This window comes from Astatotilapia calliptera, chromosome 10 (genome assembly GCF_900246225.1).
Source record: "Astatotilapia calliptera chromosome 10, fAstCal1.2, whole genome shotgun sequence".
NCBI classification, from domain to species: Eukaryota; Metazoa; Chordata; class Actinopteri; order Cichliformes; family Cichlidae; genus Astatotilapia; species Astatotilapia calliptera.
Window position 1 is genome coordinate 32,714,402 of NC_039311.1, and position 69,951 is coordinate 32,784,352.

Genomic DNA, 69,951 nt, shown 5'->3' on the forward strand with positions numbered 1-69,951 from the left:
GTTGAATTGAACCAAATCCTCACATGTGTAAACTGTAATCACTCTGCTTTAGCTCTGCTTACTTATGTGTGTTACTTTAACAGAAGACAGGAAGTGTGTGAACCCCACACCTGCAGGAATAAAGGTGTTCAAGGTGTGGGGCGGGGGTCATTTCAGGGTCAGAGTTCTTTGGAGGATTTAAAATGATCAGTTTTCTTTGTAGCAGCGCCCGGGGGTCCAATTGCCTCTCACTCATCTACGCAAACTTGTTGCCGTTTTGTGTTTTTGTGATGTTTAGACGCTGACAGACTGTTTGATCTTTGTAAACAAACTCAGTTTATATTATGAGGGAGATTTTTATAGAAACCTGATTTAATTTGTTTGATGACAGCGACATGTTCCACGATCACGCGGCGATGAAGGTTTCCACGGACGTCTCGTCTCCTCGCCTCGTCCTGCCGGCCGCTCAGGGCCGACCCTCTGGTATGAAACGCTCGCTCCCTCACACGATGTTTCTCATCAGTCTGTTAACAGGCTTCAGTAAAAATGGCGGCGACGTGATCAAACTTCTGTCTCTCTGCAGTCGGCGGTCTCCTTCAGGCTCGATTCACCTCGGGCCTCTCTCAGCTGTCAGACTCTCCCCGCCCTCTCCTTCCTCCATCACGGCCGTCTCCAGCCAGCGTTGAAGCCCCCCGCTCTCTGCAGTGGGCGGGGCCTGGCCCGTCCCCCTTCACGCTGCCCTCCCGGACTCCGGAGCCTTCATTTAGGACGGTTGGCGTTCGGCGGCCCCGTCCCCCTCAAAGAGTCGATCACTCACGGGAAGGTTGGTGCTCAGGAGGTCGGCGTTTCCTCTGAAAACACCTCGAGTGCTCAAAGTGACGGTCACGTGTCACTGAGTCCTGTTAACGCTTAGAAATCCAGTTTAGAGGTCAGAGGTCAGAGTCTGTAAAGCATCATCTTCATGTGAACGGCAGGTTCTCCGAGAGGAGACAAGTTCTCCCCCTAAGCTCAAAGTCGGGCCGCTGTTTTTCAGGGAGGTTTACTCATGGACACCGGGCTGTTCGCCGTGCGCTCCTTCCGGGTCGGGTGGGGTCCCGGCTGGACGCTCGCACACTGCGGCAGCCGGCTGAGCTCGCCAACGTCCAAGCAGTTCGAGCACCAAGAAGTGACCGCAAAGACAGACTTCAGCTTCCTGCCGAAACCTGCCAGGAGCAAACCGTAAGAGCCACGAACACGCCGCACGCCAACACATCAGCCAGGCTGCGTCTATAGTTACCATGACAACATGGCTCCATCATGTGAGGTGAACCGTACAGGCACATTTTCATCTGCCTGTACGGTTCACCTTGATGTAATGTGCCGTCGATCTTAAATGGTTTTACTTCCACGGCGCGCCCCTCCTCCTCGCCGGCGAGGAGGAGGGGCGCGCCCTCCACAGATCAGCTCCATTAAACTGCTTGATTTGGTTCTGCAGACTCACAGAAAGCCCCTACAAGGTAGTGGTGGAGCAGGTGGTGGGTCTGGAGCCTCCCAGAGGGAAAACCATTGAAGAAGAGGAAGATGAAGAGAGCCAGGCGGTGCTGCAGCGCCCCCTGGAGATCTGCCTGAAGCACAGCATCGTGGAGGTCCCCGACAGCTCCGCTTGCCCTGCGGTGCGACCACAGCCCGGCGTGGTGGCGCTGCACGAGTATGCCGAGTGGATCGCCGAGCTGAAAGACAGACGAGGCGACACTGAGCGTAAGTGATGACATCACAGCCGAAAGATGACGCGTTGGTGTTGGCGCCGGTTTAAACGCTCTCTCTGCTGCAGCGCTGCTGGGGTACTGGGCCGAGGTCTGGACTCTGTGTGCGGCGCTGTGGGGCCGGCTGGGCCCCTCGGATCAGGAGGCCGAGGTGCTCAGCGAGTACGAGCAGCAGCTGGAGAGGAGGCGGAGCTTCTCGGCCTGGCTGTCCCGCGGTGCCTCCCACAGGGTGGAGGAGGAGGTGGCTTTGGCCGGGAAAGGTCACCATGTCGACGCGGTTTTCAGCTACCTGACGGGAAACCGCATCAGCGAGGCGTGCCGACTCGCCCAGAAGGAAGGTGAGGTTCACTCGCTCAAACAGGAAGTAGCAGCGATAAGTGTTGAATGTGGCGCTCAGTAGACACGGCGACACGTTTTCCAGTCTGTAATGAAACCTCAGACTGAACTGTTTGTCCGTCCAGGAGACCACCGTCTGTCCCTGCTGCTGTCTCAGGCCGTGGGCTCGCAGTACTGCAGGGACCTTCTCGCCCTTCAGCTCGCCGACTGGCACCGCATGCAGACCGACTGCTACCTGCCCGAGGAGCGACTCCGCATCTTCGCTCTGCTCGCCGGGAAACCGGTATGACGCCATGACCAGAGTCTATAAAGCTAATGTCACACATGCAGTATCTTCTTCTGTGGTGTTAGAGGTCGTCAGCTAACGACCCGAATTAGTGCCACCTTCTGCTGGTTTTGGCGCATCACGTCCTACCAGGAAAGAATCAACAGCGTGTAAAACAAGAAATATTTTCACGAGCTTCTCTCGTGGTTATTGTTCAGTGACTTCAGTCGTTGCATCCATGTTAATAATGCTTGTAAATCATAAAGCTGACGTCAGGGTGAAATCAGGGCCTGCAGAGATCTGCACAACCTCCACTCAGTCTTCAGCTGTGGTTGGATGCTGACGGTGTTCTCTGCAGGTGTGGCAGTCCACCGACTCTTTGGTGAACGTGTGCGGCGAGCTGGACTGGAAGCGCTGCGTGGCCGTCCACCTCTGGTTCATGCTGCCCCCGACTGCCTCTGTGGCCGACGCCCTCGCCAGATACGAAGCCGCCTTTCAGGTGAGCCGCCGCTGATTTTCTTTGACTTCATTTCTGACCGTCGAGCGTTCAGGTTACATTTACACTCGTAAAGCTTCGTTTCACTGTGTTCAGCAGAGGGCGGCGTGTGCGGCGTGACGGGTGTAGCTAGTGACCTGCTTGTGTTCGTGCTTATCGGTGATCGTTGTTTCTGTCCTGCAGGGCTTGTGTGAGGTGGGGAAGTACGCCTGTGCACCCCTGCCTCCATACCTGGAGGCGGAGCAGCCAGATCTGGAGGAGGCGTCCAAACGGCCTCTGTACGACCTCTGCTTCCACCTGCTCAAACTCTACAGCGACAGGTAACCAGGCTTCAGCCGCTGGTTGGGTAAAACGTGCAGAGCGCTACTTTAACGCTTCTCCTGTCGCCCTGCAGACACTACGGCCTGCAGCAGCTGCTGGAGCCTCTCGCCGTCACCTGGGAGCGCCTGGACTACCGCCTGAGCTGGCACCTGTGGGGCGTCCTGCAGGCGCTGCACTACACCCACCTGAGCGCCCCACGGCAGGGCCTCCTCCACGCCAGCTACGCCGCGCAGCTGGAGAGCGCCGGCCTGTGGCACATGGCCGTCTTCATCCTGCTGCACATCCCCGAGCACGCGTACGTTCACCGCGCCGCCAGCAGCTTGGCTCTGAGCCAAACAGGGCTCAGGTTGTTTTACGACTCGGAGCTTTGAATCCTCGAGTCTCATGGAAACAGCTGACGGCTCTCAGCTGTAGGCGTGTTGGCTCGGTGATCTTCAGTAACAGTCGAGTTGAACGTGGTCGTTGCGCTCCGGCCCGCTTTGTTCTAAAGACCGTCCTCACTTTAGATCTCAGCTCGTTGTTTCCTGTCTGATCTTCTTCTCTGCGTCTTCAGTCAGAGGGAGCGAGCTGTGAGGGAGATGCTGGCGCTGCACTGCCCCCTGCAGGAGACGGAGGACTCAGTCCGCAGGGAGCGCTTCCTGACCGAGCAGCTGCTGATCCCGGAGCAGTGGATCCACGAGGCCAAGGCCACCCGAGCCCACCGCGACGGCGACAGACACCAGCAGGCCCTGCACCTGTACCGAGCCCGATACTGGAACCAGTGCCACCGCCTGCTGATCCAGCACCTGGCCTCAGGTAGACCCGCCTGTTTGCACACGCGGTCTGAACCACGTCCTGCAGAAGAGTCAAAAACTGCAGGCTCCTCTGATCTGAATAATTAGCATCATTACATGGTTACATTAGAGAGAATTAATGTTCCTGTTGGTTCAAAAACACGATGAGCCAACAAGTGCTGCATTTTTTTTTTCATTCATCAAAGTCTAAAAAGCTGAGGCGCTCGAGTCCACACATCACGCTATGTTTCATGTGTGAGATCAGTTTGCTGAATCTCGCTCTCTCTCCCCCTCTCAGACTGCATCATCAACGATAACCACGACTACCTCCTGGAGTTCCTGGAGGGTCTGGCGCTCCCCGAGCACTGCGCCACCATCCAGGACTGGGACACAGCAGGGGGCGTTTACCTCGACTACATCAGAGTCATAAAGACTCTGCAGCACATCCAGCAGGTACCAAACACCTCTGAGTGTTTCTGATGCTCAGCTCGATGAGGGCGACTGTTCTTTCAAAGTAAAAGTACTTCATTATGATGCTTATTGAAGTAGAAGCACAAACTTACTGTAAGTGTAAAAGTAGTGATGCAGTAGTTATAGAAACACGTTTTCAGCTCAGGTTTTTCTTTTCCTCACATCTCTGGCGTCTGCGGCGTTCACACGAGGCGATGTGATCGCAGCTCGAGCTCATTTCTGGTCGTCTGCATTAGAGCGATGAACACGAGCAGCATCGAGTCTCTGCTTCACGCAGCACGCCGTGGTTTCATCCAACAGTGTTTGGAGAATAAATCTGAAAGCAGGGCTGTAAAATGCTGTGAAATGTTGTAAAGTGCTGTAAAGTCTTCACGTGTTTTTGTAACTGTTTCGTCCTCACGCCGAGTTTGATCTCGTGTTTCCGTCCTCGCTGTCAGATGGAAAACGCCGGCTACGAGCTGGAGCGTCTCTACACCGATGTGACGTCTCTCTGCAGCAGGATCGAGCTCCTGCCCTGCCGCACCGCTAAAGACCGCCTCGCCCAATCAGGTAAGAGAACAACTGCATCTTTGTCCTGATTGGCTGATGTCAGACGGAGGGGAGGAGTGTGTGACTGAAACTGTCCAGGCGCGCAGTAGCTGACACACGCACACCTCTCTAACAGAAACGAGCAGTTTAAAGTCTGAACAGCTTCTGCAGCTACATCAGGTGATCTAACAAAGCCCCGCCCCCTGGTCCCCTCCCTTTCTGCAGAAATGGCGAAGCGCGTGGCGAACATCCTGCGTGCGGTGCTGAGCCTGCAGCAGGGCGATACGGCCGACTCCCTCAGCATCCCGCTCGCCCAGCTGGCGCCGCACATCAGCCGCCTGCCGATGCCCGAGGACTACACGCTGGAGGAGCTGCGAGGCCTCACGCAGTCGTACCTGCGACAGCTCATCGTCAGCCAATGAGAGCGCAGAGTGGGACGAGAAGCTTCGGCTGCTCAAACGCCTCGAAACTGACACCATAAAAGATGAGGCGAGCAGTGTGTGACCTTTAACCTCACGTCTGTCAGTCTTTTAGCTTGTGATCAGATTTAAAATCAAACAGGAAGTGACACGAGATTTGCAGCGACAGCAGGGAAGCAATCAGAGAAAAAAGGTTCAAATACTTCCTGAGTGATCATCAGAATTTATTCTTCCTCACTTTATCTTCAATGAAATAAAACGACCTCGAGCTCAGACGTGATGAAGGGCTGCTGCAGGTTTGACCCGCCCACCAGAGGCCGCTCCACCGCTGACGTTCCTCTGCAGGAGCCTCAGGCTGAGGCTGGAGATGATTTTTCCCATCAAACACCTTCAGTTTAATCGTTCAGGGTATTTGTTCTTTTGCATTCTTTCATTAGCTTCTCCTGAAACATCAGGATCATTTGATCCGACTCAAACCTGCTGACTTAAAGCAGACGAGTAAATATTAATAAACAGGAAACTGGGGGAAGAAACGGGACACGAGCAGTTCGGAGTAAACAAAGCTCAATGTTTAACTTCCAGAAACAGCAGTCTCCTCCTCTTTGTGTTGGACTCGACTCGTTTGACCTCTGACCTTCAGAGAGCGGGTCGACGTGGTGTTTCCCCCTCGGTGGGTTTACAAGCGGCTGTCTGTGTGTGATCACAGAGCAGGCGGCGGTGGATGTGTAAAATGTTGACGCTCTATTTTTGTAGGTGTGTTCCTGTGTGGATGTAACTCAGATCGTTAGTGTCGCAGCTTTAAAGTCAAGAGTTTCCTCCCAAAGCGAGCCGCCGGCCCGAGGTTTCACTGTAATTATATAAATATTGTATATTTTTGGAAATCAAACGGGAACATCAGGTCGTTTTTATCCTCGATTATTATCAGATCGGATGCAAAGTCTTTGGAAGTGAAACTCTGCTTACTCATTTATTTTTCTGTTGTAGATGAACGCCAACGATGTTTTGGGGTTTTTGTTTTTCAAAGTGAAATCGGTTGGACTGTTTGAAACTGTCGTTCACTCAGCGATGCTGCAGTGTGTGTGTCTGCTTGTTTTCCTCATGTTTGATATTTTTAATAAGTCAAGTAGAATAAACAGGTTGTTTCACATTATTGTTTTTTGAGCTCGGGATCAACTAAAGCTAGCTGGGAATAAACGTGCTAACAAAGCTAGCTTAAAAAAACAAACCAGCAGACACACGGGGTGAAGCTGCTTCACCTGCACAGGTCAGAAACAGACGTTAAAGCCACAGCAGAACCAGAGCTGTGGGTTTAATGCCCGTCACGAGCGTCCATAGCCGGACTGGCCAGCGGCCCCGATTTTTTGTTTTTATGGGCCAATGGATTTTAGGAAGGGTATATATAATGAAAGGTGTTGGATTGGCCAATTGGTCATGATCGACTCTGGGCTGGACCAATTACAGCCGAGGAGGCCGGATGCACCCTCCCCCTTGTTTAGCAATCACGTGATTTTCGCGCATTGCATGCCGGGAACTCGTGGCAAAACAATCCAAGCACCGCAGCAAATGCAAGCATTTTCAGCACCGCAAAACGTTCATTCTCCGGTTCCAATACCTTCTTGCTTTTTCTTTGCCGCACAAAAAAGGAATGTACAAAACGAAGGAGAACAATGCCGGTCCGTACAAAGACAGACTCGACGAAAAGACAAAGAAAAGATACGAGGAAAAAATCAAAGGAGTGAAAGGGTCAGACCCTTACGAGCACACAGAGGGACAAAAGACGTCAGCGTGCTGCCCAACTTTCACCACGCTCATATTTATAATTATACGGTTCTTGGAGTGAGTGCATACACTCATGAAGTTTAGTAACTTCAGGTCACTGCAACAAGCCCAGGTACAGTTTACCGACGGATGGGTGCAGGACCTTGAAATGCACCGTGTAGAACGAAAGACCATCGTACGAACAAAGGTAAGTTTACCAGTCTCACAAATCGTCGTCATAAATACACATTCGTTAACCGTTTATTAATAGGACCTTTGAGCTCAACGGTAATTAATTAGTAGTGGAAATAATTTCTGGTTCATTACAGAAATGTAGCAGTGACAATAATACTGTATGTTGTAATCGTACTGGACAACTGGTGATACAAAACAACTGTTTTATCCTGTGAATAAAAGTATATGTTTTTGTCAATGTACCATAATAACAGAAGCGAAACGCAATATTGTGTCAGGACAATTCACTATTTATGCACAATAAACAAAGGAGCATAGCGCGACAATTTCTGTTCAGCGCCAGACTTGCTTGTAACCTATAACCTATAAGAAAAATGACGTATTAACTACTACAAAACTCTGACCTTTGTGGGAATGCCTGGAGCAGACTAACCTGTGAGCTGGAGTGTTCTGGGACGTTATATTTGGTATATCCAGGCCATCCGTCGGCTCTTACTTCGGAAACATGGCTTAAAAAATTTCTCTTCAACGACGTAATCCGATTAAAAAAACGATCTCTTTACCCGTCGGCTTCTTGTGGCTGTCATGCGACCGGCTATTGCAGTTAATAATACAACAGCTTCTTGCCATTTTTTGTGTTTCTTTTTATCGCTGTGTAACTGAGTTCAATTGAACGCCTGCGTGCGTTAGTACCTCTTGCCACAAGTTCCCAGAATCCTTTGCGGTTTTACCCCTGAATGACGTCACATTTTCAATCTTTATCCTGGTGGGCCGGTCTCTAGTCAAAATGCCTGGGCCGATTTTTTTTGTCCCAGTCCAGCCTTGCGAGCGTCCCCGTCAGACTGACGTTCTCCGTGGAACCTGAACTCACCACAGAGCTCGTTCTTTATTGGTCCCTGTGAGGAGCACGGTTTGTCCTGAGCTTGCGTGTGGTTGGTCAGGTGATGGCGCCTCTGAAGAATGACCCACATGGTTTAATTTGAACCAACCTTCAAATTAAACCATGACCAGAAAAACTGAGCTTTATTGTTTCAGACAGGAAAAATGTACAAACGAGTTGACGTGGCTTTGAGGCTGGAAGCAGCTGGAGCTGGATCGCTTATTCTTTTTGGGCTTTGATGGTCCACCAAGTGCAGCCTGAACAAACCACCATCACAAAGTTAAAAGATGAGCTGGCAGATCAGATATTTCAGTTGTCAGATATTTCAACCAGAACAGTTTGAGGGGAAAGCCAAGCGGGCACTCTGGTTTATCTTCTGAGACAGTTGTTGCCTTTTATTGGATCTGATGGCAGAGAGCCGACGGCAAAGGGCCGCAGGTTTGAATCCAACCCGGACAGCTGCATTCACTTTCTGTGGTAAACGGTGATCTGCTCACACCATGAGCTAACCTGGCACTCAGACCAGTTTGTTTTTAATATTAAGGCATAAACTTATTCCTGCAGCCCCGCCAAAATAAAACCATGATCCTGTAATGAGCCAGAATTTTAAAAAAGGCCCTCACAGGATATAAGATTGGAAATATTTTGGTTGATGGGGAGGGCTCTAAAACGGACCTCTAAGGTTTAGATATGAGAGCAGGAACAGTCTGAGAACACCAGCACAAACACTAAAACACCAGATCATGTGCAGGGATGGTAAACGGGCAGTAAAAAGAAAAATGATAAATGGTTGCCATGGCGTCACCCTGCCAGTGCTGGATATACAGTCTGGTCCAAAAATATTTAACTTTTTTTCTCATTTTGGTTCTGTACATCGCCGCAGTGACGTTTAAATGAAACGACTCCAATGCCGTTGAAGTGCAGACTTTCAGCTTTGATTTTTCTTTTTTTTTAAACACAATGCCTTAATTTCAGGGGCGCAAAAGTCATCGACAAATAAGTAAAAGTAAAATGTTCATTTCTAATACTTGGTGGAAAACCCTTTGTTGGTGATGACAGCCTGAAGTCTTGAACTCTTCTGCGTATGCTGGGTTTCCTCCTTTCGCTCTGCCAGGGCGTTTCTGCAGCAGCTCTCAGCTGCTGTTTGTTTGGTGGCCTTTCTTCAACAAGTGAAGACTAAACTCGGGTTAAGATCAGTGAGTGACTGGGCCATGGAGGATATTCCACTTCTTTGCTCTAACAGATGTGTCTGTCTGGATGAATGTGATTTCACTCTTACCTTGTCAGGCTGGAAGCTTTTCCACCGTCCTTTAAAAGAAGAAACTGTTACTTTTGTTTTGAGGTAAACTTTCAAAGGTCAAATGAGTTTCTGCTGTTTAAATGTAATTTACTCCCCAAGAGGCGAGCCTGGGGAGGAGTTCACTGGCCACGGCCCAGAGCTCATGACGGGAGGTAATGGTAGACTTCTTATCTCACAAAAGCTCCAACGCACACTGAAAGTGTCTAAAACCACAGCGGACCCACTGTGACCCCTTTAGGTGTTTTTACGTACCGACTTCAGGCTCCGTCGGCTGATTTTGAATCACCTTCACCACGTTTCCTCTTCTTCCCTGAAAATTACATTTTAAAAAGTTGAACAGAGATTTTAAAGGTTGAATATGTCAATAGATGGTTTTCAATGAATAATAATTCGACACTTAGGCTACGTTCACTCTGCAGGTCTTGATGCTCAATTCCGATTTTTTGATCAAATCCGATTTTTTTGTCTGCTCGTTCACACTACAAATAAAATGCGACAGCAAACGCGCTCTAGTGTGAACGCTCAAAGCGGCCGCATGCGCAAAAGAAGACGTCACACACAACGCGCTCTGTTTAGACCCAGAGCAACAGCATTGTTTGACTGATGGCCTTAATATAAAGACTTCGGACTTCACGTTTCACGATTTTTGCTTTAAGTTATTTTGTTATTTGCATAATAATGTAAATAACCTAATAATGATCCTTGTTGCTGTTTTAGAGGAGCGCTGCTTCAAAGGATAGCTGCAGATTATACAGAACAAATAAAATGTTCACGTTTCTCCAACGTTGTCTTCCCAACAGTTTCACCGGATGGTCAGGAAGCGTTCGCGATGTCTTCTCCGGCGCTGATAATCGGCGTCTGTCTTGTGTCAGTGACGTAAAAGACGAATTTAATGCGACTTGACCGTCAAACAGCAGTCGCTTTCTGAAACATCAGATATGTATCGGATTCAGGACCACATACAAAAGTGACCCAGATCGGATTTGAAAATATCGGATTTGTGCCGTTCACACTGTCAGACCATGATGGGATAGATGGTCGCAGAGGGTCAAAAAAAATCTGATTTGATGCGCTTTCGCCTGCAGTGTGAACGCAGCCTAAGTATTACTGTAATTAGTGGAACATGCGGCTAAACATGTCACCCCTGGTCTGATTGGGGAGGGGACCAGAGAAAACTACAAATTTGCACACCAATTCAATATTGATTTTAGTGACCTCCGATTGGCGTAACCGGATGTCATTACTGCCGACGTGAATTATGATTTTACTGAAAACTGTCTGGTAACTTCCTGGTTGAGTAGAAGTTTGTGTTTTATTGGATGAAACTTGTTTTCTGTGACCAAAGAAAGGTAAGCGCTGACATGCTGGTGTGTGATTTACCACACAAATTTTAATTTATTGAAGCCCAACATAAGGTGCCACAGATGTACAATAGATGCACAAATATAAAATGTTAAAAACACAAAGTTCTTTCAGCTGAGGTCCTCAATGAGCATTGGCTCATGTTTCTTGAGGCTTTGGTAGAAGGCTTCTTTGGCGGCATCGCCAGCTTTCAGAGGGCCGTTGTAGAGCGCCCTCATCTTCTCCTGAGGGGTCTGCTGAGCTCTGATTTTATCATAAGCCTCTTGTTGGATGATTTTTCCTTTTAGCTCATCCAGAATCGGTTCGATGTTGCTCACTCTCTGGATCAGCTCGGCTTCATGTGCATCCACAAAGTGTTTTTGTCCTGAGGGGAAAATGACAGCGACTGATTGGAGTCTTGCTTCATTGCTTTTATATCAAAATGCAAGAATACATTTTTATTTAAAAACATAAATCACTGAAGTTTGTTAAAGAAAGATCCAGAAATATTGATGTCATTGTTTGGGTTCTCTGGTAATGAGACCAGAGGATTATTATACGAGTGGCCTGCCTGTGTTTTACTGATTTTATCCTTTGTTCCTTTTTCCATCGTCATTACTGTCAGTGATTCATTTGTGCTGTATTATTCGCCTCCCAGGAGTTTTGATTAAAGTTCTTTATTTTTCACCTGATCACCGTCTCATTGGTGTCTGCAGTTTGAACTTCATGAACGTGACAAACGCTGTGACACATTTCTGTTTCTAATCAAACACATTTACTGAGGACAGCTGTGTGCCTACCATCAGCCAGAGCTCTGACACCAGTTGCTCCTGTTGATGGTCCTGCATCTGAAAAAAAAAAATTGGGTTGTTAAACAAATCAACTGCTCTCATCCGCTGTAACTATAGCAACAACAAAAACCCACACAGGTAAACAGACTCAAGTTTGTTTGTTCTGCCCACTCCTGCTCTACCTGAAGGAACTCCAGCAAATGTGAGGTTTTACATCCTGGTCTTACGTGCTGCCTGCAGAATCTAATTTAATGGTTTGTCAGCTGAGTAAATGTTGTACCAGTCATTTCTTAGCATATCTGATTTCAGAGCATGTCGAAGTATATTTAGTGTCACTTTCATTATAATCAAAGTTCAATATTTTTGAAAGGAAAACCTTTCCCTACATTTGCTGTTCTTTATGACTGAGTTCACCAGTGCTTTATTATCCCTCTTACAGGTGTGTGTAGTCTGCATGTGCTCAGCTTCATCTTCCTTAAATTCTAAAATCTGCTCCTGGTTTGTGGAATTCTACTTTCTTGTTGCTTCCTCAGATTGGAACTGATGACTCTATATCTGTAACCTGCCTGCCAGTCTCACTGTTATCTGCATCTTCAGCAACATGAGAGCTGTGAATCTGGAGACACTTTAAGACACAGTACCAGTTTTCTCCACAAAGTAAGCATGAAACCCTCCCAGTGGTCCCTGGTTTAATCTGGGAACATGTGATGTGTATCTGGCACTTTCATAAAACATTTTTTGACCTTTCAAGAAATGTGGAATTACAATAAAATGAATAAACATGAATAATTAAATCTTAGATTCTCATTTTAACACGAAGAAAGAAAAAAAGACCTAAACATCAAACATCTGTAAAAACCTCTTTATTATCACTTACACTGACCTTTAAAGCTTCTGCTGTTGCTCACAGACCATCTGTAGAAACTTCACATAAACATCAGGTCACAGGATGAACTCACCTCTTCTTTCACTCTCCTGTTTCTTCTTCAGTCTTTCCACAAAGGGGCGCAGTTGGTCCTGAACTGTTGGGTCCCTCCGAGGTATCCGATCCATTATTTTATTGATTTCAAGGACAGATGTTTCCACTCCGTAGTGCTCGATGATTACTTGGGGCATCTCTTCTCTGGGCTTGTCCGTCCTTACATGTTTGGGGATACCCGACAGAAAAAGCATCATCTTCTTGTACTGTGACCCATCGAGCTCTTCGAGGATCTCGGTCAGAGCTATTTTCCACTCTTCCTCTGAAATCGTTGACATCTGACACACGGACAGAAACGCTCTGTTACACCAGCTCCATGAAGCCAACACACTGAGAGGTGAAAGCACACTGTGCAGTTTTCACTGCACCTCACATTCATCTGAGAAGTTTCATTTCTACTTTCAGCCTTGTTTTAACACTTATTGAAACGCAGTTTGAAGGCCCCGCCCTCTGAGAGCTGTCATGTAAACACAGAGTGATCTGTGTGTTCTGCTTCCAGCTGTGGGAAATCGACTCGGCAGCAGATCAGAATCACAAACAACAACATTTACACAGAGGCTCTATAGTCAGAGTTTCCTTTGCACTGAGCCTTTCTATTCTCCATGAGGGCAGGTGTTGTTCACCAGGAGGACCCGAGGACCCCGTCTGTCACAGCACTGACCTGCTGCAGGTCATTTTGTAGCTCCGGCACTGCTCATCCTGTTCCTCCTTGCACTAAGGAGCAGGTACATACGACACACACTGTATACAGGCTTTTGCAGAGGTGCTTTATTCATCGTCTGCAGAAAAAAAAGCTTCCCTGAAACAAACTTCCTGATGGGAGGAGATGCTGCCCGAGGACAGAGCTGCTGTGCCAATGACACGCACTACCAGGAAACAGAACCCGTAACAGGCGATAATCTGCTCTCACATTTCTTTGTTCAAACCACAAGATCAACAATAGTTTATAAATGTAAAATTCTTAACTATAAAACATTTCTTTTGTAACAGCTTTCAGGGAAAAGCATTTAAATAATACTCACTCCTGCTGGTTTTCAGCCGCAGCTTAGTTTACGAGTTTCAGAGCAGCAAACTGTTTGAGGAAGGCGGGAAAGCTGCTCAGTGTCATATTTCACTACGCAGCGTCTGTGTGATGTCAGCGCGCAGGTCGAACATACCAACTTAGCTTTTATATCGTTTGCTTGTCAAATACACACTGATCATAACAGATACACACACACAGATTATAGCATCCCTGTTTGTTCAGAAATACATTTTAATCCTCTTAACAGGCAGTTTCAGAGTCACAGTCCCCATCCTCATACAGAATGGTTTGGCCCACAACGGCTGTACAGCACACTTCCTGTCTCTTCTTAAAGTAACACAAATATGTAAGCAGAGATGAAGCAGAGTTATAAGATAAGATAAGATAGAACTTTATTAATCCCTCGGGTGGGTTCCTCTGGGAAATTCGGTTTCCAAAAGCACAGCACCGACAGAAGTTACAGTTACAGAATGTTATATATATATATATATACACACACACACACACACACACACACACACACACACATATATAAATACAGAGACAAATATAAATAAAAATAAAATATACGAAGGGGATAAATAGAATAAATAGAAATAAAAAATAAAAAATATTCATAAATAAGAGAGAACTCTTTATTGTCATTTTACAGTCGTACCCAGTACAATGAAATTAGAAACTGCACAATGTGGGACACCCCCAAAACCACAGAGGTGTTTGAGCTCTGTTGGAGGTCTGTGTCTACCCAGGGACATGGAACTGGACACCCTTTCCACACACTCTGGGCTGCAGCTCAGACTTCCTCCTTCTGAAGTTCTTTTGTCTTGGTGGTATTGAAGTCCAGGTTGTTGTTGCACACAAATCTGGCAGCCTCTGAACCTCGGCTCTGTACGCCGTCTCATCTCCCCCAGAGATGAGCCCCACCGCAGTGGTATCATCTGCAAAATTGTACATGTGTGTACAGTGTACAGTCGGGGACTCAGTACACAGTCTTGTGGAGAGCCGATGTTAAAGCCTGAGGGCTGAGGAAAGATGAGGCCCCACTTTAACTCTCTGTACACGGTCTGACAGTCTGTTGTCATGGCTGTTACCATAACAACAGTAAACTCACGGGGTATGTAGACAGGTCTGCACTTTACAGTCAAATATTCCAAATCCGGAGCTTTCTACAGTCTTTGTGTTTTTGCACCAGCTGTCACTGATGTGCAGGGTGGGCCATTTATATGGATACAGCGTAATAACATGGGAATGGTTGGTGATATTAAAGTCCTGTTTGTGGCACATTAGTATATATGAGGGGCAAACGCCTCAAGATGGGCGGTGACCATGGTGGCCATTTAGAAGTCGGCCATCTTGGATACAACTTTTGTTTTTTTCAATAGGAAGAGGGCCATGTGACACATCAAACTTATTGGTAATGTCACAAGAACAACAATGGTGTGCTTGGTTTCAACGTAACTTTATTCTTTCATGAGTTATTTACAAGTTTCTCTTTGTTCACAGCCATTGACATGTCGAAGAGGTTAACATGTGAGGAGCAGATCGAAATCGTGTTGATATCTGGTGAACGCAGTAACCGGGTCATTGCAGCAGATTTCAATGCAAGACACCCTACGTCCCATGCTACAGTTAGCAAACTGCTTGCTAAGTTTGGTGAAACTGGTTCAGTGTTGGATTTGCCAAAATGTGGACGCAAGAAAATGTCTGTGAAGGTTCTCAGTCATCCAGGTCATCGTAGTCTAAGGAGCTTGCAAAGAAAAGCGTCTGGACTTCTTTTAGTTGCTTGAAGACGTTTCACCTCTCATCCGAGAAGCTTCTTCAGTTCTAAGGTCAAATGGTGGAGAGTCCCAGATTTAAACCCAGAAGGAGTTTCCCCCCACAGAGGGACAAAGGACCCCTGATGATCCTCTACCTAATCACATGAGCCAAGGTGTGAAAAAACCCGAAACCCTGGCTGATTGAAAGAACTCTGTGAAAACAGGTGTGGGTCACAAACTCTGTGATCAAGGCATTCCTTTGTCCCCCTCCCCAGCCTCTCGAGGTTCTGGGGGGAGGCTGTAGTATTTTATCACAGGCACATCCCTTGTGAAGGTTTGTTTGATATTTGGTAAGCTTCCTGCCCTTTTTATGGTTTCACTGTGTTGTGTATGGTGAACCAATACAGGAATTGAAGCATATATTGGGTGTGGGGGAGATTACCCCCTTTATGACCAAGGATGTTGTTAGAAACAGTTGTGATCAGGAGGTCACACAAACGCACCCCCATGAAACACACATTCTCACATACACACACATACAAGTTCTTGCACATGCTTTTACACACACACACACACACACACACACACACAGTACCTTGTCTTTGTAACCAAGGGGGGTTTTACGAGGGGAGGTGCTTGTGCAAACTTGTGTAACTGTTTTTTCCAATAAAAGGCAGCAAGCAGAGCCCACAGCGTAGCACTCGCCGCACGTCACTGGAGAGCGGCATTAGTCGGCGGATATTAGCTACTCACAAATGGCACCCTTACAAACTCCAGCTACTGCAGCATCTCAGCGAGGATGACCCAGATCGGCCACAGAATTTGCAGAATGGGCAAAACAAAAATTGGAACAGGACCCTCAGTTCAGGCAGAAGATTTTGTTCAGTGATGAGGCAAACTTTTATGTGAATGGTGACGTTAACAAACAAAAGCACCGCTATTGGTCTGACACTAACCCACACTGGATGGATCCCTCCAAGACTGTTGGAACAACAAAAGTGATGGTTTGGTGTGGTATATGGGGCACAACGATAGTGGGTCCATTCTACATCAATGGAAACCTCGAGGCCACTGGATATTTGAAATTGCTACATGATGATGTGTTTCCCTCTTTATGCACTGAAGCTGGCATGTTCCCTGAGTTTTTCCAGCTGGATGGTGCACCACCACATTATGGGTGCAGGTACGAGCATTCCTAGATGAACAGTTTCCTGGAAAGTGGATTGGTCGTCGTGGGTCAGTTGAATGGCCCCCAAGGTCTCCCGATCGGACCCCCTTAGACTTTTATCTTTGGGGTCATCTGAAGGCAATTGTCTATGGTGTGAAGATACGAGATGTGCAGCACCTGAAACTACGGATACTGGATGCCTGTGCTGGCATTTCTCCTGCGGTGTTGCTATCAGTGTGTGAAGAGTGGGAGAAGAGGGTTGCATTGACAATCCAACACAATGGGCAGCACATTGAACACATTTTATAAGTGGTCAGAAACTTGTAAATAACTCATGAAAGAATAAAGTTACGTTGAAACCAAGCACACCATTGTTTTTCTTGTGACATTACCAATAAGTTTGATGTGTCACATGGCCCTCTTCCTATTGAAAAAACAAAAGTTGTATCCAAGATGGCCGACTTCTAAATGGCCACCATGGTCACCACCCATCTTGAGGAGTTTGCCCCTCACATATACTAATGTGCCACAAACAGGACTTTAACATCACCAACCATTCCCATGTTATTACAGTGTATCCATATAAGTGGCCCACCCTGTAGGTTGAATATTTCTTTGACGGCTTCACTCTCCTCTAGTTTTGCTCCTTTACTGTTTGTCCCAGTTTACGTTATAACTGCATGTTTGTATTTTGAATATTGTCTTTTTTAGTGTTTACTTCCTGACTAATCTCAAAACAACTAAAGGAGGAAGCTTAACAGACAGCGAGACTGAGATAAAGGATGGTAATGATATTTCATGGTGGAAAAGCCACGGTGGGCCGGCCCCATGAGGAGACTCCATGGAAGCAGAGAGCTGGGAAAGAGTCACACAACAGAGCTGAGCTCACTGCCTCTGAGCCCCACGAGTGCTCGCCCTGCTTTCTGTCTGCACGAGGATCTGTGTCACTTTACTGCTGACTGTTGCTTTTCCTGTGACAGGAAATCAGACACAGGAGGATTTTGTAAACAGATTTACAGAACAAACAGTTAAATCAGAGCCTTTTTTATTCCAACATAAACATTCCATCATCCTCAACATCAGAGCCATTAGTTATGATTATGAGAATCTACTGCATTACAGCACTGACAACATGAATATAAACGTACAGTTCTTACACACAGGAAAAAAGATGACAAGAAAAATCAGAATAACCAGTTAGGAAAGAAGAAAGAAACAGCACACATTTCATGATTTGGAATATAAAACTGATTCAAGAGAGATTTACATTTTTTATTGAAACTCAAAATCTGCAGCCTGAACACTGGAACTCATCTTTACTTCTCCTTCGCTTTAATCTTCATGATCTTGTTTCCCTTTATTTCTACATCTGCTGAGAACGGCATTTTCTCCAGCAGTCTGTCCTCAAAGTCGCCCTCCAGTCTGACACCAAACGCTTTTGCCAGCAGGGATGAAGTCGCCACAAAGGACTGCACCTCTCCGCTGCCGATCTGTGCATCCACCTCTGTTTCAGTCTTCTTGGTGTCTTTGATCCCAATGATCTCGATTGTGACGTTCTCGACTGTGGCACTTTGAACCTGCAAAACACCAGATTGACCGTAGAGATCAGGACATGTTGAACCAATAAAACTGAAGAACTGTTTATTTAAAAAAGTGAGCAATGATGATTTCATAGTGAGTCTCATCCTGCAGAAGAACTCCAAATCCACCATCTTGTCCTGCAGCAGACAGTCCTGGTTCTGCTCAGGTAACAGCACATGAACATGTTCTGGAGTCACCCTCCAGCTCACAGAGCAGAGCAAAGACTGATGTCACCAGCTGGAGTCCAAGATGGTGGAGATGAGTCTGTCGGACCACAGGGAGACCCTCACAGTGAACCACCTGGTGGGGGCACTTAGAACAGGTACGGCTGGATTAACTAGAGAGCAGAGACTCAACAACAGTGAGGAAATGTTCCAGTAGGAGGTCAAAGCTGACAGTCTCTGCTTTGAATCAATACCAAATATAAAACACATTTCAAACTGAAGCCAGAATCAGAAATTACCTTAAAAATTCTGGTGAAATCTGTTGAGTTCAGCGATACTGAATCATAGTAGCGACTCGTCTTTACATTGACCACCCTGACAGAGTCTCCACATGATCTCCAAAAGTTGATTCTGTTCATCTGGACGTAGCGTTTTGTGGGAGAAACGTTTCGTCATCATCAGGTGACGTCTTCAGTCTCAGCTGACTGCAGGTTTCTTATAAACAGGACATTTGCATAATGACTGAAACCAGCCCACTGAAGGGACAATGGGCTGGGAGGTCAGTTCCTTAATCTTAATTATGCAAATTCTCATGACCATTGATCAACAACCACTGACCAAAACCTACTGATCAAAGACCACAGATCAATAACCATGAGTCCCATTCACAGAGAGCTGGGGAATGGCTGCAATCACAGCATTGTAAGATGGTGACAGATGTACCCTTAGGCCCCTCCTCGATCCAGAGATGGTCTTTGGATTTTGTTGAAAAGGTGAGAGATGTCATTATGGAGGGAGATGAAACCATGGTCTCGTACAACGTTACATCTCTCTTCACCTGCATCCCAGTCACGGAAGCGTTGGAGGTAGTCCGTAAGAGATTACAGGATGACCCCAAGCTCAGCAACAGGACCGCTCTCAGCATCAACTAGGTGTGTTTGCTTTTGGAGCTGTGTCTTCATTCCACCTACTTCACATACAAGGGTCAGTACTACAGGCAGAAACATGGGTGTGCCGTGGGCTCCCCAGTTTCAACCATCGTGGCCAAATTTGTACATGGAAGAAGTGGAAAAGAAGGCTTTGCTATCCTACCCTGGAACACCACCAAGCCATTGGTTCAGATATGTGGATGACACCTGGATGAAAATCAAATCTCAGGACGTGCCACAATTCACAAATCACATTAACTCGGTGGACCGACACATCAAATTCACCAGGGAGGATATGAAAAGTGGCAGGTTAGCCTTCTTAGACTGTGAGATTTCCATCAGTAATGGGGGACATCTAAAAGCTGACGTGTACCTTAAACCTACACAAACAGATCAGTATCTAAGGTTTGACTCTCATCATCCACAAACTGGGCGTCATCAGGACGCTACAACACAGAGCGATCACCTTCCCCACAGACACAGCAGCCAGGGAGGCAGAAGAACATCAAGAAGGCCCTGAGTAAATGTGGTTATCCCAGCTGGACTTTTGTCAAAGGCGGGAAGGCGCCAAAAGAAAGCTCCAGCTGATCCAGGAGAGAAGGACAACCGCTGCCTAAGAGAAAACCTGTAGTGAACCCGTACGTGTCAGGAGTATCGGAGCAGCTGAGACGCATTTTCTCTAAACACCAGGTCTCTGTGGCTTTTAAACCCCAAAACAGGCTGCGCCAAAAACTGGTCCACCCCAAGGATCGGGTCCCCGACACAAACAGAGTAACATAGTGTACGCTGTTAAGTGCAGGAGGATTGGCAGGATTTATACATCGGGGAAACCAAACAACCTCTGGCTAAGAGGACGGCACAACACAGAAGAGCCTCCTCGTCAGGCCAGGACTCTGCGGTCTATTTACACCTACAGGCCAGTGGACACTCTTTCAATGATGAGGATGTAACATCCTGGACAGGGAGGAACGCTGGTTTGAGGGCGGAGTCAAGGAGGCCGTTTACGTGAAAAGGGAAAGACCATCTCTGAATGGAGGAGGGGCCTAAGGGTACATCTGTCACCATCTTACAATGCTGTGATTGCAGCCATTCCCCAACTCTCTGTGAATGGGACTCATGGTTATTGATCTGTGGTTGTTGATCAATGGTCATGAGAATTTGCATAATTAAGATTAAGGAACTGACCTCCCAGCCCATTGTCCCTTCAGTGGGCTGGTTTCAGTCATTATGCAGATGTACTGTTTATAAGATTGAAACCTGCAGTCAGCTGAGACTGAAGACGTCACCTGATGATGACGAAACGTTTCTCCCACAAAACGCTACGTCCAGATGAACAGAATCAACTTTTGGAGATCATGTGGAGACATTGCCAGGGTGACCAAAGTAAAGACCAATCACTTCTGGGATTCAGTATCGCTGAACTCAACAGATTCTACCAAAATCCAAAAGGTAGCTGCTGATTTTAATCTGGGCAGCGTATGACACACAGACTGCAGTAACACAGGTATCTTTGATAACTCTCTCAGCTCTGTATAACACTGCTTAACCCCCCACGCTCTTATTCTGAAAGTTTATTTTCTCCTAACCAGCAGGTCATTAGAGACTTGCTGAAGGCAGCCAGTCATATTTCTCTGCCATTTACTTAAAAGCAGCACTCAGGAAGAATCTGGTCCTGGTCTTTATCACAGTTTGAGGTTTTTTTGAACCAGTCATGCCTCGTGAGCTCTCTGTGGTTCTAAATGTCGGGCTACCTGTCGACCTGTTTAGCTGTTTATGAGATTCTCAGCCTGTCCTGATATTTGTGTGCAGGTTCAGAGTGCTGCAGTCCAGAGCGTCACCATCGAGATTATCGGGATCATAAGAGCCAGCGCGACGCAGACTGAGCTGGAGGCGGAGCTCAGCCATACAAATAAGGTGCAGCAGTTTGAGGTGGCTTCGTCCCTGCTGGCAGGAGCGTTGGGTGTCAGCCTGGGGGAGGCTTTGAGGACAGGCTGCTAGATAAAATGTCCTTTCTCAGCAGATTTGGCAATCAAAGAAAACAAGATCATGAAAATGAAATCCATCAGATAGAAGCAAAGATGGCGTCCACTGTTCAGGCTGGGCTGCAGCCACATGATTCATCTATTTTTACAAAAGTTGTTTTTTAACTGAATATTTTTAATATCCATCCATCCATCTTCATCCGCTTTATCCGGGGCCGGGTCGCGGGGGCAGCAGCCTAAGCAAAGAGACCCAGACCTCCCTCTCCCCAGCCACCTCCCCCAGCTTGTCCGGGGGAACACCAAGGCGTTCCCAGGCCAGCCGAGAGATATAATCTCTCCAGCGTGTCCTGGGTCTGCCCCGGGGCCTCCTCCCGGTGGGACATGCCTGGAACACCTCACCCAGGAGGCGCCCAGGAGGCATCCTTGTCAGATGCCCGAACCACCTCAGCTGGCTCCTTTCTATGTGGAGCAGCAGCTGCTCTACTCTGAGCCCCTCCCGGATGGCCGAACTTCTCACCCTATCTCTAAGGGAGAGGCCAGCCACCCTTCGAAGGAAGATCATTTCTGCCGCTTGTATCCGCGATCTTGTTCTTTCGGTCACTACCCACAGCTCGTGGCCATTTGTGAGGGTAGGGACGTAGATCGACTGGTAAATTGAGAGTTTTTAATTGATTATTAAAAATCATATTAAAAATATTTAATATTTTTAATATGATTTTATTAAAAAATTAATAAAATCATAAATAAAATCACCCTGATTTACGAATAAATTCTTTACAAATCCTACCATGTGGATTCATGGATTTTTTTTCACATTCTGTCTCTCACAGTTGAAGTGTACCTCTGGTGCAAATTACTGACCTCTGTCATCATTTTAAGTGGGGGAACTTGCACAATCGGTGGCTGACTAAATACTTTTTTGCCCCACTGTAAATCATTAAAATCACATTTTTAATACAAATTCTTACACAGCTGTAATGCATCCATATGAAGGCATCTACTTCAGCCTGAAAATCAAAGCCAGTCTTTCTTTAATGCATTTTTTCTGATTAAATGTTCTGATTTTGTCTGATTGCAACTTGTTGTCAGATTTATTATCGTTGGAAAGTGTACACTTAACCTCCTAAGACCCGAACTCTTTCATGGCATGCACTTTTAATTTCTCTTTGCTTTTTGGATTGACTGGGACCTGATGAATGTAAAAACAAAGAACCAGATTACCAGATTTTCTTTACCTGATATTTGTTTCTGATAAAAACGAGGTCCACATATGAACCATTCATTTTAAATTTCGATAGAACAGTAGCTGTATAATGTCCTCGTAAGTGGATATCAGGCCCTTGTATAGGAAGATTTAGTATTTTGGTCTAGACAACCCAAAATGTGATGTCCACATATGTGGACGCCAGGTCCTAGGAGGTTAAAAGATCTGATGTGAAAAAAATCAGAAAAAAAATTCATATATGATATTGCTATATCACCTTTTGTCAGGGGACCCGTGTGGGTACGAAGGGGAGCTAATGGGTATAAATTTTGAGGGATGCTCAAGGGTTAAACAAGTTTTAAAGGTCTTCTTGTGCAGAAATAATAAGACGAAGCTCCAGCTGTTCACACTCTGCATGCAGTGTTAGAGCAGAACTCCTCAAACAACTTGTCCGGTTTTTCTCATTTTTGTTCCAGACAGTTTCTCACATCTAGCACATTCAATTTAATTGAAGTGTTTAACGTTTAGCATCTAACAGTATATTTATGATGTACTTGTGTCACACTAACATCACCTGCTGCTTTGCTTCGACCCTCCATTCCAGACTAACGTACGAGGGGTCATAGAGTAATCTCGTATCTGCCTTGTGCTGCTCGTCACTCGGGCAGTCTGGCGCATTGAAGGGTGCAGAACTTTACTTACGGTGGTACCTGCCAGCTGTAATGATCTAGGGAGCTTCTAGCAGAGATGTAGCTTGGTACCAGGAAACTGTTTGAGGCCCTCAGGCCAGTGGCAGTATGTTCCCGACTCCACCCTCTCCCTTTGTAAGTGGCATGTTTGACTTTGTTTAAACAAATCTAAACACGACAGCAGCTGAAGTGGATCTCTGTGAGTAACAAAGGAGGAAGAAAATATATAGAGAGGAGAAAAGCAGGGCAGAGGTGAGTGGAACAGATAAGGAGAAACATCTGAACATCTGAATAACTTCACATTATTCCTTTAACTTTAGTTTCGCAGGGCAGCCCAACTCAGGTCACTGTGACAGTGGGATTCTATGTCTTTTTTGTGGTGACCAGAGGTGGGAGGTAACTGTCTGTACTTGAGTATTTTACTTTTACTACATGTTTAAACAAATATATGTACTTTCTACTCCTCACATTTTAAAACAGGCTTGTTACTTTCGGTTCACCACATTTGAGGGGAGCTATTGTTTCACGTCCCTGCAAACCTTCAAACTGTGCGCCTAAACACAAACGCACGAGAGGCAGTGCTGCTGTTGTATTAATCACCAGGAGATGTGACATACAAAGAGATAAAAGAGGCAAAACTGTGCCACGGTCAGGACTAAAAGTGAGCCGGTGTTTTTATTAAGTGTGCCAATGTAACAGGACTTTTCATGCTTCTGATTTGCCCTCCTTACAACCTGATAGATCCTGTTCACAACTGACCTGGCAGTCATGTCGTCAGTATTTACTTCAGTCCAACTGAAAGCTGTTGGCAGTTATTTTCAGTTGGTGAATTTAAATGTATGGGAATTAGGGATGGGTTTCAATTCCTTGGAATTGTTTGCCATTTTTGCAAACGATTCCCTTATCGATTCCAGTCGCCCCGATTGACGTCACCACGTTGCGGAGAGTCATTTACCTGGCAGGAAACACGGCGCCTAAGCGGCTCAAATGCTCAAAAGTTTGGTTACACTTTACGAGAACGGATGACAACAGGGCAACTTGCAATACTTGCAAAGTACATATTTCATTTAAGGGAGGAAACACTATGAACATGCAAAAGCATTTGCTCACAAAACACGCGATGACCTTAAATGAATGTCGTGTTTTTAATTCCGCTCCGGACTCGTGAATCTCAGCCCAGCAGCAGCGGTAACGTTTGCACGTCCTCTCCCTTTAATGCGGCAGGTAAATAATCAACTAACAGTGCATATTATGTTAGCGCGATCTGCCTTATTACAAACCTGCCATTACTGTGCATTTAGGCGACCATGATGAGAGAGACAGACAGAGTCTGGCTCAGATGCTGGCAGTTCTCGCTGCAGTCTACCGGTAGCGTCTCCTTTCAGGCCAGGATAGACGAATGTCACCGAGCAGTGACTCAGTTTGTGGTCAAAGGCTTGCACCCATTTGCCACAGCAGATGATTTTCAGTAAGTGAATGTGTTTAATTGTAGGCAGGGACATTACTGGATATTCTTGTGTAATTGCTACAGAATAATATTTATTTTATTGTTTTACAGTTACAATTTTTTTCCCCTGGGGACCCTGTGACACCCCATTGAAGAGCCACAGGCTGTGGATCTCTTAAGATCTCACTGCTGGGGTAGTTTTCTCTTTCTCTTCAGGAAATAGGTTGTTCAAATCTGGGGAGTTAAAATCAGTTGATTTTAGAATGATCATTTCTGATTGGATGATTAGAACTGAAACCATTTGCCTGTTTGTTGTTGATTCTCCCACATTTCAATTCATCTAAGCCAATTTAATGTCTCTGTTTTCAGTCTGACAGACACACACACACACACACACGTACACACAGATCCATACAAACAACAAACTAAGGAAGTTTCCCCATTCATTTGAATTGCAAAACGTCTAAAAGAAGGCACAAACCCAGACCAGCTTGCAGCCCTACCACTCAGGCATACTTTATTGCAGAAACATCATTTAAACTTTATACAGGTCACAAGACTTCGGACTTTTATTGACTAAATCTGTGTTTTGATATCTTTTATGTTTCTTTTTCATAAGAGCAGTTTATGTTTTATGAAGAATTCGATTTTTCTGGGAATTTTCCCACCACTGAATGATCACATGACCTGCTGTAATACCTGAGGGTGGAGAATATTGATGATCTGATATTGTCGTGTTGGTGTTGTTCCTGGAACAACATAGTAAATGTTGTTCCAGGTTCAACATTGCAAGTGACCAATCACATTGTTGTGACTTTATTCTTTGGCGCACCAAGCCATTCGTGCATTTATAAAATTCTAATGTTGCAAGGACAATATCAGTTCTGCTTAGCGTTTATTAAAGGGTCAGGGTCCGTTGATCGGCGGACAGAGGCGGTTTCTCGCAGCTTAAGTACAGTTTTTTGTTTTATGGCGGGTTTTCCCGAAGTCGCAAAAGTATGACATCACAACATTCTGATTGGTCACTTGCAATGTTGATCCTGGAACAACATTTACTATGTTGACCTGGGAACAACACCAACACGACGATATCAGATCGTGTGAAGAATATAAAGAAAAATGTCTCCTGCTTTTTTTCCCGCCCAAACCTTTTGCCCTATATGTATAATATAGACATTAAAATGTAGCTATTGTTATCTTCTTTCATCCAGTGTTATTCTCTTTGAGATGTGTTTTAAGGTTTTCTCACAAATGCCATCAAAGCACAGCCTCCTTCATCCAAGTCTCTCATAGACAATAATGTTAACTCTAACTAATTTCGGCTGAAAATCAGAGGGGAAGGCTGCTTTATATGGTCAGCATGAACTCTACAAACATGAAAATTCAGTATTTGATACACTAGAGGTTCCTGCCGCTCAAGGTGAAAGAATTTTCTAGATACGATTGATAGTTTTCCCTTGGGAAGCATTTGTTTCAGAGGTTAAATCCTGTTTTCCACTCTTTGTATGGCCAGAACTTTGTGCCATCCGAAACTGAATTTGAATAAGTTAAATTTGAATTTGAATTGCTCAGATTGAATCTGAATTGTAACTTGAGTAAATGCTTTTTAACACTGAATTTGAATTAGCCTAATTTGAAATTCAATTTATTGGTTTAAAAATGATCATCACTAAATTGAAACTGAATTTTACATTATGAAAATGAATTAATTTGAAATTGTATTCCATCCTTCTTTAATTTTGGCACGACATTTAATTATGCTTTCAGTTTCACTTCTCACCATTCAATTTCAGTTCTTAAATTCAGTGTTTTGGGTCAAACATTCGGTAGTGATGGGATTTCCGGCTCTTTTTAGTGAGCCGGGCCGAAAGAGCCGGTTCTCTAAAAAGATGGAACTGGATGTGCCAGTTGTGTAACAAAAAGGGAAAGGAAAAGAAAAAAATACATTCAAGCATTTAAGCAATTATGTAATTTGTTCCATGATTCGAAAAGAGTGCAAATGCAAATTGAATACAGTGACTCACAGCCACGAAGCAGGTGCAGACGAGCAGAGGCAGGATTATCTGATTGAATCCAACCCAGAACTCAAAACTAATTAAAACATTCTCAGACACAAGAGCATTATCTCCTGGTCTTTATGATGAAGTTTGTTGTGTGTTTAGTGTCGATTTTTCGAGCAAAGGAAGAACTTTCAGGGATAAGAGTGAAAGTGTGGGATTATTCGGAGGAGAGAAAAGGTTGCTATGGCGTTCCTCAAGAGCTGTGCAGACAGTTTGCTTTATCCCTCTAGTTAACTGAGTAGGATGTCTGCCAAGCTCCCAAGGGATCTGTGTGTGTGAGAGAGAAAGAAAACAGAGCTAGAGGAAGGAGAGTAGTTCCAGTGGGTGGAACTGGATGGAACTGGTTTGGTCTGGCTCGGACTCGCCCGGTTAGGAGCCGGAATAGCACCTACTGTAAACCCGCCCAGTTTTTCCAACATTAACGTTTGTGTTTCGGATGTTTGTGACTAACCGGCGGATCAGCTCAGTTAGCCGCACGTGGAGGCGAATCGAGGTCGGCGAGAAATAACCGATAGCGCGATAATGTGCTCACAGAAGTCATTAAAACAAGGGTAAGGGTAAACGCGTGCAGTTTCCGTCAGCTGGGGTCATTTTGTACCCGTGAAGCATTTAAAGAATTCCACCTTAAATGCTTCCTGACTGTGGAGGTTTGACTCGTGGGTTCATGTGTCTGTTTCCATCCCTGACAAAGAGAATAAATGAAAAACATGATTTGAAACAAAACAACAAACCACAGCTGGAATCAACACCTGGCATATTTCGTGTGGAAGAGGTTCATGTCACAGATGAACCACAGTAAAAACAAGGTGCGAATATTGAATGAGTAAAGGTATAAAAGTCAGTGAATGTGTGATTTTCAGTGTCTCTGTAGGAGAAATGCTGTTGCATGTTCGAACATGTAGAAAGAGCTCAGAGTTAATTATCCAACACAAAGATTTGTTTTTCATCTAAAATGCATCAGAGCCGATGTGTCGTGTGTCAAATGTACTCGGAGGAGATCGAGAGCTCCAGAACACTTAACCTGCACAAAAGATGCTTTAGAACAGGAAGTGCAGTGATTTCTAATCAGGAGTGAGCGCAGTCGTTGTTCTCGAATATACACAAGAAGACTTCATCGTAACACTGTAGTCACAGGCCTAAATCACGGGATTGTGAGTACTGTTGTAATTAAATTTCTTCCCACAAACACTTGCTGAAGGACACTCCTGCACACAGAAGCAGCGTTTGCACTGATAAGATAAGATAAGATAAGATAAGATAAGATAAGATAAGATAAGATAAGATAAGATAAGATAAGATAACCTTTATTAGTCCCACACGTGGGAAATTTGTTTTGTCACAGCAGGAGTGGACAGTGCAAAAGTTATGAGGCAAAAAATTAGAATACAATAAGAATAAATACAGTACACAACTGTACAGAATAGAATAAAATACTATATACAGTAGAATAAAATAAAATAAATATACAATAAGATAAAAATAGAATACAAATACAAATACTATATACAACTGAGTAAAAATACAACGATGACAGAAAGGATTATTGCACTTAGTATTATTGCATATGTATGGATGTGTGTGCTTGATCAGTTAAAGTCTTTATTATGGAGTCTGACAGCAGTGGGGAGGAAAGACCTGCGAAATCTCTCCGTCCCACACCGTGGGTGCCGCAGTCTCCCACTGATGAGCAACAACAGGACAGAGCTGAACACCACCTGATGGTGTTCCTCCTTCCCTTATTGTAATGAGACGTAAAAGCTGTAGAGCTTTTGGTCCAAGCTTTGCAGCGGCTGAGTGTAAGTGTGTTCCTGTTGTAGAGAGTAACACTGCAAATGCTGCGTCGTGCTGTTCTTCTGCCTGTAACAGTTGCTGCCTGTGCAGTTTAACAGCTGGATGGAGCTTCTGGTCTGAACCAGTGAGAGTGTAGTGTCACGGTTGGACACGCTCCTCTGTCGTCACGTCTGGGTTAAAAACAGAGCTCGGCATTTCCTCTGGTTCCGGCTCCTCCCACCATCCAAAGACGTGACACTATGAGTCATGCTCATTGGCTCTTCTAAAGTCCTCTGTGGATGTGAGGCTGAAGCCAAAGTTGTGTTTGAAGCAGCTGCTCCGACTCTCCTTCTGTTCGGCCTGTAATGACGTGAACTCTCTCTTCAGGCTTCGGGACGAGCACCAGCAGCAGCGGCGGCCTCTTCGGCTCCACCAACACCACCTCCAACCCGTTCGGCGGGGCTACGTCCCTGTTTGGAGGTTCGGGGTTCTCCGCCACTCAGCAGCCGGGAACGACCGTGAAGTTCAACGTGAGTGACTATTCTTCCCCTTTAATCGTCTTTCTGCTCCTCAGACACTAAACGTCTCACTGTTTTTATGCTCTGTGTTAAATTTGTTTTCCCTTCTTCAGCCTCCGACAGGAAGTGACACAATGGTGAAGGCGGGCGTGACAACGAGCATCAATACGAAGCACCAGTGCATCACTGCCATGAAGGAGTACGAGAACAAGTCTCTGGAGGTCCGTTTTCACTCGGCGGCTCTTAAACGCAGCCACTAAAAACTCAGTTTTGTTGTTTGACGATGTTGTTTCTTCCTCTTCCTGCAGGAGTTGAGGCTGGAGGACTACCAGGCGGGCAGGAAAGGCCCAACCAACCCGATGGCCCCGGGAACCGGCAGTCTTTTCGGCCAGGCCACGGCCACGCCCAGCGCCACCACCGGCCTCTTCGGATCCTCGGCTCCCAACACCAGCTTCTCCTTCGGCCAGAACAAGAGCACCTTCGGAGGGCGTAAGTAGCTGTGACGTAGAGCCCACAAACAATAAGAAGTGTTGATGAGAGCAAGTGAAGTGACGTGCGTGTCTCTGTCTGTTCAGCAACTACCGGCAGTTTTGGCGCGACCACAGGCGGCCTGTTCAGTCAGCAGACCCAGCAGCAGGCCGGCAGCCTCTTCAAGCCCTTTGGTGCGACCACCACCGCCCAGAGCACCGGCTTCTCCTTTGGAAACACCAACACGATAGGACAGGCCAACACCAGCAGCATGGTGAGATTAGCTCTGCTTCACTGTTCCTGACACATCAGGTTGAGTTTGATTGCTGCTCATTTTCACACAATTTCACTCCTGCAGCCACAAAAAGTAAAGACTTGCAGGTGGAAACCAGCAGACTCGGCTTCACTTTGATTCAGTTTCGTTTAGCAGCCAAATCACACGCTGTCGTCCAGTGATGGGAATAATGGTGTTACAAGTAATGGTGTTACTTTTTTCAGTAACAAGTAATCTAACTACTTACTATTTCTATCGTTACAACGGCGTTACTGTTACTAACAAGAAAATGCAGCGCAGTCGCGTTACTGTTTTTCAAGAAACAGACGGTTGAAGCTGTGTTCAGCTGGTTCAGCATCTTATATCAGCTGCAGGGAAGTAGCTGTAAGTAATCTGGATGCTGCAGCTTTAAGCAGCTGCGCGCTCCTGCGATCACTTTCTGCCCGACAACCACTTTTTGGCACAATACCTGGAGCTCAGGGGGCAAAACAATCACATGCTGTTTGACTGAGGAAGAATAAGGTAGTCGTGGTAAGCCAATCACATGACCACTTTAAGATGACAAAGCAACACGGTGATATATACCACAGTCATGATAAACGTGTTTTTCCTCAATAGTTTCGTCACATTTCTCTAAGGACAGCGCAGCGAGCACGCTCCGCCTATGAGCAAAATAAACAAAACAAAAACAGCCCGTTGGTGGAAAATGCACCATGTCGACCAATCAGAACATGATATGGCAACATGACATTTTGTGTGGCATCTTGTTGAATGCAGAACAGCTGATTGTTCTGTAAATGGTTTGGAATGGTTAAAAAAAAAAAAAAAAGGTCAAAGGTAAATGGCTGCAAATAACTTTGTTTGCAAAATGTGTGGATATGATTTTAAAACTGATAATTTATATTTGCATTTTAAGTTATGAAATATGATCAATAAACATGTTTGTGGTTGTTACAGTAGAAAAATAACTTTTTCTACTTGGATTTTATGTTTGTCTGATTTTAGATCAATTGTGTGAGTACAGTCTGTCAAAATGAAAACATGACTGTAAATTCAGACACGTGAGGCTGTGCTGAAAAGGATGAGACCAAACAAAGTAAACAGTTTTTAAAGGTGAAATGTGGAGGAAACATCAAAACTAGTCAAAAATGGCCGATTACACCCAGGACCCCAGAGGGTAAAGCTTTTTTTTTTTTTTTTTTTAAAGTAACGCAATAGTTACTTTACAACTTATTAATTACTTTTAGAATCTTGTAACTCAGTTACTTTTTTGAAGAAGTAACTAGTAGCTATAATGAATTTTTCAAAGTAACTTGCCCAACACTGCTGTCGTCTCAGTTTGACTTTCAGCTGCCTCTGCGTTGGTGCGGTGCAGCATGTTTTCTCTTGACTCTGAAGCTGTTTGAAGTCACAGTGAGGTTGTTTGGATGTTTCTTCAGGGTTTGTTTGGGAACACGGCGGCGTCTCAGTCGGGCGGCTTGTTCGGCTCAGCTCAGACCAGCACCGCCACTGGTTTCGGGACAGCCACGGGCCTGTTCGGCCAAACCAACACTGGATTTGGGAATGTCGGCACTCAGGTTGGGATCAGAGCAGACCCATTATTGTCCAGTTGTGAATTATTTGTGTGTGTGTGTGTGTGTGTGTGTGCGCGTGTGTGTGTGTGTGTGTGTGCGCGTGTGTGTGTGTGTGTGTGTGCGCCCCCGGCGTGCAGCAGCTCCTCCCCTCATCAGATGTTTCCTCATCAAACTCTTGTTTGTGATGGCAAACAACTCTGTGTCCATACAGTTTGAAGTGAAGCACAGTCTGATTTCAGTCTGAAGGACACGGCGCTTCGTTCGTGTCCGGCCTGTGTGCGTTTTACGATTGTGTGCTCTGCTGTTTGTGAGGACAGTTTGAAATAAAGAAGCAACGACTTATTCTTTATTCTATAAAAGCAGGGAAAGAGATGGATGATCAAATGCAGCAGGACGTGTGCTGCAGAGTTTCAACCACATTTACAACTAAAGAGAAGCTCGATAACATAGATTTGAATGTCTTTACTGGCAGAAGTTATCAAGTCTTTTAAAAACCAACACGTTTAAGCATCATCCATGAGCAGAGCTGCTGTTACTGGTGTGGATTAACAATCTGTGAACTCTGACCTGTTAACGGTAAAATAAATCAGCGATTATGGTGTGTCATAGTGAAGTGACAGGAGGACAAAACTGTAAAAAAATAACTTATCATTTACGGATCTGTTTAAAGCTGGGTTGCAGCTCAGTGTGAGAGTCTTACCCTGCACCCTCGCTGTTAGCTTCCTCCACACTGTTAGCGCCAAACATCCCAAACCACGAGGTTAAAGCAGAGTTAACGGGTGCGCCTGTTTTCAGGAGGATGCCTTTAATGACTCGAGAACAAATATTCCAGAGCACGCGGGGAAGCGCGTGTATTTCCAGGCAGATGCTTCTTTGAGCACTCGGAGCTCTTTTGTAGTCTTGAGGTTGAGTTTCAGTTTGAGTGATAAGTTTTAGGTCCTTTACATATCCTGTGACTTTGGCTTCTGCAGCAGAGTTTATTCGGTAACAAGACAGCCGGGTTCGGCACCACCACCACCAGTGCCCCGTCCTTCGGCACCACCAACGGCCTTTTTGAGAACAAGCCCACCCTCACACTGGGAACCGGAACCAACACCTCCACCTTCGGTAAGTCAGCTGAAAATATGTGACGATGTCAAAGTTTCTGCGCCTCCGGCTCGTCCTGTTTGATTGTCTGGCTGCAGGTTTCGGTGCAAACTCTGCTGGAGGAGGACTGTTAGGGAACAAGTCCACCACTGGAGCGCTGGGGACCGGACTGGGAACCAGCTTCGGAACAGGTAACAGACCCAGCAACGGTACCCAGTAACTGCCTCGTTGCTTTAACTAGGACACTCACCTCTGCTCAGTCAGCCAGAAAAAACTAAACAGTCAGTTTGTCCACGTCTGTGTGTCCAGCAGTCGGCCCCGGGCAGACACTGTTTGGCAACACTCAGAACAAACTGGGCACCGCGCTGGGAACGATGGGAACGTTCGGAACAACTGGGTTCAACAGTGGAACGAGCACCCTGGGATTCGGAGCGACGCAGCCCGTCGGTGAGCGGCCACATGTTTTAGAGATGAGGACAGATTGATGCTGTTAAAACGTCATCATTTAGTTCTTTTATGCTGCTGGTAAAAATGTGACTCAAACTGCCCTCCGGCTGCTGTTTCACGTCCCCACGGGCACACGTGGAGCGTTAACATCTTCTCATTTCCAGCCCTCACAGATCCCAATGCAGCGGCTGCCCAGCAGGCCATGCTCCAGCAGCAGCTCAGCGTGCTGGCGTACTCACCATACGGAGACTCGCCGCTCTTCAGACCCTCAGACCCCAAGAAGAAGGAGGAGGCTTTCAGTTTTAACTTCACTGCAAAGAAGCCATCAAACTTGAGCTTCTGCCCCGCAGTAGGCTACGTCCACACTTACCCAGACAAATTTGAAAGCTGTGTTTTCATTTGAAAACGCTCCAAGTTCACACTTTTCAGTCGTTTTCACAGAGTTGTGCGTCCACATTGAAATGGCCAAAAACGCTGACGTTCCAGTGATACGTAAGAAGATTCGACCTGCCTCATTTCTGTCTGCCGCTTATTTACGTTCCGGCTCTTTGAAAGTTTTTAAATGGACTAAGAATGAGGTGGAGTTGTTGCTGCGAGTAACACAAAAGTGCAAAGTTGCAAAGTTAGTGAGAATTAAAGAATTTGAAGAAAAGCTCTCTGGAGCACGTACAGACTGATGTTGATCTTTAACAGGGCCGTCAAAACTGAGAGCAAACAAAACAACTGCTGTGTAATGCCCTCCGCTGTCTTAGTTTGTCACATGACTGCGTCATATGACTAAAATGTGTCATTATTTTCGAGAAGGCTCCGGGTTTGCTGTCCACACTGCAATGCAAACACAGCGTTTTCAAATGCATTCGCTTCGGAGAGCATCTTCAAAACGCCTCAGTGTGGACGGGAGGCAAAAAGATGTATCAAACAAAAACATTAGTGGGAGTAGGGCTGCCACCATTTGTCAACTATCAAAATCGTCGACCATTAATTTAATAGTCGACGCGTCGTTTGAAGCTTTGTAAGATCCCAAAAGACGCAGGAATAAGTAGCAGGATTTAAGAGTGTAATAACGGGCTGAAACAGAAGATGGCAGAACAGGCTTTTCCCCGCAGCACGCCGTGTAATAAATACTCACAAAGAAAACGACGGCCGTTACAACTTATGTCTAAAAATGTATCGTTTCATGCATCGTTAAAACACTCGACTCCAGCTACACGACGCCCAGCTGGAAACACTTCACGCAAGTCGAGCTGCCCGAGATTCACAGAATTTACAGAAAATGTTACATTTTTGTGAATTATATCGTTATCGGACGATAGATGTTTTATATCGGGATATGAGATTCTGGTCATATCGCACAGCCCTAGTTGATGCCTATTTTAATTAACTCTTCCTGTCTATTAGTGCCTCCCTTCTGTGCTAGTGCTAGTGTCCGATCTGTACTTAAAATGACTTGTGTTGTTTCTCTGTGTTACTGTGAAGCACTTTGGTGAGCCTTCAGGTTTTTGCATGTGCTATATAAATAAAACTGTATTGTATACCATATTTTTTGCACTATAAGGTAGGGCTGTGCTGTTCTAACGTTTGAGTCTAAGGTTTATTTTTTTAGCACCTGACGGCCCTTTTTTGCTTCTCCTCTGTAAACTCTCTGCATCCTCTTTCACGTGATTCAGTTTATTTTGAAAAGTCTCAACAGGATCTTGAGCTTTATTGTGAAAGGTTTATGTGGAACATAAACAAGCAGACATACGATGCTGTTACCGTTGTTGTTGCTAATGACAACGCATAAAAACAGGCGCTTGTCCGTCCGTAGTGTGGTGATATTAAATATAAGAGAAAGAGAGAACTTTAATAAATTAATATAGCCACTACAGTGACCATCAGAACCATGAAAAAATATTGCTGTAAACGGTTTATTTTGCTACACCACGAAACAAACGACAGCGTAAAATGAAACGATAGACGTTTTTATATAGTCATCCGATATATATCGTTATATCGAACAGCCCTACTATAAGGCGCACTTAAAATCCTTTAATTTTCTCAGAAGTCGACAGTGTGCCTTATGTATGAATTCTGGTTGTGCTTACTGACCTTGAACCAATTTTATGTGGTACATGGTGCACAGCAATCAGTCAAACTGTTTTAGTACAACTTTGCTAAGCTACGAAGCCGCACCACTTGATGGATTGTCGGAGCATTAGGGCTACCGTAGTCTGGAGCCTCGCTGAGTAATCTGGGTCCTAAACTCCGTCTCTTCTGGTCCCAAAGTCAAACGAACATTGTGGCATCACTAAGAGTTAAAAACTGTCTAAATTCTTTCATCTTTGACAAAATGATCAGCGTTCTGCTCTACCAGGTGTAACATCCAGGCATCCATGAAAACAGAATTTATTACATTTAACAGAGTTAGAAGTTAGCAGGAAGTTAGCTCGCTAGTTTCCACCTAAGCATGATATCGCATGTTCTGATTGAGAGATTGATGAAAAATTAAAACGTACAGCTCTGCTGTCACATCCAACATAAATGAAGACAGGAAAGTAAACAGCAGTGACGTTTGTAGGGTTACTGAAGTTGGGCTAGCTGGTATATAATGATGTGCTACGTGACCGCTAGCGACACAGCTATGTTAGCATAATATAAATACGCTAACTTTTTTCCACTGGATAAAAGTTAACGTGAGGGTTCCCGATGGTCAGGGACAAATACAGTCGCATGGCAGGATGCTGTAAAAGGACCAAACTTCAGTCAGGAGAACAACTGAGATAATCCATGATGACACCATCAACTTGTTATTGTGGTATAGTAAAAATCTCTGTTTAGTTTATACCGCCCACCCCTAGTTTCTTTTGCTGCCGTCACGGCGGTTTCACTTCCTCGCTGTCGGTACCTCGTCTAAACAAACCATTGGGAGGCTCCGCCCCTCACAGGTGACGGGAACGTAGAATTTATTACATAAAGTAATACAAAGCTGTGAGGTAAATTGTAATCTGCATCTCTTCTTTGTTCTGACAGTGTCTGAAACCGACCAATCCGACGGCTCAGAAGGCTCTGACCACGCCCACTCACTACAAGCTGACTCCGTGTCCTGCGACCAGGGTGCGGCCCAAAGCGCTGACGTCTTCCGGAGCCTCCAAGTCGCAGCTTTTTGACGGCCTGGATGACGACGAGCCGTCGCTCACCAACGAAGCCTTCGTGCTGCTGTACACCTCCGCTCGCCACGCAGCGGCAAAGTTAAATATGACCGTGCGCATGCCGGCAGGTGACGCTGTCCGTTTCCTCCACAGGAAGAGCATCAAGAAGCTCGTGCTGAAGAACCTGAACAACAGTCAGTACAGCAGTCCTCTGAACAAGGAGAGCGACGACCTTGCCTCGCCGTCAGAGTACCCACAGAACGGACACAGGTCTCACCACGTTCCTATTGGCTGTCACGTCTCTGAGAGTCAAAAGTGTAACATGACCGTAGAAACTGCAGCGCTGATTCAGGCGTGAGCCGCTTTGACTTTGTCACGGTCCTGGGTCTCCTGACCCAGCGTTTTTAGTTCTTTGTGATGTGTGTATTATTGTACTTGTGTGAGTTATTCTATGGTTTCTAATTTCGATCCCTTGCCCTTCATGTTTCTCTGTGTCCCCTCTGTTCTGTGTAAGTCTGTGTCTGCATGTTTGAGTTCCCCTCTGTGTCTCTCGGTTCTTAGAGTCCTCTGCCTTATGGTTTATGTCTCTGTGTTTCTTAGTTGCTGTCTCCACTGTCAAGTTCGCGTCTCTGTGTGATCCTTCCTGTTTTACTTTGAAGGTCCGTGTCTTATGTGAATGTGTCCTGCTTTGCTTGTCTCATCAGTCCTGATTTCTCCCAGCTGTGCCCTCCTTCTGTGTCTCATTCCCCTCGTTACTCCCCAGTGTATTTAAACCCTGTGTTTCTCTGAGTCAGTGTCGCGTCGTCCCTCATGCTGTGTGTGGATCTCCCTGTGTCTCTCTGTGAGTTCTTAGTTTGTGGTTTCCCAGTTTAGTTTAGTTTGTATGTTTGTTCTACCGGCGAATAAAGCTGTGTTTTGAGTTCATTCCCTCGAGTCTGTGAGTCCTGCATTTTGGGTCCAACTCCTGCCTGCCGCACAGCGATTCCTGACAGTACGACGCGACCAGACATGGACCCAGCAGCACTCAACCCATCAGAAGACCTGCGTCTTGACATAATCTACTCCGTGGAAAGACTCCTGCATCTGTGGCTCGAACATGAGGGGAAGGAATTTCGCCGTGCTGTGGAAACCAGACTACAGCGTTTAATCTCTGGTCTTCCTTGGCTACTCAGTGCGCTCCACCCACTCGAACAGGATTTAATCCAAAACGAGCTCCACCTTCATCCCCCAGCTGCTACTGCCCACCTGCCTGAAGGGCCGGATGTGGAGCTGCTCGGCCCGTCAGAGCCATCATCAAAAAGGAAACGGCGTTCCCGCCGCCAACACCCACCGCCACAGCCGGACCCCGAGACTTCTGAGTTGCCAGCTGTGGTGAGTGGAAGGGACAATCAGGAGTTTCTTGACTCTGGGACTGTTTATTCCGGGGCTGTGTTTTTTCACTTAGCTGCCCAGCCAGAAGTTCTCTTAGCTGCCCAGCCTCCTGAAGCCGTCTTAGCTGCCCAGCCTCCTGAAGCCCTCTTAGCTGCCCAGCCTCCTGAAGCCCTCTTAGCTGCCCAGCCTCCTGAAGCCCTCTTAGCTGCCCAGCCTCCTGAAGCCCTCTTAGCTCCGTCTCCTGTGTCCCCGCTAGCACAGCCATTAACTCCACCACACGCTCCATTTTCACCTCTACCATCGCTTCAGTCATCAGTTCGGTCTGCCACTCAGTCGCCCTTAGTTCCATTATCCACACTACCACCTGTTTCCCTTCCACCACCACCATCACTACACCCAGCCATGGGTCAGACATTCAACCCATAGCCCTGCCGTTAATACACTCTGTAGCTGAGCCACTAGCCGCCCGACCCGCAGCCACTTCAGCCACTCCTCCACCCGTTACACCTCCACTACAACCGTCACTGCAGTCTCTAGCGCAGTCCCCTGTAGCTCAGCCTTCCCCAGCGCAGTCTCCAGTGTCCCCAGCGCAGTCTCCCTTAGCACAGTCATCCACTCAATCACCAGCTCCACTTTCCCCCCCAACTATCACTACTACCTCTAGCTCAGTCTCCTGTGCACCCACCTCTAGCTCAGTCTCCTGTGCACCCACCTCTAGCTCAGTCTCCTGTGCACTCAACTCTGGTTCATTCTCCTGTGAAATCATCAACTCCACCGCCTACTCCACTCTCACCACCACCGTTACAACAGACATCAGTTCAGTCTCCCGTGCAGTCATCTACTTCACCACCATCAATAGCTCAGGTCCCCGTATCTCCAGTAGCTCAGCTCCCACTCTCACCCGTGTCTCCAGTAGCTCAGTTAGCTGCCCAGCAGCCACTCTCTGCTCCGTCTCCTGTGTCGCCAGTTTTGCTCATTCACTCCATGCAGAGAGGTAACTTGATTTCTACTCAGGGTACTTTTCATAGTTTAGCCGCCGTTGGCACAGTTTGCCACTCCAGGGCTTCCCCAGAGGCTAGGTCTCAGTCCCCAGCTGATTCTGGACCCCTGAAGTTCAAGCAGCCCCCTAAGAACTGCACCATGTTCGCATTGCCTGGGCAGAGTCAGTGCTCAGTGCAGCGCCAGTTGTCCTCATGTCAGCCAAAGGACTTCATGCCTGTTGGCTTTGTTTTGGCCTCCGCTGGAGGGTCCGAGGGGCCCGTTCAGCCTCCTGTCTCCGCTGGAGGGTCCGAGGGGCCCGTTCAGCCTCCTGTCTCCGCTGGAGGGTCCGAGGGGCCCGTTCAGCCTCCTGTCTCCGCTGGAGGGTCCGAGGGGCCCGTTCAGCCTTCTTTCTCCGCTGGAGGGCCCAAGGAGGCCGTCCAGCCGCCACCGGCGGCCCCTGCTTCTACTCCGCCTGGTCCAGCCTCAGCCTCTGCAGCTCCGCCTGGTCCAGCCTCAGCCTCTGCAGCCCCGCCTGGCCCAGCCTCGGAGTCTTCGTCCTCGTCTGGCCCAGCCTCGGAGTCTTCGCCCTCGTCTGGTCCAGCTTCGACTTTGGCTTCTGTTTCGCCAGCTGCAGCTCCAGCCTGTGCTTCGCCTGCTGCGGCCCCGTCATCGCCTGGTCCGGCTCCGTCATCGCCTGGTCCTGCCTCGACTGGTCCTGCCTCGACTGGTCCTGTGCCCACCGGGCCATGGCCAGCACGCCTAACACTGGAGAGCCGCCGCTGCCTTCCGCGCAGCCGGCCTCCTGAACTGCTCCGTCGTCTCCTTCGTCGCTGCCGCTGCCTTCCGCGCGGCCGACCTCCTGAACTGTTTCCACATCGTCGCCGTTGCCTTGCGCACGGCTGGCCTCCTGAACTGTTTCCACGTCGCCGCCGATGCCTTCCGCGCAGTCGGCCCCCTGGACTGGTTCCACGTCTCCGCCGTTGCCTTCCGCATGGCCGACCCCCTGAACTGCTCTGTGTTTGGGTTGTTTTCTTGGGCTCCGGTGTTTGCTGTACTCTTCTTTTGTTTTCTGTTCCGAGCCCTCCGTCCTGGAACCCCGCCGCCCGCCCTGGGTTGTTTTCTGTTTGGTTTTGTTTTTCTGTGTTTGGGCTGTCTGGAGCCAGCCCTTAAGGGGGGGGTACTGTCACGGTCTTGGGTCTCCTGACCCAGCGTTTTTAGTTCTTTGTGATGTGTGTATTATTGTACTTGTGTGAGTTATTCTATGGTTTCTAATTTCGATCCCTTGCCCTTCATGTTGCTCTGTGTCCCCTCTGTTCTGTGTAAGTCTGTGTCTGCATGTTTGAGTTCCCCTCTGTGTCTCTCGGTTCTTAGAGTCCTCTGCCTTATGGTTTATGTCTCTGTGTTTCTTAGTTGCTGTCTCCACTGTCAAGTTCGCGTCTCTGTGTGATCCTTCCTGTTTTACTTTGAAGGTCCGTGTCTTATGTGAATGTGTCCTGCTTTGCTTGTCTCGTCAGTCCTGATTTCTCCCAGCTGTGCCCTCCTTCTGTGTCTCATTCCCCTCGTTACTCCCCAGTGTATTTAAACCCTGTGTTTCTCTGAGTCAGTGTCGCGTCGTCCCTCATGCTGTGTGTGGATCTCCCTGTGTCTCTTAGTTTGTGGTTTCCCAGTTTAGTTTAGTTTGTATGTTTGTTCTACCGGCAAATAAAGCTGTGTTTTGAGTTCATTCCCTCGAGTCTGTGAGTCCTGCATTTTGGGTCCAACTCCTGCCTGCCGCACAGCGATTCATGACAGACGTTTCCTTTCTCTCTCCTCCCCTCGCCATGTTCTCCTATTTGCAGCCACGTGGAGGAGGAAGAGGAGCAGCTGAGGAGGGTGGCGGGCCCCGGCAGGCGGGCCGACGACGACCCGGAGGTCACCCAGTTCTACGTCAACCTCATCGCCAAGCCAATCCCACAGGGCCGCGCCCACGCCAGCCTGCAGGACACCATCAGCGACCTGAACATGCACAAAGGCTCGAGGAACGGCCTTGAGGTCAGAACCAGAACAAACATCACCGCCTCCCCAAGCGTGTCGTCGCTTGGGGAGGCGAAACTAACCGCCGATTTAAGCTGAGCTGCAGAATCAGCGGCACAAATAAATCAGTGTTCGAGTCCCGAACATCAGCTGAACAAATTAGAAACATTAATCCCGTTTTCCGGCTCCTCGTTTTCTTCACTGCTTCTGAACTTTTACATTTTGCTGCTGATAGGTTTGTAGCTTGAACCTATTCGCTGGAACGTTAAGACAATATAATTACACTGCAAGCAAGACGCAAGTAGGCAAACTTCTTCATGGTACTCGTGCACGGGAGAGAACCGGACAACCGCTTGACTCCAGTTGGTCTCGTCCGTTCTCCCATACACTGTCCTTTTATTGAGGTTACATGAATATGCATAGGTTCATTAACATACGACGTCTACATACAAACAAAGAGTACCTTGCCTGTGTGTGTGTGTGTGTGTGTGTGTGGGTGTGGACTGCTGATCAAAGGGTCAAACATCCTTGGTCAGGAAGAGGGTAGCCTCCCCCTCACCCTAGATGGTTCATCCTAGATAACACGGTGAGGAAGTCCTGCAGTTCATCTAAACAAAGAGCACTTAGACTAGAACAGATGTAGCTACGTTAATCCTACCATAAAACAACAAGACACGGTATGACCTCTCATGCTCCCAAAGTGCTGTCTAATACACACAAAGTTTGCAGACTATCAAGGATCAAAACCTCTACCAATCTACAACTAATTACAAAACTCTAAGCATATATAAGTAAATATTTCTAAGCATAAATGACAATCAACAATACAAATCTAACAGCTGCCACCTAGTGGCCCAAGGCGGCACAGCACGCTAGAATCACGGCTAATTCTGAGCTTTTTGTTTTTTCAGCTGAGCAACGATGACGTGTCTGCGTCCTTCGGCGAGGAGTCTCTGCAGGAGGAGCGAGAGGAGGAGCAGCAGCTGTCCCAGCAGTCTCCGCACCCTGCAGGTAACTGAGCGTGCTCGCTGATTTCAGCTTCCGTCCGCATTTCCTTCGCTGGACGGTAAAAGACGCGCGTTTGCTTTGCTGTTTTCAGGCATCGTTCTGAATCGTGTGGGCTATTACACCATCCCCTCCATGGACGAGCTCGCCGACATGGTGGACGAAAACGGGGAGTGCATCGTGGAGAACTTCACCATCGGCAGGAAAGGTACCGCCTGCGCACGTGTGATGTCATACTTCAGTCGCACGCTAACAGGTTTGAGCTGAAGTCTGCTCTGATTGGACAGCTGTCTCACCGCTCTTCACCGATCTGCTTTTCCAGGTTACGGCTCCATCTTCTTCCCCGGCGAGGTGAACGTGTCGGGACTGAACCTCGACGAAATCGTCCACTTCAGACGCAAAGAGGTCATCGTGTACCCGGACGACAAGAGCAAGCCACCGGAGGGGGAGGGGCTTAACAGGTGAGCGACAGGAGATGACGGGAAACCTTACAAACCAAAACGAACATCTCAAAGGAAAAAAGATTTCAGTTTAAAAACAAGCTAACTTACAGGATTCGTTCACCTCATTTTTCTAAAAGTAAGGATGGCGCTCGCTGCTGGCCAGCGAGAAGAAAAATCCACCCTTCCCTATTGGTGGAAGAATTTAGCGTATCGACCAATCACAAAATGATATGGCAACATGTGACATCTGGTTGTTTAGGAAGAGGAGGAAGTTTAGGGGACAGAGTTTTGAGATGTGTTGTTCAGCGTGTGAATGTGTAGTTAGTGTTTTGTTGTGTACTTATTGTTTCGACGTGCACAACAAAGCAGTCGGCAGCACCGCGCTCTGAGGCGACTGCTGAATGTCACCGTTCTGCCAAAAAGCCACCGAAGGCAGATTATGATGTAAACACTGCCTCCAGGTGGGAAACAGGAAGTGATGTGTTCTTCTGTCCTGTGACGCTTTCATGGAGTGGCACAAATCACGTGTGTGGCAGAACACGGAGTTGTTCTATAAATAGGTTTAAATGGTTAAAACACTTGAACTGCATTTTTAGATGAATGGATTTATGGAACTTGTTTGCATTTCAAGTCGAAACCATGAAAATGGTTTGTTAAACGTGTTTGTGGTTGTTAGAGTAAATATTACTTTTTCCTACTTGGATTTTATGTTAATGTTAAAATGAAAAATGATACCAAAGGAAGCGAACAGTTCAACAGTAGTCGAAAACGTGCGATCATACCCTCGACCCCACAGGGTTAATCAACCTGTGGCGTTCTGCCTCTGCTTCCTGTCCTGATGTGGATCTGTGTTTTCGCAGGCGCGCGGAGGTGACTCTGGACGGCGTTTGGCCGAACGACAAGACGGCCTGCACCCAGATCAGGAGCCCCGAGCGTCTGAGCGACATGAACTACGAGGGCCGGCTGGAGAAGGCGTCGCGCAAGCAGGGAGCTCGCTTCCTGGAGTACCGACCTGAGACCGGGTCCTGGGTGTTCGAGGTCAGTTTCAGATTAAAGCACGCTCGCTGCCCGCTGCTGTGGAGCGACACCTGTTGATCTGATGAACGTCAGCACCGTCCTCGTTCGTTGATGTTTGAATGTTTTCAGCAGGTTCAGATCCACAACACTTAGATAAAAATGATGGAGTCACTTCTGTTTGTGTGGTTCTCAGGTGTATTTGACTCCTCCCCCTCTTTATTCCTCAGGTGGCGCACTTCTCCAAGTACGGCCTGCAGGACTCGGACGAAGACGAGGACGTCCCGCCGAAAGCCGAAGCCAAGAAGCTGAAGACGCTCCCTCCCTCCCGGCTGCAGCAGCAACAGCTTCCCCCCTCTCAGCAGCAGGTGGCGCCACAGGCTCAGGTAGAGCAGCCCGCGCCCTCCCACACTCACCCTCCTCCTCCTCACTGAGGCCACTGATTAAAGGAGCGCTTCACCCAATGGTGTGCTCGCAGGTCGATTTTAACCAGACGTTTTCAGTCTTTTGTTTTTTTTTTAAGTTTGAAGCTTTTTGATTTTGATCATTTTCACTCGGAGCAGCTGTGCAGCGTCAGCGCTCTGCCTGATGTGGAACCAGTTCCACCAGTGGCTCTAGAAAGTCACCACTGATTCGTGGATGCAGATTACACATGACCCTGATCTCGCATATTAATCATTTGGGAAATGTTGGACAAAGGCAGAACTGGCTCCACGGCGCCGCCGGCGAGCGTGTGACGCTTTAAATCCTTTTACTGTCAGACGTCGGTGATTTATGAGTGAAGGAGTTGTGTGACATAAAGGTCAAAGGTCAGGAACAGAGCGCTCAATAAGGAGCCGACTTTGAGCTGCTGTAATGAAGTCTGAGAATAACGAGACGCATTCAGGAGTTTTACAGGATTAACGAAGGAAGTTCAGCGTTAACGATGACAGAAGGGCGAAGAATGTCGAGACAGAATCCAAAATATTTATATTCAAAGCAAAAAACTCACTTTTTTCTTTTACCAATAAACTGAGAACAAGAACAGACACATCTCTACTAGAGATGGCACGATACCACTTTTTTATGTCCGATACCGATACCGATATCATAAATTTGGATATCTGCCGATACCGATATGAATCCGATATAGTGTTTTTTAATCAACAAAACTGTTTTTTAAAATATCTTGCTGCATTTTGCAAGTCTGCAAGTTCATACTCAAGTTTAAAACAACAACTACACTAAAGCTATTCTGTTATACCTGTATACAAAAAAAATATTTCATAGTTCAGCAATACTGATCAATCTAATAAACTTAGACCTACACCATCCTCCCTATTCTGGTATTTTAAAGAGTACTTAGCGTAAATATTAAGCAACCTAACTAATAGGGTTCCAACTCCCAGCAACAACAAAAATAAATAAATAAAAAATAGGGAACCACCCCTCACGCTCCACCTCATGATGCTTAATCGACGTAATCAACCTTAATTTGATGCAGTGTGAAAAAAAAATGCACAGAAATCAATTATTTTTCAAGAAATATTAAATAGATTCAACATCTTTCTTCAACAAAATTGCAGACTGCACAGATGGTACCTTCCCAAAGGAAAAAGTACTATAGCTTACTAGGGTATATATATTAGACTTAATTTTTAACAAACATACAAGAATTTTTAACAAACATACATTCAAACTATAACATGATAATTTTAACCGGTGATTTTAACCTGCACATAGATAATCCTTCTGACCCTGCAACAAAAGAATTCTTAAACATTCTTCACTGTTTGGATTTTATCCAGCACGTCACGCAGCCGAGTCACAACAGAGGACACACTCTGGACCTGGTCATCACCCATGGGCTGTCCACCAGCGTGTCCTCTGTTGTTGACTTGGCTGTCTCTGACCACTACTGTGTGTTTTTTAACATCACCGGTTTTATTCAGCGGGAGACCTCGGTGCGAACTATGAGGAGGCGCTATCTAACCTCTGAAGTGGCTGCAAATTTTACCAGGGTTTTAGACGAATGCCCCCCTGTGATTCTACCTGCACCCTGCGATCTGATTTTTAGTTATTTCAACAGCAAACTGAAGAAAAGCCTTGACTCCGTTGCTCCACTCACCACCAAAAAGATTAACGTAAAACATGCATCACCCTGGAGAAACGAAGAAGTCAAAAAACTCAAAAGAAATTGCAGGGCAGCAGAAAGGAGATGGAGGAAAAATAAAAATAATATCAACCATCAAATATTTTGCGAGCAACTTAAAGTGTACAATAATACATTAAGGAAGTCAAGAAATTCATACTTCGCCAAAATAATCAGTATTAACAAAAATAATCCCAAGGTCCTCTTTTCCACCATAGATCATTTATTTAACCCTGATTTTAACAGCTCCCAAAGAACCCCCACAGACTCGCTCTGTGAGCAGTTTGCAGACCACTTCAGGGGAAAGATCAGCGCCATCAGATCTGATATTTTATCTAATCGTGATATGATTGTAAACACATCTGAGGGCTCGATTGTACCTGAGGAGACACTGGACAGCTTTGTCCTGGTTAATGCTGAGAACCTTCAGAAGGTTTTCTCCACAGTGAGACCCACCACATGTCTTTTAGATCCAATTCCTTCTTCACTCTTTAAAACACTTTATGGATTTTTTGAGGCTGAGCTTTTATGCATGATGAATTGCTCTCTTCAGTTGGGTGTCTTCCCTGCTGCCTTTAAAACGGCGGTGGTGAGGCCCCTTCTGAAGAAGAGCAATTTGGATTGTAATGATTTTAATAACTACAGACCTGTATCCAACTTACCATTTTTAAGTAAAGTCTTAGAAAAACTTGTTTTTACTCAGATTACTGATTTTCTCAATGATAGACAGATCCTGGAGATATTCCAGTCTGGATTTAGGGTGAACCACAGCACAGAGACGGCTCTCCTAAAGGTTTTAAATGATCTTAGATGTAACTGGGACTCCCAAAAGCTCTCAGTCCTGGTGCTACTGGATCTAAGCGCAGCCTTTGATACAGTAGACCACGCTATTCTTTTAAACAGACTGAAACACATGGTGGGCCTCTCTGGTGCTGTACACAACTGGTTCACTTCCTGTCTCTCTGACAGATCTTTTATGGTGAGTATGGATACATGCTTCTCTAAGATCCATAAAATGACATGTGGTGTGCCTCAAGGGTCGGTTCTAGGCCCTGTACTTTTTAATTTGTATATGTTGCCTCTCGGCAGTGTCATCAGGAGGCATGGAGTGAACTTCCACAGTTACGCTGATGACACGCAGCTGTACATCTCCGTGTCTCCTGATGACACCAGACAAATGGATGCCCTCTTTAACTGTATCTTGGATATAAGATCTTGGATGGCAGAAAACTTTTTACAACTTAACCAGGACAAAACTGAAGTTTTAATTGTCGGTCCTGAGGCTCAGAGAGAGAAACTCTTGTCTAAATTAGAGGCATTTTCACTATGTCCTTCGCTACAAGTGAAAAACCTGGGTGTTATTTTTGACTCTGAGCTTGGTTTTATCCCACATGTTAAACATGTAACCAAAATTGGATTTTATCATCTAAAAAATATAGCCAGAGTCCGCCCTATTCTCTCTCGGGCCAACACGGAGATGCTGATGCATGCTTTTATTACCAGTCGCATTGATTACTGTAATGCCCTGCTCTCTGGTCTTCCTAAGAAGAATATTTCACCTTTACAACTCTTGCAAAACTCGGCAGCTCGTGTGCTGACGAAGACCAGAGGGCGGGCCCACATTACACCGGTTTTAGAATCGCTGCACTGGCTCCCCGTGTGTTTCAGGATCGATTTTAAAGTTCTTTTATTGGTTTTTAAATGTCTTAATGGTCTTGGGCCTTCTTATCTCTCAGATCTGCTTTTACCATACGAACCCTCGCGGACCCTGAGGTCCTCTGGTACTGGCCTTTTGATTGTCCCTAAAGTCAGGACACATACTCACGGAGAGGCAGCGTTTCAGTGGTATGGTCCTCGTCTGTGGAACAGCCTGCCGGAGGAGCTCAGGGCCGCAGAGAACGTACATGTTTTTAAGAACAGGCTCAAGACCCACCTTTTTAATTTAGCTTTTACTTAGCGTTTATTTATTTTATGCTTATTTATGCTATCCTGTTATTCTATTATTAATTTAGGATTTACCTAATATTTGTTTGATTTTATTCTTATTCATTTTTTAATCTTCTTATTCTATTTATATTGTATCCTGTTCTTATTTATTTTATCATTTTACCCTATATATATTGTATTGCGTCATATCTCCAGTGTTTCCTCGGAGGGCGCTCTCTGCACCGGGGCTGTGATCGACCGTGGCTGCTGGGTCTCTGGGGTCCTCTCAGCCTGGCTGGGGGGCTCCTTTGCCTCCCTCCTGCTGTGTGCCCAGCCTGGATGCTGCGGTCTGTGACCGGCTCCCGGTGCAGACGGCTCCCTGTTATAGTGTTTCCTCACTTGGCTCATGCGAGCCCAGCCCAATTTTTACTCTTTAAGTGCGCGTGTGTGTATGTGTGTGTGGGTGGGGGGATATATGTGTATTGAGAGTGTGGGGAGTGAGTTGGAGGGTGGGGTGGGCTGCTTTTAACTATGTAAAGCACTTTGTGCTACATTTTCTCTGTATGAAAAGTGCTTTATAAATAAAGATTGATTGATTGATTAATAGTCACTATATACAGTAATTGACTTCTATTCATTTTACATCAAATTAAAACTTTGGGTGTCAGATAATTATTTATTAAAAGCTCGACATTTTAAATGAGAATAAGAAAGAAAAGTATGTCTTTGTGCCCCCTTTTCCCAGTTAATGCCCTATCGGCCCCCCTGGCTAAACTTTGCTAGATCCGCCCCTGCACAGTTACCAGTCGTCAGCTACGTAGAAAAAGATCCTCGAGTAGAAAGTAATAATAAATAAATTGTAACAACAGCTTATCAAGCTTAAACGTGCTGCTGTTGTTCAGCCGCTGGTTTCCTCTTTCTGGCGCAAAGTGGACCAAAAACAAACAAGTGAGGCGGACTCGCGACAGAAAAGCCGATCAGCTGATCATTTAAGCAGTTTCATGATTGAAGTAGCAGCCGGAGAGCGAGAGGCAGTAGCTCGTTAAGCTTAACGCAGGAATGCTTTACAAACATTCAGAGATGGACTTACACACGTGCTTTACTTCTCTCGGGGATAACTTTGTCGGAGATGAAATGCCGGGTTGCTAGCGAAGCTCCACATGCTATCCAGACCACCGACAGGTCCCGCATGCCACAGCCGCTCTATCACGTGATGCATACTGCTCCGACGTGCTAACGTTCTGAGGTGAGTTACGGTGTGTTGCAAGTTTTGTGAGGTGCTTTTGTGATATTTAATGGATCGGATTACATTTTTTATTTTTCTCCGATATCCGATCCAGTAATTTAGGTCAGTATCGGACCGATACCGATACGTAATATCGGATCGGTCCATCTCTAATCTCTACAAACGGCGTTCTTCATGTTCAGCGAGTGCTACGGTAGTCCGAGAGGTTTCCAGAACTAAAGGTCGCAGGCGCTCGATTCTCCGAAAGTCAGAAACAGACGACAGGCTTATCACCTGTGAGAGGGTCGAGAGGTGAAAGGTCGGGTCAGCCTTACAACCAGAAGCCGTGAAGTAGAAGAAAAAAAAAAAAGGGGCGTTTCAGGGTCAGAGTTCTTCGGAGGATTTAAAGTTGTCAGTTTTCTTTGTGGCAGCGCCCGGGGGTCCAATCGCCTCTCACTCATCTACGCAAACGTTTTGCTGTTTTGTGTTCTTGTGATGTTTAGACGCTGACAGACTGTTTGATCTTTGTAAACAAACTCAGTTTATATCATGAGGGAGATTTTTATAGAAACCTGATTTAAATTGTGACAAAATGTAACATTTCCTCGTTGAAATTAATGAAAACAAATAAAGTTAATGAAGACATTTGAACTTTGGTCTGTAAACTTTGTGTGAAGATGGTCGTTACTCCAGAGAGAAGCTCAGCTCTGATTGGCTGATAAAGAGGAGAACCCGCCTGTTTTATTCCCGCCTGGTTTGACAAAAATGTTTGTCGGTGAGCGCTCGGCTCGATTCAGAGATGGTTTTATTTTTACTCATCTGAACGTCTGAGGTTGGAACACGACCGAACACGGCACAAGACAAACGTTTTGTCCAGGATCCGACATGAAGGTGTGTTAAAGTAACAAAACCACAGGTAACACATAGAGGCGGGGCCATCAGGTGGCACGCTCTCTGAACTCCGCCCACATCATCTATAAAGGGCACGCTCTGTAAACTCTGAATATGAAAACTCTGAGAAACGGCAAAATCACTGCCATGTCTGTTTGCCTTCAGGCCATCGCCATCATGGAGCACCAGGGCGGCGATCGGCCCATAAAAACAAAAAATCGCCAGCGGCCCACCGGGTAAATGCCCGGTATGCCCGATGGCCAGTCCAGCTATGGTGCTGGTGCTCAAACGGTGTTCAAACCAGTGCTTAAAGAATGGAGAACACAAAATTGGTCCAAAAACCTCTCATGTTCAGCTGTTTTTTTTGTAAAAAGATGACAATGTTAGCCTTTTCTGCAGCTATGGGGCATATATGGTATCACTCTTGGCTGGAAGCAGTGCTTAAACAATGGAAAAAAAAACACAAACTTTGTCTAGAAACCTCTCATGTTTAACTGTTTTCCACTTTTTCTTTGGTCATTTTAGCCTTTTTGGCCAGGGTGAAGGGAGTATAGGGCTTTGGAGCGTGATGTCATGGGGGTGGGCGTGGAAAGGATTTTGGCCCGAGACGCCATTTTGGGGGTCTAGCGCAAGTGAAAAGGGAGCGAAGGCACACACAACAGCCATGGTTCGTATTTGCTGTGTGGTCGGCTGCAATGTTCGATCACATGACCAGCAAGAGAATAAGCTTGAAAAGGGTTTGTCTTTTCATTCTTCCCCAACCTGGAAGCGACATGAGGCAGCTCGTGTATCGATGTTAGCAAACGAAGGCGTCCAGCCTGGATAGCAGCTGTGAGACAAGCTCCAGTTCTCTTCCATCTCCAAATATCTGTTGGTGCTCCAGACATTTTCAGTAAGTTCTAAATATGTTCATATCTTTATAGTCTATTAGTTTTATTTTCGATGCGCTCTGAGCTCATAGCAAATTAGAACAAACATCCTACTGAGTGATTTTGCAGAATTACCTTCTATTTATAGAGTTGCTAATTATTTGGCATTATTGCAGCAAACCAGCCGATGAAATGGATGAAACATCGTGACTGGGTTCCAGCGCTACACAAGGGACCTGCTTCAAACAAACCACCATGCCAATCAGATTACTTCTTCCATGTGAGGGTGAAGAGGTGACCCTCCTGGATAAGATGGTGAAGGTTTGCTGCGTTTGGTGAACAGTGTGATAATAAAACCAGGGAAAATGAAACCTGCTCCTGTTAAATATTCTTTAGTCTTTTGCTGTATAAATTGCTGTATTTTTTCAAAAGACACAGTAAATAAAGTAATGTTAGTAGTGGGTGATATCATGTAAACACTGTCATGATTTTGTGTGAACATTTTGTCATTTGTAAACTATAAATGACATCATCATTGTAACTGATGTGATGTTCTATGAAGTGGTTTTAATTTTAAAAAAAGAGGCAAAAATTAGTTTGTTTCTTTATTCAACTTTTGAACAGTGGGACTCAGTCAGTACATATTCAGTAAATGCAAATTATTTACACAGCAGTGCACTACAGGCATAAATCTAGACCCCTAGATAAAACATGATGGCATTATAGCAGTGACGACTCCTCCACAGTAGCAGGTGGGAGGTTTCTGTTTTGAGGACGGCTCCTTTTACCTGTCACTACAGATGGTCTGTTTATGTTTTGATCAAGAGCCTTTTTTTGGGCAGCTGAAGAGGAGAAGTCTATCTTATGGCCAACCTCTGGCTGTATCTTGGTCATATTACCCAGAAAAACCCAGAATGCAGGTTCATCTGTAACAGTCCTTGTGCCACGGATCAACACTGTTGCTTCTACTTTAAACAGAAGAGCAGCGACGTGGGTGCAGGTCTCCGTGACTCCGGCCTTACAGGTGCAGTGGGCGGCTTTGACCTTCCCTGTGATGCTCACAGTGACCCATGGCTGCAATGCTGGTTCATTCAGTCTTTGAGAGTGCAGGACCTGAAACACACACAGACAAAGTTCATTTAAAGACAAGAACTATGAGCCAAGGCCGACACAAATGTGTTTAATCTACTTTATCATAAATGTAACAAAGTGTTTAGAAAGTTAGCACATACATGTCATTTTTCATTTCTTTATGTGTCCATCGCTGCATGTTATAGTGTAAACCTGCCTGTTCTCTGTCAGAAACCTGCCTGCAGAAAATGAACCTAAAGTATGTAATGCAAGGATGTCATCACTTTAGAGATGGAGAAAGCATAAAGTGACAATTATGAATCACTTAATATGATAAGGAGATTCTGCAAGTCATTGATCAAAGTATAAAACTACAATAAAATGTATTTTTAGTGACACAAGATACAAACATGGAAGCAAGATGCATAATTAGGATTATTTATAATAAACATGAATAAATGATTGCGATTTCTTTAACCATAAAGAATAACTAAATCCTTCAGGACAGTGTCTCATCAATGCACTGAACTCACTGTGTTATCCACCTAACAGCCTCCACATGTTCTCACTGTAATTTCCCCTCATGAATGAATTTATGCTGCACTAATGTGAATATTTGCAGGGAAATCAAACGCATTTCACTCGCAGTACTCGAGCTGACTTACCTTTGTTTGAATGACGACTTGTACGCGCTGACTCCACAGATAAGGTACGAGAATATGTCAGGCTACGTCAATAAGGCTAGGTGTTCGGGGTTTCTACTCCACGGCCGTGTTTCATACGGGTCCACATTTCGAATGCACGCTATTTTCTGCAAGTACCGCCGCGTCGCCTCTGAATGAAATCGGTCTCTATACAGTTCATTCTCTTTTGAGCTGCTTTTAAGCATCTTTCTTGTAGTCGTCGTTCCAACACAGTGTGTTTGTTTTGATTCATAGACCCCGAAAATGGCGCCGCACTCCCACAATGCATTGGGGCGTGACGTCAACTCCAAAGCCCTATCTACCATCAAACAAGAAGACAGCCGCATGTAGCTATGATGATGTTTGCTAGTTCACCTTACATGCATTAATGTAATAACGTGGTTAGCCTACTCAACGTAAATTACACACGAACAACATTAAGCTACACACGCAGAGAAAAACGGCTGCTGCTGCCATCAAATACGGCGCATTTCTCGGCTTTTAAAAAAAACGCTATGCGTCGCCAGGTGTTTCATCGGATTCGAGGTGTTACCTCCTTTGACAGCATCACAGTATCAGCTTAAAGCACTTGTTGCTGCTGAGTTTGCATCTTTTGCTGTGAAGTACAGTCAGACTTTTGACCGCTTCGCCTTGGGCATTTTTAATCTGTAGCTCTGCTCTAAAAGAACGTACGTACCTGGCCCCGCCTACTATCCTCGGAAACGTAAAATGATTGGCTAGAAGTGTATCACAGCTCAGGGAAAAAAAGCACCGAAATAAAGCACCGAAATAAAGCACCGAAATAAAGCACCGAAATGTGCGCTGCTTTTCGGTCTGGTTACTACCGTTTATGTCAGAACCGGTGCCCAGTACCCATCCCTACTCACCACACACACAGACACACCAACACCACTGACGTACTGCCTGACATTTCTCATAATTTTTACTTTGCTAAAAGTAAAAAAGTCTTATTTGGTTCTGTTAATTTCAACTAAAATGTTTGTGTTTAAGGTGCATTACCTCATTACGCACCATGAGCCAATCATTACAGGTGACTGGCTCATGGAAAACTGTCTGGTAACTTCCTGGTTGAGTAGAAGTTTGTGTTTATTGGATGAAACTTGTTTTCTGTGACCAAAGAAAGGTAAGCGCTGACATGCTGGTGTGTGATTTACCACACCAATTTTAATTTATTGAAGCCCAACATAAGGTGCCACAGATGTACAATAGATGCACAAATATAAAATGTTAAAAACACAAAGTTCTTTCAGCTGAGGTCCTCAATGAGGATCTTCTCATGTTTCTTGAGGCTTTGGTAGAAGGCTTCTTTGGCGGCATCGCCAGCTTTCAGAGGGCCGTTGTAGAGCGCCCTCATCTTCTCCTGAGGGGTCTGCTGAGCTCTGATTTTATCATAAGCTTCTTGTTGGATGATTTTTTCTTTTAGCTCTTCCAGAATCGGTTCGATGTTGCTCACTCTCTGGATCAGCTCGACTCAGTGTTCATCCACAAAGTGTTTTTGTCCTGAGGGGAAAATGACAGCGACTGATTGGAGTCTTGCTTCATTGCTTTTATATCAAAATGCAAGAATACATTTTTATTTAAAAACATAAATCACTGAAGTTTGTTAAAGAAAAATCCAGAAATATTGATGTCATTGTTTTGGTTCTCTGGTAATGAGACCAGAGGATTATTATATGAGTGGCCTGCCTGTGTTTTACTGATTTTATCCTTTGTTCCTTTTTCCATCGTCATTACTGTCTGTGATTGATCAGTGATTCATTTGTGCCTGATCACCGTCTCATTGCTGTCTGCAGTTTGAACTTCATGAACGTGACAAACGCTGTGACACGTTTCTGTTTCTAATCAAACACCTTTACTGAGGACAGCTGTGTGCCTACCATCAGCCAGAGCTCTGACACCAGTTGCTCCTGTTGATGGTCCTGCATCTGAAAAAAAATATTTGGTTGTTAAACAAATCAACTGCTCTCATCCGCTGTAACTATAGCAACAACAACAACAAAAAACCCCACAGGTAAACAGACTCAAGTTTTCTCATTTGTTTGTTCTGCCCACTCCTGCTCTACCTGAAGGAACTCCAGCAAATGTGAGGTTTTACATCCTGGTCTTACGTGCTGCCTGCAGAATCTAATTTAATGGTTTGTCAGCTGAGTAAATGTTGTACCAGTCATTTCTTAGCATATCTGATTTCAGAGCATGTCAAAGTATATTTAGTGTCATTTTCATTATAATCAAAGTTCAATATTTTTGAAAGGAAAACCTTTCCCTACATTTGCTGTTCTTTATGACTGAGTTCACCAGTGCTTTATTATCCCTCTTACAGGTGTGTGTAGTCTGCATGTGCTCAGCTTCATCTTCCTTAAATTCTAAAATCTGCTCCTGGTTTGTGGAATTCTACTTTCTTGTTGCTTCCTCAGATTGGAACTGATGACTCTATATTTGTAACCTGCCTGCCAGTCTCACTGTTATCTGCATCTTCAGCAACATGAGAGCTGTGAGTCTGGAGACACTTTACCAGTTTTCTCCACAAAGTAAGCATGAAACCCTCCCAGTGGTCCCTGGTTTAATCTGGGAACATGTGATGTGTATCTGGCACTTTCATAAAACATTTTTCGACCTTTCAAGAAATGTGGAATTACAATAAAATGAATAAACATGAATAATTAAATCTTAGATTCTCATTTTAACACGAAGAAAGAAAAAAAGACCTAAACATCAAACATCTGTAAAAACCTCTTTATTATCACTTACACTGACCTTTAAAGCTTCTGCTGTTGCTCACAGACCATCTGTAGAAACTTCACATAAACATCAGGTCACAGGATGAACTCACCTCTTCTTTCACTCTCCTGTTTCTTCTTCAGTCTTTCCACAAAGGGGCGCAGTTGGTCCTGAACTGTTGGGTCCCTCCGAGGTATCCGATCCATTATTTTATTGATTTCAAGGACAGATGTTTCCACTCCGTAGTGCTCGATGATTACTTGGGGCATCTCTTCTCTGGGCTTGTCCGTCCTTACATGTTTGGGGATACCCGACAGAAAAAGCATCATCTTCTTGTACTGTGACCCATCGAGCTCTTCGAGGATCTCGGTCAGAGCTATTTTCCACTCTTCCTCTGAAATCGTTGACATCTGACACACGGACAGAAACGCTCTGTTACACCAGCTCCATGAAGCCAACACACTGAGAGGTGAAAGCACACTGTGCAGTTTTCACTGCACCTCACATTCATCTGAGAAGTTTCATTTCTACTTTCAGCCTTGTTTTAACACTTATTGAAACGCAGTTTGAAGGCCCCGCCCTCTGAGAGCTGTCATGTAAACACAGAGTGATCTGTGTGTTCTGCTTCCAGCTGTGGGAAATCGACTCGGCAGCAGATCAGAATCACAAACAACAACATTTACACAGAGACTCTATAGTCAGAGTTTCCTTTGCACTGAGCCTTTCTATTCTCCATGAGGGCAGATGTTGTTCACCAGGAGGACCCGAGGACCCCGTCTGTCACACCACTGACCTGCTGCAGGTCATTTTGTAGCTCCGGCACTGCTCATCCTGTTCCTCCTTGCACTAAGGAGCAGGTACATACGACACACACTGTATACAGGCTTTTGCAGAGGTGCTTTATTCATCGTCTGCAGAAAAAAAAGCTTCCCTGAAACAAACTTCCTGATGGGAGGAGATGCTGCCCGAGGACAGAGCTGCTGTGCCAATGACACGCACTGCCAGGAAACAGAACCCGTAACAGGCGATAATCTGCTCTCACATTTCTTTGTTCAAACCACAAGATCAACAATAGTTTATAAATGTAAAATTCTTAACTATAAAACATTTCTTTTGTAACAGCTTTCAGGGAAAAGCATTTAAATAATACTCACTCCTGCTGGTTTTCAGCCGCAGCTTAGTTTACGAGTTTCAGAGCAGCAAACTGTTTGAGGAAGGCGGGAAAGCTGCTCAGTGTCATATTTCACTACGCAGCGTCTGTGTGATGTCAGCGCGCAGGTCGAACATACCAACTTAGCTTTTATATCGTTTGCTTGTCAAATACACACTGATCATAACAGATACACACACACAGATTATAGCATCCCTGTTTGTTCAGAAATACATTTTAATCCTCTTAACAGGCAGTTTCAGAGTCACAGTCCCCATCCTCATACAGAATGGTTTGGCCCACAACGGCTGTACAGCACACTTCCTGTCTCTTCTTAAAGTAACACAAATATGTAAGCAGAGATGAAGCAGAGTTATAAGATAAGATAAGATAGAACTTTATTAATCCCTCGGGTGGGTTCCTCTGGGAAATTCGGTTTCCAAAAGCACAGCACCGACAGAAGTTACAGTTACAGAATGTTATATATATACATACACACACACACACACACACACACACATATATAAATACAGAGACAAATATAAATAAAAATAAAATATACGAAGGGGATAAATAGAATAAATAGAAAAAAAAAATAAAAAATATTCATAAATAAGAGATAACTCTTTATTGTCATTTTACAGTCGTACCCAGTACAATGAAATTAGAAACTGCACAATGTGGGACACCCCCAAAACCACAGAGGTGTTTGAGCTCTGTTGGAGGTCTGTGTCTACCCAGGGACATGGAACTGGACACCCTTTCCACACACTCTGGGCTGCAGCTCAGACTTCCTCCTTCTGAAGTTCTTTTGTCTTGGTGGTATTGAAGTCCAGGTTGTTGTTGCACACAAATCTGGCAGCCTCTGAACCTCGGCTCTGTACGCCGTCTCATCTCCCCCAGAGATGAGCCCCACCACAGTGGTATCATCTGCAAAATTGTACATGTGTGTACAGTGTACAGTCGGGGACTCAGTACACAGTCTTGTGGAGAGCTGATGTTAAAGCCTGAGGGCTGAGGAAAGATGAGGCCCCACTTTAACTCTCTGTACACGGTCTGACAGTCTGTTGTCATGGCTGTTACCATAACAACAGTAAACTCACGGGGTATGTAGACAGGTCTGCACTTTACAGTCAAATATTCCAAATCCGGAGCTTTCTACAGTCTTTGTGTTTTTGCACCAGCTGTCACTGATGTGCAGGGTGGGCCACTTATATGGATACAGCGTAATAACATGGGAATGGTTGGTGATATTAAAGTCCTGTTTGTGGCACATTAGTATATGTGAGGGGGCAAACTCCTCAAGATGGGCGGTGACCATGGTGGCCATTTAGAAGTCGGCCATCTTGGATACAACTTTTGTTTTTTCAATAAGAAGAGGGCCATGTGACACATCAAACTTATTGGTAATGTCACAAGAACAACAATGGTGTGCTTGGTTTCAATATAACTTTATCCTTTCATGAGTTATTTACAAGTTTCTCTTTGTTCACAGCCATTGACATGTTGAAGGTTAACACGTGAGGAGCGGATCGAAATCGTGTTGATATCTGGTGAACGCAGTAACCGGGTCATTGCAGCAGATTTCAATGCAAGACACCCTACGAGACCACCCATCTCCCATGCTACAGTTAGCAAACTGCTTGCTAAGTTTGGTGAAACTGGTTCAGTGTTGGATTTGCCAAAATGTGGGCACAAGAAAATGTCTGTGAAGGTTCTCAGTCATCCAGGTCATCGTAGTCTAAGGAGCTTGCAAAGAAAAGCGTCTGGACTTCTTTTAGTTGCTTGAAGACGTTTCACCTCTCATCCGAGAAGCTTCTTCAGTTCTAAGGTCAAATGGTGGAGTGTCCCAGATATAAACCCAGAAGGAGTTTCCCCCCAAAGAGGGACAAAGGACCCCCTGATGATCCTCTACCTAATCACATGAGCCAAGGTGTGAAAAAACCCGAAACCCTGGCTGATTGAAAGAACTCTGTGAAAACAGGTGTGGGTCACAAACTCTGTGATCAAGGCATTCCTTTGTCCCCCTCCCCAGCCTCTCGAGGTTCTGGGGGGAGGCTGTAGTATTTTATCACAGGCACATCCCTTGTGAAGGTTTGTTTGATATTTGGTAAGCTTCCTGCCCTTTTTATAACGTGTGGAGGGCGGTGAAAGAGGCGAAGCAGCGCTACGGGAGGAAACTAGAGTCACAACTCCAACAGAGTGACTCTAGGAGCCTGTGGCGGGGACTAAGGACAATAACGGACTATAAAGCACCAACAACCGGTATGACGAACGCGGCCGTGACTCTGGCAGACGAGCTGAACACTTTCTATGCTCGCTTCGAGGCTGCAGCTAAGGTCTCCAACAATGCTAGTGTTAGCGGCGCTAACGGCTGCAGACAGGAAGATACTGCCAGCACCGGAAACGTGCTCGTCATCTCCGAGCATGAAGTAAGGAGAGCCTTCAAAAGAGTGAACACCAGGGTGGCCTTTTGTTGTGGGCAGTCTGAGGTACACCTGTGCACTACTCATGATGTCAGATCAGCATCCTGATGTGGCACACCTGTGAGGTGGGATGGATTATCTCAATATAGCAGATGTGCCCACTACCACACATTTGGACTGATTTGTGACCACTGTTTGGGAGGGATGGTTATATTGTGTATCTGGAATGAATTTTAGGTCTCTACGTCCATCCCATGGGGAATGGGAGCAGTAACAAAGGTGTTGCGTTTATATTTTTGTTGAGTGTAACATCAATGTAACTAAAGATAATGCAGTACTTGATCCATTTATTGATGTCACACAGATACATACAGGTCATTTCCTAAAAAAGGGAAATGTACTATTAACATTCTATTACATGTATGTGATTATTACAGATGTAATTCATATTTCAGAGTAGTAATTGTAAATTACTTCATGTAATCAAGATGAGAGACCACGGCTATGAAAGCAAAGGTGGATTTGGGAAGCCTGTTGCAGCCATGTCCTGTCCGTTTACGCGAGCCACCCATTGCGGAAGGTGCAAGATTGATAAGGAGTCCTCAGAATCCAGTGTATATTGCGGGACAGACAGGATCCTTTAGCTCAGCGCGACAGTGTGCTCATAGAGAGATATCGATTTTCCCGTGAGGGTATTATTTACTTAACCAACTTGTTGACGAGGGGGTGCAGGACCACCACCTGTCTTTTGTTGCTCTGCCCTTTTCTTGGTTGCTGTTATGAACAAACAAACAGATTATTCCAGGGTCTCTGTCCAAGAGACGAAAAGCAATATAAGTGATAAATATTACCATTCTGTAGAATATTCTTATATTTCACTTTTACTTGTTCCCATGTTCTAGTGGGTCCTGTTGTGGCTCTAATGTGTAAGGGGATATAATATAACATAATATAATATAATAATAATAATAATAATAATAAAAGAGGATATAATGTAATATACTATAATATGATATAATGTAATATAATAGATTTACCCTACCGCCTACTGGTGTTGGCCAGAGGGGCCGATGGCGCGATATGGCAGCCTGGCTTCTGTCAGTCTGCCCCAGGGCAGCTGTGGCTACAACCGTAGCTGCCTCCACCAGTGTGTGAATGTGAGAGTGAATGAATAGTGGCATTGTAAAGCGCTTTGGGTGCCTTGAAAAGCGCTATATCAACCCACTCCACTATTATTGTTATTATTAAATTACTTACGAGTTTAATTTGTCAGCAACTTTCTGCCAGCCCTCTCTCCTTGCTTTTGCAGCCTTTGCAGTGTTCCCTTGCGTTCTGATTAAACTCTGAAACTCCTGAAATCCCTCACTCAAGGGTTCTTGCTCTGCTGCCGAAAAATACCGAGCCGAGCGCGCTCCTTCGGCATTTTCGCCGACCAATCAGAGGGTTGCGATCAATGTTTCTACTATCGATGCGTAGCCCCTTTTACGACACCCAGTGATCTCACATTACTTCATCCAGCTGTACTAATCGTCAACAGCAGGTGTGTTCGGAGAACCGGATTAGCGAGCTCACGGTTAGCGCGATGATTTGGTCTTGGATGTGTCATTTGATCTTGGATGTAGTAAGTGACGTACGAAGAATGGGCCCCAAAACTTTGTGCCATCCAAAACTGAATTTGAATAAGTTAAATTTGAATTTGAATTGCTCAGATTGAATCTGAATTGTAACTTGAGTAAATGCTTTTTAAAACTGAATTTGAATTAGCCTAATTTGAAATTCAATTTATTGGTTTAAAAATGATCATCACTAAATTGAAACTGAATTTTACATTATGAAATTGAATTAATTTGAAATTGTATTCCATCCTTCTTTACATTTAATTATGCTTTCAGTTTCACTTCTCACCATTCAATTTCAGTTCTTAAATTCAGTGTTTTGGGTCAAACATTCGGTAGTGATGGGATTTCCGGCTCGTTTTAGAGAACCGGCTCTTTTGGCCCAGCTCACTAAAAAGAGCCGGGGGTTTTTTTTGTTGCTTTAATTAATTAATTAAAGCAACAAAATTAATAAATTTTGTTTATTTTGCAGCAAGCAAAATACAAGCAAGGCACAAGGCTTGTAAACAAATGTAAACAAATGATAACCTAACAGTAACTGTTATGCTTCTTGTAGTTGTTAGCTAAAAAGGCTAATTTAGCTTAGTTTGCCCTGGGTTCAGCTTTGACAAATATGATCGACTGTTTTTAGTAGATTTCCAAAGTTGTCATCTTGTACCCTCTCAGAGCCCCACATGCTTGCAGAGACCCCTACAGTAGGGAAACATGCAAAAGAATGTCCAGACCATTATATTTTAGCTTGATTTATGTCTTACACAGCATCCCAACACTTTGGCTAACTTAATAACTCTAGCTAAAGTGAATAGTTAGTCTAATTCACCAGTGCAGCATTACTGGATCACCCCTGTTTGAAATGATATGATATATGACTCTCAATGTGTTTAAACAGACTGTTTTACAGCTGATCAAAAGTTTAGGACCACACCTCCCAAAAACCCAGTAAACCCCCAGAAATCAAAGTTCAAAACAGGAACTCAGTAATGAGCAGCTCCACCGTTATTGTAGATCACTTCAAAAATTTGTTGTGGCAAACGTTTCCATGAGACGAGTGGGAACATTTCTCCAAGGGATGAAGACGTCCACACGAAGGACATCTACTGTCTGGAACTGTGTTTTCCATTTTTGTAAATTTCCCTTGCCTTCCATCCCCAAAGGTTCTCAGTTTGATTTAGATCAGGAGAACATGCAGGATGGTCCAAAAGAGTGATGTTATGCTCCTGAAAGAAGTCCCTTGTCCTGCAGCATTGTGTACTGTAGGGTTGTCCTGATTAAAAACAGTGTGACTACCTGACAGGAAATGACAATGAATCCACATTTTTGCACAGATTTGGCCTTTTAAAGACATGTGATCCTAAACGTTTTATCAGCTGTAATCCAACCTGTTTCAGTTTAAATGTTGTCAATTAACTGCATGCTCAAAAATTTTTTGTTTCACTCCCATTTCTTCTTGTTGTTAAGATCCAACCACAAAAAATATGCATTTTTCAATTGGTCTTAAACTTTTGATCAGGACTGTATCTGTATTTCTACTGTCAAATTCTTTCATATTTCATAAAGACATGACTTTCAGACAGTGTTAATCTGCTTTTTTTGGCCTGCTACTTACACTGCACACTATGCTGAGAAAGGTTACCAACATGTTCTTAAGCCATCTGAGAAATATCGTCTCTCCGGCATGTTCTGGGTTTGTCCCAGGACCTCCTCCTGGTATGACATGACTCACCTAGGATTCATCTTAGTCATTACTCGAATCAACCTCAACTGAAACTCTGCCTATGACTGCAACCCAGTCCACAATGCACCAAACGACCCCTCCTGCAAGTGGTGGGCCTGCTGCATTGCCAGTGCACAGAGGATATATATAATGTCAAATCTTGATATAAATACCCAGTTATCATATCTGTCAGATAAAGGTGGTAGAGTAAGAGAGGCACTATTTCTCTTTCAGATGTGGCCAATTTCAATGAATGAGTGGAAAACAGCTCTGACAGCCATTCTGAAGCAGCTAGACAACCCACAGTACGACAAAATGTTGGAAATAGTGCAAATCCCCAAACAGAGGAAGACTGCTAAGTTCAGAGAACAGCTGCCCAAAAAAATCATTGAGCACCACGGAGTGAAAAAATCTATTTGCAAAATCAGAGATGCAATGGATCAGATTCCACGCCTGCTGCTCCCCTTCGTTGAACAACTGAAGAATGGACCAAAAACTGAGGGTGAGTTCACATAGTTAAGTATTCTTTATGCCAGGCTTCTAGAAACAGGTTTTGAGCTTGGAAATTAACTTTGACTTACAATGTTATCGCTTGAACTAACCACTGAAGCCCAATATTTTATTCAGTGCTTTTTTTTAACTCAGCGGAGACATGATTAGATGGTGGGGGTCAGGTGTGCGAGTCAGCCTCTCCTGACACCACACCCTGAACCCACTGCTCCACCCCTCACCTGCAGCTGAGCCACAAACCACACCCACCACAAAAAAAGCAAAAACATAAATTACAAATGTGAGTGTGAGAGGTGTGTCCTACCTCTAGTACCATGTTAGCTGGGATAGGCTCCAGTTCCTCTGCGATGCTGATAAGGATAAACTGAAGATGACAGATTGATGGATGGCATATAATTTTATGCTAAACTTGATAGGTTTATATAATCCATAGGCTCCCCTTTGGATTATATGACAATACTCAAGTCATTTAGGGATGTCACTGTAATAATTTGTTGCATGTTACACATTTCTCAACAGGAAATACAAACCAAAGCAAACTTTATGTATTTAAATACATTTTGTCTTTATATAACTTGGGTATCTTGACAAAAGTCAAATTAAAGATGCAGAGCAAACAGTCTAAGTCTTGAATTATTATTCAGTGAAAACCATCTGTTAGCATATACAACCCTTAAAATCTGTGTTCAACTTTTTAAAATGTCAATTTCAGGGAAGAAGAGGAAACACAGTGAAAGGGATTCAAATTCAGCAGACAAGAAGCTTGAAGTCGGTACGTAACAACACCTAAAGGGGTCACAGTGGGTCTGCTGTGGTCTGAAACGTCCACCTTTCAATGTGCTTTGGAGCGTTCATGAGATAAACACTCTACCATGACCTATCCCACAGTGGGGGGCGCAGAGCCATTGCAGGGGGTGGGGGGGGGGGGGGGTGCGGTATGAAAAGGGGAAAAAGAAACAGAAGAACGCTTGGACACTGCTAGCATCATGGACAGGTTTTTGACGGGGCTCCCACACAAACGCAAAGCAGGAGATGAAGCATCGCTGAACATGTTTCCAAACCAACTTCATTCCACACCAAAGACTAGAAAATATGGTGAAGCAAATCTGCCCTTTGGCTTCACCTGCACAAGTGCAGAGGTAGGTCTCCCTGCAGGATTAGTTTCCCCATCTTCGGGAGCAGCGCTGGGCTCTTCAAATCACGGACAAACAGGATCCCACAGCTGTTTATGTTTTTAAACCCATTTTGCACAGAGAGGCATTTTTTGAAAATAGCAATGTTGAACATTATTACACAGGAAAAAACGACTACACGTAAAATAATGACACCGTGACGCCTCTGCCTTTGTAAATGGAGGGACAGTAACTGCGTGTAAAACCTGCAGACAGTCAGATTAACAGTAACAGTATTTTGTCTCTGTCATTGTAGAAATTCATCTCATGTAAACAATAACGTGGCCACAGCGTCACGTTATTGTTGTAACGTGTTACTTTGTAAAACAAAAGGGGGGCCTAGCAAAAAAAAAGTTCGGGAACCACTGACGAGCTCTGGTCTTGACGAGCTCTGGGCCATGGCCAGTGAACTCCTCCACAGGATCTTGACGAGCTAATTACATTAAAACAACAGAAACTCATTTGTCTTTTGGTTTGAGGTGAAACTTCTAAAAGTAACACAGTTTCTTCTTTTAAAGGTCAGCGGAAAAGCTTCCAGCGTGACAAGGTAAGAGGCAAATCATCATCCAGATAGACCATTCTGTTAGAGCAAAGATGTGGAATATTCTTGAATGGCCAAGTCAATCAGCTGATCTTAACCCAACTCAGAATTTCACTTGAAGACTAAACTTCAGACAGAAAGGCCCACAAACAAACAGCAACTGAGAGCTGCTGCAGTAACACTGGCAGAGCATGAACAAAGAGGAAACCCAGGATACGGTGATGAGTTCAAGACTTCAGGCTGTCATCAGGTTTTCCACCAAGTATGAGAAACGAACATTTTATTGTCAGTTATTTAATTTGTCCAAATACTTTTGAGTCCCTGAAATTAAGAGATTGTGTTAAAAATATTTTTGGACCCGACTGTGATAACCATCAATTATTCAGGTTATATTTTCTTTTCACTGCCCATTTTATTACCCTGCACATGAGCTTGTGTTTTCATTTGTTTGGCTGTTCAACCAGTGAATACACTCTCGTATAAACCTTAAAGAGGTCAGCTTTAGAGCCCTCCTCATTCCAATATTCTTACCTGGGAGGACCTTTTTAAAATTGCAGGAATACATTTTCATGCTTTAATATTTAAACAAACTAGTCCGAGTGCCAGTTTAGCTCAGTGTGAGCATGTGAGTGTTTACCACAGAGGTTGAATGCAGCCATCTGGGTTGGATTCAAACCTGCAGCCCTTTGCCGTCGGCTCCTTGCAGTCGTATCTGGTAAAAGGCAAAAACTGCCCCAAAAGATAAACCAGATTAGTTTGATATGATACAGGATGTCCTCATAATCACTGTGTAAGGCTTTAACTTGAACGCCGATTTTGATCAGTTTTGTGTTATAAAGTGTGAATGATGCCAGTCTGGTGACGACGGCGTCATGTTTTCAGATTAATCGAGCACAGTAAGGTGAATGTGGCTGGACGACAGATTTAACGTTCAAACCATGAACAGCTCAAAAGTCAGACTGGGTCCAAACCAGAACCCTGACCCCTGCCTCTGTAAACCGCAGCAGCTGCTGAGATCTGACTGCTGCTGGTTTAACTGCTGACTGTTTGATATTAAATTCATTCACAAAGTGCTCGATTGGTTTTCCACTCAAACGTCATTCTGGTTTAAATGTCTGACAGACACCAGAAACCCAAATGTGCCGTTTATTCAAACTGCCATGATCTGCCAGCTCATCTTTAAGCTTTGTGATGGTGGTTTGTTCAGGTTGCGCTTGTTGGACCACTGGAGCCCAAAAGGAAGAAGACCGGTTCCAGCGATCCAGCCCCAGAAGCAACTCCAGCTGCTGAAACTTCAAAGGTAGCGGCTGAAAGTCACTGTATGGAACTGAACCAGCCTCAACAACACTGACTAACACACTGCCTGTGATAAATATTAAACATACAGCTTCTTATCTTTGTGCAGGTTCAGAGCGGACAGATCCACAGCGGGAGAATTGAAATCAAATCTGTCTCCGCCATCACTAAAAACACCGCTCGGGTTAAGGTGGAGGTGAAGGAGGAGCAGGAGTTCTACGTGTCAACTCAAAAACTGGCAGAGATCCTCGGCTTGGACATGAAGGACGGGGTTGAAGGCAGAATCAGTCGTGCCATGCCAATCTCAGCCGAGGCTAAAATGCGAGACAATCAGATTATAGATATTGTAAAAGTTCAAAAGTTTTAAAAATAACTTGTTTGTACATGCTTCCTGTGTGAAACAATAAAGCTGGTTTAATCTGAAGTTTGAAGAATAACCCCACAAACCAGAGGTGCCATCACATGACCAACCACAGACCGTAATCCCAGCAGACATGATTCAGACAGAACCAGCTGCAGTCCAACTCCAAAAACATGGTATGGTTGGAGGCGGCTCCAGCTTCAGAAGTGCTCAGACGACCACTGTCAGCTCCACGTACGTGCACTGGTTTTATCAGACGAGCACCTTTATGGCGTCTATGTAAATTATACATCATTGTCAGGAACTTCAGCAGTTCAGCACATGATGGTCCTCTGGCTTTAAAAAGAAATGAGCCTGTGGAGGCAGCTTAGCTTAGCTCAGCAGCATTATCGAGGTGAGGGTAAATCCTTACTTCCTGGGACTGTGGGGAGTCTTTGTGGTTTTGGGGGTTGTGGAAAGTCCATGGTTGGTTAGAGGTACAACTTCCAGAAATACTGCGCAGTTTACTAATGAGGCTAGAGTTCTGGGCCTGTCACGCCCCGTCACTTTACTCAACACAGTGAAATGTTAGTCTTCTAAAGTCCTGGTAGCTCCACACATGACATTCACCACCGCAGGTCCTCAAAACTGTGGTTTGAACCAGTGACCTCGACGCTCCTCAAACTTTGGGTTCTGCCGTTCACCCGGATGCAACTTTGACTTGAAGCACTCAAATAAAACGCTGATGACAGAAACCGAGTGTCCTGACACAGACCGAATAAAGAACGAGTGGTGTGTCCTCCCACCGAGGATGTCAGTCTGACACTCATGAGTGAGATGAACAGGCTGAATATTCTCAGTGAGGTCAAGCTGGAGCTCTGGCACAGATTAAACCACCTGTGCAGATGAAGCAGCTTCACTCATGACCCCGTGTGTCTGCTGGTTTGTTTTTAAGCTAGCTTTGTTAGCACGTTTATTCCCAGCTAGCTTTAGTTGATCCCGAGCTCAAAAAACAATAATGTGAAACAACCTGTTTATTTCTACTTGACTTTATTAAAAATATCAAACATGAGGAAAACAAGCAGACACACACACTGCAGCATCGCTGAGTGAACGACAGTTTCAAACAGTCCAACCGATTTCACTTTGAAAAACAAAAACCCCAAAACATCGTTGGCGTTCATCTACAACAGAAAAATAAATGAGTAAGCAGAGTTTCACTTCCAAAGACTTTGCATCCGATCTGATAATAATCGAGGGATAAAAACGACCTGATGTTCCCGTTTGATTTCCAAAAATATACAATATTTATATAATTACAGCGAAACCTCGGGCCGGCGGCTCGCTTTGGGAGGAAACTCTTGACTTTAAAGCTGCGACACTAACGATCTGAGTTACATCCACACAGAAACACACCTACAAAAATAGAGCGTCAACATTTTACACATCCACCGCCGCCTGCTCTGTGATCACACACAGACAGCCGCTTGTAAACCCACCGAGGGGGAAACACCACGTCGACCCGCTCTCTGAAGGTCAGAGGTCAAACGAGTCGAGTCCAACACAAAGAGGAGGAGACTGCTGTCAGCGGGGAGCGTTTCTGGAAGTTAAAGATTGAGCTTTGTTTACTCTGAACTGCTCACGTTTCTTCCCCCGGTTTCCTGTTTATTAATATTTACTCGTCGGCTTTAAGTCAGCAGGTTTGAGTCGGATCAAATGATCCTGATGTTTCAGGAGAAGCTAATGAAAGAATGGAAAAGAACAAATACCCTGAACGATTAAACTGAAGGTGTTTGATGGGAAAAATCATCTCCAGCCTCAGCCTGAGGCTCCTGCAGAGGAACGTCAGCGGTGGAGCGGCCTCTGGTGGGCGGGTCAAACCTGCAGCAGCCCTTCATCACGTCTGAGCTCGTTTTATTTCATTGAAGATAAAGTGAGGAAGAATAAATTCTGATGATCACTCAGGAAGTATTTGAACCTTTTTTCTCTGACTGCTTCCTTGATGTCGCTGCAAATCTCGTGTCACTTCCTGTTTGGTTTTAAATCTGAGCACAAGCTAAAAGACTGACAGACGTGAGGTTAAAGGTCACACACTGCTCGCCTCATCTTTTATGGTGTCAGTTTCGAGGCGTTTGAGCAGCCGAAGCTTCTCGTCCCGCTCTGCGCTCTCATTGGCTGACGATGAGCTGTCGCAGGTACGACTGCGTGAGGCCTCGCAGCTCCTCCAGCGTGTAGTCCTCGGGCATCGGCAGGCGGCTGATGTGCGGCGCCAGCTGGGCGAGCGGGATGCTGAGGGAGTCGGCCGTATCGCCCTGCTGCAGGCTCAGCACCGCACGCAGGATGTTCGCCACGCGCTTCGCCATTTCTGCAGAAAGGGAGGGGACCAGGGGGCGGGGCTTTGTTAGATCACCTGATGTAGCTGCGGAAGCTGTTCAGACTTTAAACTGCTCGTTTCTGTTAGAGAGGTGTGCGTGTGTCAGCTACTGCGCGCCTGGACAGTTTCAGTCACACACTCCTCCCCTCCATCTGACATCAGCCAATCAGGACAAAGATGCAGTTGTTCTCTTACCTGATTGGGCGAGGCGGTCTTTAGCGGTGCGGCAGGGCAGGAGCTCGATCCTGCTGCAGAGAGACGTCACATCGGTGTAGAGACGCTCCAGCTCGTAGCCGGCGTTTTCCATCTGACAGCGAGGACGGAAACACGAGATCAAACTCGGCGTGAGGACGAAACAGTTACAAAAACACGTGAAGACTTTACAGCATTTTACAACATTTCACAGCATTTTACAGCCCTGCTTTCAGATTTACTCCAGATCCTCCAAACACTGTTGGATGAAACCACGGCGTGCTGCGTGAAGCAGAGACTCGATGCTGCTCGTGTTCATCGCTCTAATGCAGACGACCAGAAATGAGCTCGAGCTGCGATCACATCGCCTCGTGTGAACGCCGCACACGCCAGAGATGTGAGGAAAAGAAAAACCTGAGCTGAAAACGTGTTTCTGTAACTACTGCATCACTACTTTTACACTTACAGTAAGTTTGTGCTTCTACTTCAATAAGTATCATAATGAAGTACTTTTACTTTGAAAGAACAGTCGCCCTCATCGAGCTGAGCATCAGAAACACTCAGAGGTGTTTGGTACCTGCTGGATGTGCTGCAGAGTCTTTATGACTCTGATGTAGTCGAGGTAAACCCCCCCTGCTGTGTCCCAGTCCTGGATGGTGGCGCAGTGCTCGGGGAGCGCCAGACCCTCCAGGAACTCCAGGAGGTAGTCGTGGTTATCGTTGATGATGCAGTCTGAGAGGGGGAGAGAGAGCGAGATTCAGCAAACTGATCTCACACATGAAACATAGCGTGATGTGTGGACTCGAGCGCCTCAGCTTTTTAGACTTTGATGAATGAAAAAAAAAAACGCAGCACTTGTTGGCTCATCGTGTTTTTTAACCAACTTTAATTCTCTCTAATGTAACCATGTAATGATGCTAATTATTCAGATCAGAGGAGCCTGCAGTTTTTGACTCTTCTGCAGGACGTGGTTCAGACCGCGTGTGCAAACAGGCGGGTCTACCTGAGGCCAGGTGCTGGATCAGCAGGCGGTGGCACTGGTTCCAGTATCGGGCTCTGTACAGGTGCAGGGCCTGCTGGTGTCTGTCGCCGTCGCGGTGAGCTCGGGTGGCCTTGGCCTCGTGGATCCACTGCTCCGGGATCAGCAGCTGCTCGGTCAGGAAGCGCTCCCTGCGGACCGAGTCCTCCGTCTCCTGCAGGGGGCAGTGCAGCGCCAGCATCTCCCTCACAGCTCGCTCCCTCTGACTGAAGACGCAGAGAAGAAGATCAGACAGGAAACAACGAGCTGAGATCTAAAGTGAGGACGGCCTTCAGAACAAAGCGGGCCGGAGCGCAACGACCACGTTCAACTCGACTGTTACTGAAGATCACCGAGCCAACACGCCTACAGCTGAGAGCCGTCAGCTGTTTCCATGAGACTCGAGGATTCAAAGCTCCGAGTCGTAAAGCAACCTGAGCCCTGTTTGGCTCAGAGCCAAGCTGCTGGCGGCGCGGTGAACGTACGCGTGCTCGGGGATGTGCAGCAGGATGAAGACGGCCATGTGCCACAGGCCGGCGCTCTCCAGCTGCGCGGCGTAGCTGGCGTGGAGGAGGCCCTGCCGTGGGGCGCTCAGGTGGGTGTAGTGCAGCGCCTGCAGGACGCCCCACAGGTGCCAGCTCAGGCGGTAGTCAAGGCGCTCCCAGGTGACGGCGAGAGGCTCCAGCAGCTGCTGCAGGCCGTAGTGTCTGCAGGGCGACAGGAGAAGCGTTAGAGTAGCGCTCTGCACGTTTTACCCAACCAGCGGCTGAAGCCTGGTTACCTGTCGCTGTAGAGTTTGAGCAGGTGGAAGCAGAGGTCGTACAGCGGCCGTTTGGACGCCTCCTCCAGATCTGGCTGCTCCGCCTCCAGGTATGGAGGCAGGGGTGCACAGGCGTACTTCCCCGCCTCACACAAGCCCTGCAGGACAGAAACAACGATCACCGATCAGCACGAACACAAGCAGGTCACTAGCTACACCCGTCACGCCGCACACGCCGCCCTCTGCTGAACACAGTGAAACGAAGCTTTACGAGTGTAAATGTAACCTGAACGCTCGACAGTCAGAAATGAAGTCAAAGAAAATCAGCGGCGGCTCACCTGAAAGGCGGCTTCGTATCTGGCGAGGGCGTCGGCCACAGAGGCAGTCGGGGGCAGCATGAACCAGAGGTGGACGGCCACGCAGCGCTTCCAGTCCAGCTCGGCGCACACGTTCACCAAAGAGTCGGTGGACTGCCACACCTGCACAGAACACCGTCAGCATCCAACCACAGCTGAAGACTGAGTGGAGGTTATGCAGATCTCTGCAGGCAGGAGCCCTGACATCAGCTTTATGATTTACAAGCATTATTAACATGGATGCAACGACTGAAGTCACTGAACAATAACCACGAGAGAA

At 45.7% G+C, this 69,951-nt stretch overlaps 4 protein-coding genes and 1 pseudogene across 8 annotated transcripts in view; 2 read left to right on the plus strand and 3 right to left on the minus strand.

Moving 5' to 3' along the window:
* Positions 1 to 368: 368 nt before the first annotated feature.
* LOC113030994 (nuclear pore complex protein Nup98-Nup96-like) lies at positions 369 to 6,235 on the plus strand. Its single transcript, XM_026182811.1, has 13 exons — positions 369 to 462; positions 563 to 802; positions 1,013 to 1,197; positions 1,454 to 1,716; positions 1,790 to 2,059; positions 2,183 to 2,340; positions 2,681 to 2,821; positions 3,002 to 3,138; positions 3,213 to 3,434; positions 3,693 to 3,934; positions 4,211 to 4,365; positions 4,821 to 4,932; positions 5,137 to 6,235. The coding sequence occupies exons 3-13, from the start codon at positions 1,025 to 1,027 to the stop codon at positions 5,331 to 5,333; spliced, it is 2,070 nt and encodes a 689-aa protein (XP_026038596.1). The 5' UTR covers positions 369 to 462; positions 563 to 802; positions 1,013 to 1,024; the 3' UTR covers positions 5,334 to 6,235.
* A 4,590-nt stretch (positions 6,236 to 10,825) lies between these two features.
* LOC113030608 (apoptosis-associated speck-like protein containing a CARD) lies at positions 10,826 to 13,663 on the minus strand. Its single transcript, XM_026182206.1, has 4 exons — positions 13,597 to 13,663; positions 12,555 to 12,852; positions 11,605 to 11,652; positions 10,826 to 11,189 (listed from the first exon to the last, which is right to left on the minus strand). Exons 2-4 carry the CDS (start codon positions 12,850 to 12,852, stop codon positions 10,936 to 10,938), a joined length of 600 nt encoding a protein of 199 aa, XP_026037991.1. The 5' UTR covers positions 13,597 to 13,663; the 3' UTR covers positions 10,826 to 10,935.
* A 14,953-nt stretch (positions 13,664 to 28,616) lies between these two features.
* Positions 28,617 to 43,682, plus strand: LOC113030180 (nuclear pore complex protein Nup98-Nup96-like). The gene is made up of 17 exons (XM_026181352.1): positions 28,617 to 28,650; positions 28,737 to 28,879; positions 28,981 to 29,088; positions 29,176 to 29,356; positions 29,443 to 29,609; positions 31,049 to 31,186; positions 32,155 to 32,290; positions 32,368 to 32,460; positions 32,579 to 32,716; positions 32,881 to 33,065; positions 35,726 to 36,114; positions 40,035 to 40,227; positions 41,121 to 41,220; positions 41,309 to 41,422; positions 41,537 to 41,675; positions 42,518 to 42,695; positions 42,902 to 43,682. Exons 1-17 carry the CDS (start codon positions 28,617 to 28,619, stop codon positions 43,103 to 43,105), a joined length of 2,640 nt encoding a protein of 879 aa, XP_026037137.1. The 3' UTR covers positions 43,106 to 43,682.
* An 8,966-nt stretch (positions 43,683 to 52,648) lies between these two features.
* LOC113030622 (apoptosis-associated speck-like protein containing a CARD) lies at positions 52,649 to 55,427 on the minus strand (annotated as a pseudogene).
* A 10,630-nt stretch (positions 55,428 to 66,057) lies between these two features.
* nup98 (nucleoporin 98 and 96 precursor) overlaps positions 66,058 to 69,951 on the minus strand; it is a 22,205-nt gene continuing 18,311 nt past the window's right edge. For all 5 annotated transcript variants that reach the window (XM_026181547.1, XM_026181550.1, XM_026181549.1 and 2 more), the window contains 7 exons: positions 69,654 to 69,794; positions 69,337 to 69,473; positions 69,041 to 69,262; positions 68,541 to 68,782; positions 68,115 to 68,269; positions 67,541 to 67,652; positions 66,058 to 67,336 (listed from right to left, as the gene is read on the minus strand). In XM_026181547.1, the coding sequence (XP_026037332.1) occupies positions 67,140 to 67,336; positions 67,541 to 67,652; positions 68,115 to 68,269; positions 68,541 to 68,782; positions 69,041 to 69,262; positions 69,337 to 69,473; positions 69,654 to 69,794 (1,206 nt within the window). In that variant the 3' untranslated portion in view covers positions 66,058 to 67,139. The remainder of the gene's footprint in view (positions 67,337 to 67,540; positions 67,653 to 68,114; positions 68,270 to 68,540; positions 68,783 to 69,040; positions 69,263 to 69,336; positions 69,474 to 69,653; positions 69,795 to 69,951) is intronic.

Bases quoted from the DNA above. Each gene is read 5' to 3' on its own strand.
- LOC113030994 (XM_026182811.1), top strand. From the start codon at position 1,025: ATGGACACCGGGCTGTTCGCCGTGCGCTCCTTCCGGGTCGGGTGGGGT. The intron at 1,198-1,453 runs GTAAGAGCCACG...TTGGTTCTGCAG, and splicing joins AAACCTGCCAGGAGCAAACC to ACTCACAGAAAGCCCCTACA. The intron at 4,933-5,136 runs GTAAGAGAACAA...CCCTTTCTGCAG, and splicing joins AGACCGCCTCGCCCAATCAG to AAATGGCGAAGCGCGTGGCG.
- LOC113030608 (XM_026182206.1), bottom strand. From the start codon at position 12,852: ATGTCAACGATTTCAGAGGAAGAGTGGAAAATAGCTCTGACCGAGATC. The intron at 11,653-12,554 runs GTGAGTTCATCC...TTTTTTTTTCAG, and splicing joins ACAGGAGAGTGAAAGAAGAG to ATGCAGGACCATCAACAGGA. The intron at 11,190-11,604 runs GTAGGCACACAG...TTTTCCCCTCAG, and splicing joins TGTCAGAGCTCTGGCTGATG to GACAAAAACACTTTGTGGAT.
- LOC113030180 (XM_026181352.1), top strand. From the start codon at position 28,617: ATGCTCATTGGCTCTTCTAAAGTCCTCTGTGGAT. The intron at 29,357-29,442 runs GTAAGTAGCTGT...CTGTCTGTTCAG, and splicing joins CAAGAGCACCTTCGGAGGGC to CAACTACCGGCAGTTTTGGC. The intron at 32,291-32,367 runs GTAAGTCAGCTG...GTCTGGCTGCAG, and splicing joins AACCAACACCTCCACCTTCG to GTTTCGGTGCAAACTCTGCT.